The sequence below is a fragment of the Triticum aestivum genome, chromosome 4B, assembly GCF_018294505.1.
Source record: "Triticum aestivum cultivar Chinese Spring chromosome 4B, IWGSC CS RefSeq v2.1, whole genome shotgun sequence".
In the NCBI taxonomy this organism is placed as follows: Eukaryota; Viridiplantae; Streptophyta; class Magnoliopsida; order Poales; family Poaceae; genus Triticum; species Triticum aestivum.
In genome coordinates this window covers 23,251,864-23,312,811 of record NC_057804.1, presented here as the reverse complement: position 1 = coordinate 23,312,811, position 60,948 = coordinate 23,251,864, and the positions used below count along the sequence as shown (strand labels likewise).

The following is a 60,948-nucleotide window of genomic DNA, read 5'->3' as shown; positions in this document are numbered from 1 at the left end:
TTCTTGAAGAATTTGTGAAGATATACTCTGTTGATGATGTGGCAGGCAGTACCAATTGCATCAATCCAGAAACGCTGAGGCGTTTTGTATTCATCAAGCATAGTGCGAGCCATCTCAACAAGAGTTCTGTTCTTGCGCTCCACGATGCCATTCTGCTGAGGAGTATAGGGAGCAGATAATTCATGAGTAATACCAAGTTCATCAAGATAGGCATCAAGACCAGAATTCTTGAACTCAGTTCCATTGTCACTTCTGATATGCTTGATCTTCACACCAAAGTTGGTTGAAGCCCTCGAGGAAAATCGTTTGAAGACTTCCTGCACTTCATGTTTGTAAGTAACAATGTGTACCCATGTATATCGAGAATAATCATCAACAATGACAAAACCATATAGAGATGCATCATTAGTGACTGCAGAATAGTGGTTAGGTCCGAAGAGGTCCATGTGAAGCAATTCGAATGGACGGGTAGTGGTCATGATAGTCTTCGCTGGGTGCTTGGCCTTGGTCATTTTTCCGGCTTCACATGCTCCGCATAAGTGATCCTTGAGGAATTTGACATTCTCAATGCCAATGACATGCTTCTTCTTCGCAAGCGTGTTCAAATTCCTCATGCCTGCATGACCAAGTCGTCGATGCCATAGCCAGCCTTCTGAAGCTTTTGCAAGTAGACACATGGTTGGTTGTGGTCCTGTAGAGAAATCAACAATATACAGATCTCCTCTCCTAAAGCCTTCGAAGACTTTGGAATTGTCAGCTTCCATAATCACAACACAGCGATGTTTGCCAAAGACAACAACCATATCAAGATCACAAAGCATTGAGACTGACATGAGATTGTATCCTAAGGACTCAACAAGCATGACTTTGTCCATGTGCTTATTCTTAGAGATAGCAACCTTACCAAGACCCAATACCTGACTTTTGCCTTTGTCAGCAAAGATGATATGCTTCAGAGGTGACGGTGATAAGGGAGCATCCATCAATAGATTCTTGTCACCAGTCATGTGATTTGTACATCCACTATCGAGGACCCATTCAGTGGTTTTGGGTTGATCATCCTGCAGATGAATTAGTGTAACTTACAATCTCATATGCTTCATCAGTGAAGAATATGACATCAAGTTCATCAGATGAATTTCATCAAGCAGTAAACAGATATAGCAGTGTGAGGATGTGTGAAATGAAAGTTCATTTCATCATGATTCGCCTGCGTCCTTTCATGCATTTTGTCAGGTCCCCAGCAAATTCTTCAGACGTTAGAGCACGTCTGGAGACCTGACCCTGCAGAAGAGATTAGTTCTTTTTCTTCACCACCCACATCTGGAGGGGTGGCAAAGAGTTCATCATCCTGCGAGCACCATGTGAGAAAGGTGGCAAAGATGCCAAACCATTTCGCTTAGCATAGGAGGGGTTAGGGTAAGCATATGAATAAGCAGAGTAATTCTTCGAGGACTTATGAACATAATGGTTTGAAGAATAATGCACATATTCATAGCCCTTAGCTTTACCCTGCGAGACAGATTTGTTAGCACGATGATAATCATACGAGGACTTTGATCCAGTTGAGGAATTTGATCCGCGTGAAGAATTTGGTCCATATGAGGATTTGGATCCATATGAAGAGTTTGGTCCATATGAAGAATTTGATCTGGGGTTCCTGTTCTTCACAGGTGGTGTCATGAGGACAATCACCTGAAGACTTTCAACACAGCTTTTGGGAACCCAGATCTTCTTCATAGGGGAACCGTTCCTGCAGTTAGTGCCAACATATCTAGCAAATACTTCACCATTCTGATTTTTGAACAGTTTATAGTTGGAGTCAAATGACTCATCAGAAGAATGAGGAGATTCACATGTAAAGCCAGATAAGTTAGATGGATCAACTGGAGGTCCCTTTGCAGCAACCCATGAGGTTTTGGGATACTGCTCAGGCTTCCAATATGTTCCATCGGCATTGAGTTTCCTCTCAAAGGCAATACCCTCTTTCCTAGGGTTTCTGTTGAGGATCTGCTTTTTGAGCACATCATAAAGTGTCTGATGCCCTTTGAGGCTTTTGTACATGCCTGTCATGTACAATTCCTTCAGCCCTGCATTGTCAGTGATACTAGCAATGTCCTCAGATGAGGCATTAGTGATAGCAGAGGCAGATGAAGAATTTGTAACAGTTGAAGCATTTGAACATTCAGGTGAAGAATTAGCAGATTCACGTTCAATGCACTTTAAGCATAGAGGAACAAATTCTTCCTGAGAAGTGCTGATTTGTTGAGCTAGTAATGAATCGCGCTCCTTCTGAAGATCTTCATAACACACTCTTAGCTTTTCAAGATCTTCCTTTCTTTGAAGAGCTTCAAGAGAAAGCTTCTCATTGTCTTGCTTTTCTTGAAGAAATTCATAAGAAAGTTTCTCATGATCAGACAAGAGAGAGTTATGATGACCTTGAAGGTTATCATACTTAGACTGAAGTCTCTGAAGATTTTCAGTCAGGGCTTTAGTGCGATCCATTTCTTCACCCAACATATCATCACTTTTATCTAGCATGTTTTGAACCTTTTCAAGAGCCCGTTGTTGTTTCACAGCAATTTTAGCAAGTTTAGAGTAGCTGGGCTTTAGATCCTCATCAGATTCATTTTCACTAGAGTCAGAGGAGTTGTATTTGAGTACCTTAGCTCCTTTTGCCATGAAGCAATAGGTGGGAGCGTAGCCATCATTATCTTCAGTATGCTTGTCGGTGGAGTCAGTTTCTTCAGTGTTGAAGATGGACTTGCTGACGAAAGCAGTAGCAACGGCCAGACTCGCCACACCAGACTCAGATTCTTCAGACTCCTCCTCTTCATCATTTTCCTCAGGTTCAGCTTCAGAGTCCATTTCCTTGCCAATGAATGCCCGAGCTTTCTTGGAGCTGCCCTTCTTGTGAGATGAAGACTTTGATGGTTTTGAAGACAAAGATTTTGATGATTTCTTCTTCTTATTCTTCATATCATCAGAACTGTAGTCCTTGTATTTCTTCTTCTTCATTTCCTTTTCCCACTGAGGACAATCTTGAATATAGTGACCAGGCTTCTTGCATTTGTGGCAAAGTCTTCTCTTGTAGTCACTGGATGAAGAATCATTTCCTCTTGAGGATTTTCCAAAATGACCATGTCTTGTGAACTTCTGGAATTTCTTCACAAGCAGAGCTAGATCCTGGCTCAGTTCTTCAGGATCACCAAGGCTACTACCAGAATCCTCACATTTAGAGTCAGACACAACCTTAGCCTTCAGGGCACGTGGTTTGCCATAGTTTGAGCCATAGAGATCTCTCTTTTCAGCAAGCTGGAACTCGTGGGTGTTAAGCCTTTCGAGGATATCAGCAGGATCAAGCGACTTGTAGTCAGCACGTTCTTGTATCATCAGTCCCAGAGTATCAAATGAGGAATCAAGCGATCTTAGCAGTTTCTTCACCACTTCATGATCAGTGATGTCAGTGGCACCGAGGGCTTGAAGCTCATTTGAGATGTCAGTGAGGCGATCAAAGGTTTGTTGGACATTTTCGTTGTCGAGTCTTTTGAAGCGGTTGAAGAGATTCCGAAGAACATCAACTCGAGAGTCACGCTGAGTTGAGACTCCTTCATTTACTTTGGACAGCCTATCCCAGATAAGCTTAGCAGTTTCCAAAGCACTCACTCTTCCATACTGTCCTTTGCTCAGATGGCCACAGATGATATTCTTCGCTTGAGAATCGAGTTGTTTGAATCTCTTCACATCGGTAGCGGTCAGTGTTTCAGTGACAGAGGGGACACCATTTTTCACAACATACCAGAGATCATTATCAATTGCCTCAAGATGCATTCGCATCTTGTTCTTCCAGTAGGGGTAGTCCGTTCCATCAAAGGTAGGACACCCAGTCGAGACCTTGATCATACCTGCGGTCGACATAACTAGAACTCCAGGTGGTTAAACCAAAATCACACAGAACAAGGGAGTACCTTGCTCTGATACCAATTGAAAGTGCGTTATATCGACTAGAGGGGGGGTGAATAGGCGATTTTTATGAAATTCTTCACTGAGGAATTTGCCGGTGAGGAAATTCCTTAGCGAAGAACTATTTGCAGCGGAATATGTACTCAGAAGTAAACATAACAGGATGCACACATAGTCAGCATGATGAAATGAAGACTAGAACAGAGTACGAGAAGCGTAAACACAAGATAACAAGATGAAGACAAACAGACTGAAGAAATTGAACTGAGGAATTTGTGAAAGTCTTCAGTCAAAGTCTTCAAGCACAGATATGAACAATATGCAACACAGAATGAGGAAATGGATGAGTTGAGGAAATAGAACCAGTCAGTTGGTGAAGACAATGATTTGGTAAACCAGTTCCAACTGCTGTCTTAGTTGTACGTCTGGTTGGAGCGGCTGAGTATTTAAACTCGAGGACACACAGTCCCGGACACCCAGTCTCTGAGCCGCAACTCAGGACACCCAGTCCTCACCGTATTCTCCTTGAACTAAGACCACGCAGGCCTCGTCCAATCACTCGTGGTAAGTCTTCAGGTGACTTCCAAACCTTCACAGACTTGGTCACTCGGCGATCCACAATTCCTCTTGGATGCTCTAGACCTTGACGCCTAACCGTCTGGAAGAAGCACAATCTTCAAAGGTAACAAGCGTCGGATCCACGCAGGATCAATTTCTTCAGTGATGCTCAATCACTTGGGGTTTGTGGGTTTGATTTTGGGATTTTCCTCACTTGATGATTTTCGCTCAAAGTCCTCGGAGGACGGGTTGCTCTCAAATGACAAGTCTCAAGTTCTCTCGGAGCAGCCAACCAACTAGTGGTTGTAGGGGGCGGCTATTTATAGCCTAGGGAGCAGCCCGACATGATAATACATAAATGCCCTTCAATGATATGACCGTTAGGTGGATAAGATATTTTGGTCCGCCGGCGCGCAGCACAGCAACGGTCGGAAATTTGACTCTCAAATTCCTCAGGGCTATCATGTTCCTCACTGTGTAGGCAATTCGCACTGGCGAATTCCTAACTCCTCAGTCAGAGCAAAATCCTCAGTGAACAGAAGAACTGCGTCTCTGTCACTGATGAATTTGACTGAACTGTATGAGATTTCCAATGGCTTCACTCGAAGGGATTGGTAGGTGTAGGATTTTGAGTTGAGCATCACATGGAAATTTTTCCTTAGTATTTCCTCGACCCCTTTTAACAGTACGGTGTTTCCTATGACTCAAGAAAGAGAAAATGAAACTACGAAAACAAAAGTCTTCACGCTTCATATTCCTCGAATGAATATCAAGTCTTCAAAGGTCACACCAAATTCTTCACTTTCAAAGTCTTCAGAAAGTCTTCAGAATATCAAAGTCTTCAGTCGAAGAACTTCATTTTTAGGGGTCGACTTTCTCTGTAAATATCAAACTCCTCATAGACTTATAGACCTGTGTACACTCACAAACACATTAGTTACTTAACCTATAAGTCTTCAATACACCAAAATCACTAAGGGGCACTAGATGCACTTACACCACAGATGCCCTCGCCGGCGAGCGTGTGGTTGTGGGCGGCTGGGTCCGGGCCGGCCGCGTCCAGTGCGGCGGCACCATGGTCTTCGTGGCCGTCAACGACGACTCCTGCCACGCTAGCCTCTAGCTTGTCGTCGAGGCGCCCCGGAAGGGCAAGGACCGCCATCGATCTGGACGTCGAGGCCGGGGCGGTTGCGAGGATGAGGAGCGAGCTCACGTTCGCCAGGCACTTGTTCTTCCGGGTCACCACGCTGTTCATGTAAATGGAGTAATTTTGTGTAGATGGAGCAGATGCAAATCTATTCTGTGTAAATAGACTAATTTGGTATTGTGAAATTTGTTCATTTGTCGTCGATTGTTGGAACAAAGCTTAGATGGATACTGTGGTGCACTTGGGCTGCTGGTTCACTATATTTTAATAAACAAAATCCTTTGATGTCTCTGATTTTAATAAACGTGTAGATGGACATTTTTTGCCGTCTGTTATTAATCGGCAGACGGCAAAACATTAGTTTGGCAGACGGCAAAACATTAGTTTGGCGGACGGCAAAGCCTCCGTTACCTCCATTAGCACCTAACGTGGCTAACACCTACTATTTGCCGTCCACCTTCTTTGCCGTCCACCTTCTTTGCCGTCCGCCACTGATGGCAAAGGCCTCTTTGCCGTCCGCTGCAAAAAGTAGACGACAAATAAGGTGTTTGCCGACCCTGTCTTTGCCGGAGCTGTTTGCCGTCCGCGGCTGACGGCAAAGCTCTTTGCCGTCCGCCGTCCATGTCTTTGCTGTCCGCCATGGCAGATGGCAAAGAAGCTGATTCCTGTAGTGTATTTGCCATTTGCCTCTCGTTTTCCTCTCCCCCACTTCACAACCATTTGTCGTTTTTATTCGCCCTCTTTTTTGTTTGCCGTTTTTTCGGTCGGATCTTTGCCTACTTGTGTTCTTGTTTACAACTGGTCAAGATGACGCAGGAGAACACTAAGTTGTGTGATTTTTCCAGTACCAACAACAATGATTTTATTAGTACGCCAATTCCTGCCGCTACTAATGCGGATTCTTTGGATATCAATGCTCCTTTGTTGAATCTTGTGATGAAAGAACAATTTTCCGGTATCCTAATGAGGATGTCGCGTCCCATCTAAACACATTCGTAGAATTGTGTGATATGCAAAATAAAAAAGATGTGGACAATGATATTGTGAAATTGAAATTATTTCCATTCTCTTTGCATGATCGTGCTAAAAATTAGTTTTCTTCTTTGCCGCGAAATAGTATCGATTCTTGGGTATCACAAAGTATTTTCCTCCCGCAAAAATTATTTCTCTTAGAACTCAGATTACAAATTTTAAACAATTTGAGCATGCGCATGTTGCCCAATCTTGGGAAATATTGAAATCAATGATAAGAAATTGCCCAACTCATGGTTTAGATCTTTGGATGATCATACCAAATTTTTATGCAGGATTGAATTTTATTTCTAGAAATCTTTTAGATTTCACTGCGGGTGGTACTTTTATGGAGATTACTTTGGGTGAAGCTACTAAATTGCTTGATAATATTATGGCAAATTATTCACAATGGCATACCGAAAGAGCACCTACTAGTAAAAAGGTTAATTCTATTGAAGAAATTGATGTTTTGAGTGGTAAAGTTGATGCTCTCATGAAAATGGTTGCTAGTAAAAATGCTCATATTGATGTTAATGATGTGCCTTTGTCTACTTTGATTGAGCAAAATAGTGATGCCATAGATGTGAATTTTATTTCGCGAAACAATTTCGGTAACAATGCTTATAGAGGTAATTTTAATCCTAGGCATTTCCCTGGAAATTCCTCTAATAATTATGGTAATTCCTATGGTAATTCTTCTTACAATAATAATAAAATGCCCTCTGATATTGAGAATAATATTAAAGAATTTATCAATACTCAAAAGGTTTTCAATGCTTCGATAGAAGAAAAATTGAATAAGATTGACGATATGGCTAGAAGTATTGATTGAATTTCTCACGATGTATAAAATCTCAAGTTGATTTTTTTGTGCCTAAGGTTGAGGAATCAATTAAAGCTTTATATGTTTCTATGGATGAAAGTAAGAAAAGAACCGCTATGCTTAGAGCTAAAAGAGAATATTTAGAAAAGGCGTTTTCTACCGATTACTTTCATGAAAATAATGAAGATCTTAAGATGATTGGTGTTTCTTCTCTTGTTTCTTGGTTTAGTAAGGATAAAATTAATAATAACGGGACTGAAGAAGATTCAACTTTAGCTAGAAGGCGTCCGGATGATTCGGAGGGTGAAATTCTTGTTGAAACTTTTGTTGAAAAAAGTGGGTTGGAAGAGGTCAAAACTTTAACTAGTGATGTGCCCACTCTTTTGGATTACAAAGACTTTAATTTTGAGAGTTGCTCTTTGGTTGAATGTATTTATTTGCTGCAATCTATGGTGAATTCACCTTATGCTTATGAACAAAATAAGTCTTTTACTAAACACATCTCCGAAGCGGTAATAAAATCTTTAGAAGAAAAGTTGGAGTTAGAGGTTTTGATTCTTAGAAAATTATATGATGAGTGGGAAACAACTATCAAAGTCAAGATTAAAAATTATGAGTGCTTTGCTTTGTGTGATTTGGGTGATAGTGTTTCCACAATTTTGAAATCTCTTGTGATGTGCTTGATCTTACCGATATTGAAGAATGTTCTCTTAATTTGCACTTGGCAGATTCTACTGTTAAAAATCCTTTGGGAAGAATTAATGATGTTCTTATTTTTGTAAATAGGAATTATATGCCCATAGACCTTATTGTTCTTGATATTGATTGCAATCCGTCTTGTCCTATTATTTTTGGTAGACCGTTTTTACGCACTATTGGTGCCGTGATTGATATGAAGGAAGGGAATATTAATTTCAGTTCCCCTTGAGGAAGGGTATGGAACACTTCCCTAGAACTAAGATCAAATTGCCCTAAATCTATAATGAGGGCAACCAATGTATCATCCAACAAGGATGACAACACTTGAGATCTATGCGTTATTCCTAGCTAGGGGCGTAAAACGATAGCGCTTGTTGGGAGGCAACCCAATAGTTATCCTTTTTATTTTGGGTTTTATTGCTGTTCTTGAATAAATGCATCATTAAACTTCTGTTATGATGTAGTTTTTTTGTTTTTATTTGTGTTTGTGCCAAGTAAGACCTTTAGGAGATGTGGGAGAAACGTTGGTTCTGATCCAGTAAAAAATAGAAACTTTTGCGCCCAGTAAAAAAATCATCAAAAATTACTGGAAAGTGATTTTTAATTGATTCTTTTTTTACTGGATTGGTATACAAATATTTCACGTCGTCCCATTTTTTCAGAATTTTTGGAGGTCGGGAAGTTTCAAAGTAGTACAGATTACTAAAGACTGTTTTGTTTTTGACAGATTCTGTTTTCGTTGTGCTTGTTTTGATGCATCTATGGTTTTCTTTGAAGGGTTTTTGCCATGGAAAAGCTAAAATACAGTAGATATAATGCAATTACAAAATAAGAATGGGTTTCCTACAGTACTTAAAGTAGTGATTTTTTTATTTACACTAACGGATCTTACGAAGGTTTTTGTTGAGTTTTGTGTGATTGAAGTTTTCAAGTTTTGGGTGAGATCACGATGGATGAAGGAATAAGTAGCAAAAGGCTAAGTTTGGGGATGCCCATGACACCCCAAGATAATGTTCAAGACGTATCAAGCGACTAAGCTTGGGGACGCCCCGAGTGGCATCCCCTCTTTCTTCTAACGACCATCGGTATTTTACTTGGAGTTATATTTTCATTCGTCACATATTATAAGTTTTGCTTGGAGTGTCTTGTATGATAAGAGTCTTTGCTTGTTTTGTTTGCTATTTTGTCACAATTATCCTTGCTGGACACACCTATTTGAGAGAGCCAAAAATATGCTATGACTTGCTAGAATTGCTCATATGCTTCACTTAATTTTTTTTTGCGAGCTATGGAATTGCTCTAGTGCTTCACTTATATCTTTTTGAGCACGGTGGTGCTGTTTATTTTGAAGAAATTTGCTCTCATGCTTCACTTAGATTTATTTTAGAGTTCGTAGAATTTTTAAGAAATCCTCTCTTGTTTCACTTAAATAATTTTGAGAGTGAAAACTTTAAAGAAACTTGTGCTCTCGTTCTTCACTTATATTTGTTTGAGAGCTTATGAATCGTTATGCCAATATGCTTTAAAAGAAATTTGTCCCAAAGTGGTAAAACAAATATACCCTACTTCTAACCCTAACAACTATCCATCCATCCATATATCTATCCAAAGCATTACTAAAAAAACCTAGTTTAATCCATCTGTCTATCCATCTATCTATCCAACCATTAAAAAAAACTAATTTCATCCACCCATTATGCAATGCAGGAGGGAGGGAGGGAGGGATGGAGGTTGAGGGTCCGAGGGAGATGGTGGGAGGGAGGGAGGGAGAGGGAGGAGGGACATGGTCGGAGGGAGGGAGGGAGGGAGGGATGGAGGAGGAAGGACGGTCGGAGGGAGGGAAGGAGACATACCGGGGGGCGAAGGAGGCAGCAGCGGGCGACAAACGCGGCAGTAGCGACGGGCGGCAGCGCCGACAGCGATGGGGATGCAGATGGAGATGGAGAGTGGAGAGGGAGAGTGAGGGCCGCGCGTGGGTGAGATAAGATAGACTTAGCAGTAGCATGGGTCTAGAATATGCGCTACTACTAAAGAGAATAGCAGTAGCGCTGCCGTGCAGGCCGGCGCTACTGCTAAATGGGGTCCACCCGTTGGCCCGTGCACACGTAGCAATAGCGGCGCGGCAAATAAGCGCTATTGGTAACGGTTTAGTACTAGCGTGTTAGCCCAAACTACAGCGTAGCTAGCCGACGATCAAGCGAAGCAGAAGAAAAGAACTAATTTGCAGCCAGTGCAAGCTAGTAAGACACGAGTGAAGAGCGCGCACACACACACACACTCACTTTGAAAAATACTCACGTACTACTTCTAAGTGAGGCTGGTTGTAGTGGTAATACTACTAAACTTTTGATTGCTTCTTCTCCTGCTTACAACCGATGGGGAGCAGCTCCTTTTATAGGACCCGGATGGCACTTACGGTGCTACTACTATGAACATGCATAGCACATTCCTATCTACTACTAGGAAACTTCCTGCTGCTATTCAGCTCAGCCTTTTTACTAGCTAAAGCCTAACACTATTTCTCCACCTCAGCCTTTCTACTAGCTAAAGCCTAATACTCTTTCTCCGCCTCAGCCTTTTGGACCGGAGAAAGCCTAGCATACAACACCCTGTAGACATGGTTGATCAACATAGCGCGGGTTTACGACCAACGCTACCACTACTGGTAGCCGCTATTAGTTGCGATGGGAACGCTTAGCAGTAGCGCATGTTATCAAGGCCGCGCTACTGATACTTCGTAACCTGTAGCGCTTGTTTTCAGCACGCGCTACTACTAGTTAGCAGTAGCGCGCCGTAGTAACCAGCGCTATGGATAAGCATCTACCTATAAGATTTTCCCTAGTAGTGATAAGGCTTGAACTCCTTCCATTGTACTCTAAAGATAGATAATCTACCAGGCACATGCGCTAGGTGGCGGTACAAAGCCTCCCGTCATGTGAATCGTGGCCTCGATGTGGTCACCCTATTCCATCCCCAGTTGAAAATAGTTTCACACAATGAAAATTTAAGGCCTTGACACATGGTCATATATTTGGTGATTCGAGAAAAATATAATGACTTATAGTACCTTATAGTACCTCATCAGGAGTTTGATCTGCACGAACTACAGAATGAATTCAGTAACATGATTACAGGAGGCGCCTTTGTTCAGTGCCTGGGATTTAATCCAGTCTGGGATGAACAGGCGCATTCCAGGTACCACCCAGTTGCCTTCAGGACGAGCAAGGGATTTACCTTGTCTAACCAAGCTGTGGGTTTTATTATGTGCTTCTTTTACTTACTTGGCTCATGCAATTGAACATACAATTCTTCTACTCAAGGTGACAGACACCTATACAAAGATAACAATAAACCAACACAACATGGATACTTACACTTTTGTGAAACAATCTTCTTCTATCTCCAAAATCTTCCTCCCCTATTACCCTTTTCATTCTTCAACCACATTCCATACTTACACCACCATCAGAATTTACCGTCGTCTCTATCAAAAATTTTAGTAGTCTGTCGAACAATAAGATTTCAGTAGCCTGTCGAACAATTCCTCTAGAATCTCTACCAACAATTTTAGTAGAATCTCTACCAACAATTTCAGTACAAAAATCAGTTTTGACACATAAATCATGGAGGGGAATTGAAGGGGGAGGCATAACTTACCAAGAAGACGTCGTCGCCGCCGCCGTATTCCTCATCGAGCACGCAAGGGGGAGCTTGCTGTCGTGGGGCTCGTTGGCTACGTCTCCTGTCGTCTCCTGCCGGTGGTGGCCCGGATCCGGCGCGTTCCGCCTCGCAACCACCATATATCAGCCGGAGCAGAGCACAATGGTCACTAGGGAGGGGGGAAGCTAGGGGAGGCAAGCGAGCGGGAGCTGCGCGAGCAGGACGGAGCAGCGGAGGAGAAAGTTGCGGCGTCGAGGAACATGGGAGCTGTGGCGGTGGTGGAGCATGGCAGCTGCGGCGGTGGTCCGCGGCTTCTGTTGGAGGAGGTCGGAGCTCCGGCGAGGCCCGGGGAATCTATGGCGACGCACGCGGAAACTACGGGGGGATTCGAGCAGGGGGGCTCCGGCGGGGGAGACGAGCGGGGAGGAGTGCGTCGTTTGCAAAATTGTCACGGTGACATGCTTTTTCGGACGGAAGGAGTATTGATTTTGTATTGTATATGTTAATATTTTTCTCTGTAAATTCTATGAAAGTTTATAAAGTTTGACTTTATACAACGCCATAACATTTTGTACATAAAGCGACCAAGCAAAATGAAGGAGCAATAATAAATGTTTTAGTTTGTGGTATCATTTTGTACACAAAAGCAATCCCAAGCAAAATGAAACGTGGAAAAAGAGAGTGATCCCACACGCCTATTCCATCGCATCACCACACGTTTCACGAACTAGACAAGCTGCCCGCGCCGCATCACCACCTTCCATTTCCCCATCTAGGGTTGCGTGAGCCCCGCCACCACCGGCCATGTCCGACCCGGCCTCCGCCCAGGGGCCCGACGCCGAGATGCGCGACGCCGCCGCGGCAGCCGGCGACGAGGACGACGCGGAGGAGGAAGAGGAGGAGGACGATGAGTTGGAAGAGGAGGAGGAGGAGGAGGAGGAGGAGCTGCCACCTGCCGAGGAGCCGCCGTCGCCGGCGGCCCCAGAACCGGTCTCGGCCTTTCCGGGGAACCCGAACCAGCTGACGCTGCTGTTCCAGGGCGAGGTCTACGTCTTCGAGTCCGTCACCCCTGACAAGGTCTCCTCCCCCCTCGCTCTGTGTTCATTCATGTTACATGGAAGCGAAAATCTCACGCGACCGAGCTAGCAAATTGATGCGTTTGACACTCATGCGCGGGGATTGAATACTTAATTTGATGTTGAGAATTTTCGGTTTAATCATTCTAGCAAGGCGTGTTACTGTATAATTGATCAGGGTTAGTGCAGCTGTTCTGTGCATATCTCACCGCTTGCTTACGGTGACGAGTTCAGTTACATCGGCCGAAACAAATGGCTCAGATTGGTAGTATGATGCTATTTGTTTTGGTGGTTAGAACTTGAAAATATTTTCCTTGGTCACGTGGGATTTGAATAGCCACAGAATTATCAACTTCAATGATGCCTATAGGAAACTAGGCTAGTTTTTATGAATTGAACAGTACATAACCTCAGTAGCTCACAATAATGGGTTACTTCCGTACTGTACCACTGGCAGAAGCATTAGTCCTTGCCACTTTTGGCAGTTTGCTATCAACTCATAGGGTTTCTTGCCATAACTAGCTGTAAGCCAAGTAGATGATGGCTTGTAATGACACTTTTTAGTTGTTTTTTAAGAGGGATTTGTAATTATTAGTTGGTATGGCCATACTTGATACTCCCTCCGTTCCTAAATGTAAGCCTCTGTAGAGATTTCACTATGGACCACATACGGATGTATGTAGATGCATTTTAGAGTGTAGATTCACTCATTTTGTTTCGTATATAGTCCATAGTGGAATCTCTACAAAGACTTATATTTAGGAACGGAGGGAGTATTACCTATATCCAGGTATATAGAAAAATCTGTTGTTATATCCAGATTTTAATTTGGTGCTCCTTCGTGCTGTTCTGTTTTATCTAAGTTGAAGTCCTTTTTCCAGGTTCAAGCTGTCCTGTTACTGTTAGGAACTGGTGAAATTCCACCGGGTTTATCTGCCATGGTTTTACCCAGTCAACGTGAAAATAGGGTACGTGGAAATTACTCGGCTGCATATATGTTAATCAACAATGTTTGTCCCTTTATGATGTAATGTTAGCATTCTTGTGCAGGGTTATGAGGATTTACTTCAGAGGACAGACATTCCTGCAAAAAGGGTTGCTTCACTCATCAGGTTCCGCGAAAAACGCAAGGGGAGAAATTTTGATAAGCAAATACGCTATGCTGTACGCAAAGAAGTGGCACACAGGTTTGTACCTAGCCTGCCAGATTTGTCAGTTGTCTATTGTACCACCAAGTATTATCAGTAAAGCTGTGAATGAACCATGCACCATGGCATCGGTATTTAGTTTATTTTGGATCAGTCATAATCCTTATCATTATATCTATCGAGGAACTAATTCATTAGTTACTGCATTAGTCAGACCCATATCATTGTTGTGCCTACTGCTTAATCAGACCCATATCATTGTTGTGCCTACTGCTTAATCAGACCCATATCATTGTTGTGCCTACTGCTTAATCAGACCCATGCCATTCATGCTTCGAAACCAGGTGACCTTGCAAGAAGTGATTCTAAGATGACCAGTTCTGTAATAGGTCCTTATGTACTGTATGTATTCGGTCTTCTAAATTTTGACATAACCCTCCTTTCCTTGGAAAGCACAGACGGATTTTTTGATACCTTGACAAAGGGAATATATTAAAAAAATGCTGGATACCCGAGTTTAAAAAAGATCGCATACAAAATTAGTTTCCAGAGTAAAAATTTTCCTTCAGAAAAGGTAGGAAGCAGGGTTTTGTGTTATCTTTCTTTTGCTTGCTGAAGGAGTCTAGTAAGCTGTCATCTGTTCTCCGGGCCTTTATTTTTTTACAGTTATTTTGTGCTCCTTTGTGTGGATATATATTCACAAGTATCCACCTTACCATTCTTGAAAAAAACAAGACACTGTAAATGATGTACACAGATATGTTAAAGTTTACATCCATTTTGACAGTTAAGTATGAAAAATGCTGTAGTTTCGAAGCATTATATTTGTAATTGGAGGAGATATTGTGGCCCACAATGTTTCCTTAGGCTTTAGTTCATTTGAACATGTTGTCTTATCCATCTTAGTTTGTCCTAAATCTTCAACCAAGGGAACCACACAATTTGTTCTATCTTGTATTTGCTTGGTCAAAATTTGATCCAACAAATATTCACAAGGAAGAAAAGCTGAGACCTTGGTTGGCATGATGGTTGCCATATGCCACTGTCTGATAGCATACTGCATGTTTGTTGAGGAATATAGAGGTCTGTGATCATCAGGGTAGATGCTGCAAGCAAGGCATGGCTGGCTAGAGGCTAGGTTGGGGAATATAGTGGTTCCTATGAGGTACAAAAGGGGAAGATAGATCCTATACATCAGACGTCAAGCCATGGTTCCAACTTCAAGTAGCAATTAGTTGTAAGGAACATCGCATGTCTTAAGAATTTGATGCTCATATTTCTAACTAATCTCTCAGGATGCAGCGTCGGAAGGGGCAATTTGTTGGAAGAGCGAATTTGGAGGGGGAGTCCCCTTCTCCAGGCTGTGATCCTGTCTCCCAGGGCTCAGGCCAAGATTTCCTGTCTCGAGAATCAAAGTTGTCTTATCTTTGATCACTTGATCCACTTTTTCTGTCGTTATGTTATTGAACGGGAAAGGGATGACCCCTTTTCCCCGTATCATACTTGTTACAGGTGTCAGAATTGTGGCACTAGTGAAAAGATGACACCGGCAATGCGTCGTGGTCCAGCTGGTCCAAGGACTTTGTGCAATGCTTGTGGACTGATGTGGGCCAACAAGGTACAATCTCATCCTTAACATGCTAGACTGTTATTTTTTCTTCCTTTCTGATAGATACAGTATGATGCATGTTTTTTTTTCTTCTTTCTTAATGTCCTAAACAACCCCTTTATATGCCTTTCATGCTTTAGCAAACACAGTAATATTTCAATGGAGGTGGAGTTGCATTGTGTGGTTGCAAATTGAAATAACCATGTCTTAACAACGTCATCTTAACACCATGCTTGCTGTGATGGTGTCACAGGGCACATGTTAATGCGACTTTGTTCTGTCATCTTGTCCCAGTGTTGTGGACTTGCAGCAATGGTGCATGCTTGTTAGCAACTTGGTGGATAAGGATCCATTGAATATTTCAACCGAGTCATGAAGACATGGTTAATTCAACTATGCTGCCTGTTGAAGTTGTCACATATTTAGTTTTCAGTTTCTCCCTTGTTACTTCCTGTAGTCATGGAGGTATGTGATATGCCGATACACTTGCTTCAGTAGAAAAGCTCCGAGGTTTCTATGGCTGCGAGACGTCAGAACCATAAATAAGCTTGCAGAAAGGAAATAAACTGTTACATATGAAAAGAAATGGACCCTATCTTTTTCATCGTTTTAGCAGTGTTAGACAAGTTACTCATGTGCTGCTATTGTCTCTACTTAAGAGCGGAAAGAATCATAGAAATAGGTGGTGGTGATTCTCCGTGCAATGACCTGTCTTCAGTTTCAAGATTTAATTATCTTTTTCTGACTTCATCATACTTGCGCTTGTTGGTTCTGCCATTTTGGACTTGCAGCTATTTATTTCTGTATATTGGATTTTATGCAGGGCACCCTGAGAAGTTGCTCCAAGGCAAAAGTTGAAGCTCCTATGCTTGCAATTGAGCAGGTTCGTTTCTTCATCATCACTATTGATCATCCATTGGGTGATCGCTGCTTTTTATGCATACCTAACGAACCCTGAATCTTCCATGCCCCTCTTAGTGCAACGCTGCTGTCGCCCAGTGTCAGACCGGAACCGATGTCAAAGCACTGCCAGCTCCAAACAACTACGACGTCGCTCCAAGCAACGGCGAAGCGTGAGCACGCCCCGTTGCTTCCTTTTCAAGTGATTCAGGCAATCGATTAACTCTGACTCTCTCTCTCGTCTTTTGCAGCATGGATAACAGTGTGACTGCAAACGCAACTGCTGCTGCGATGGAAGGAGCGCCGAAAGCGCAGTCAGAATAATTTACATCAGCATTTGATCATCGAACCCAAAAGACCCCGAATTCATCTTGTGTAGCCAAAATTCACGAAACACAGGATCCGCTAATCAGGAATACTGATTGTCATCAAGTGTACATCAAAATACTGATTGCCAGCGCCAGATATGTACGTAATTAACATAAGAGCGTCTGATCGAATCGACACGATGTTGGCATTCGAGGTGTTACATTCGGCTGCCCTTTGCGAGCAGCGCATTTGCATAATCACATTGATCGATCGTTTTACGATCTTGGTCTTTCGTGGGACTCCCGGGTTGCTTTTTCTGATTCTGAAGGGAAGTTAGTTTGTTCGCTTGTTCGCCGAGCCTTTCTCTTTTTTTGCCTCCTTTGTGCCCCTCCCAAAATAGACTTATGCAGTTGTGTGTACTCTTGTCTGACTAACAACTGCCCTAGCACATCAGCCTATCATTTGTCTGCCCTTTGCGATAGCGATACGGTGAATCGTGTCGTCAGGTGTATTTGTTCCCTGTATTTGCATATGTATATATGCCATCTGGATACATGATGAGAAATCAGTGTGAAAACAAGTGCAGCTCCGTCAACTCCATAATTGTAGTGTTTGTGTCATTTTCAAAAGTCAAACCATTTAGAGATTGACAAGGCTTATTGAGAAAAATATCCCAACAATAAGTAATAACAAATAAATACATAAATACAATATGCAAGTATATCTTCTGATGTATATAATGGTATTTATTTTGTATATATCATAGATGTACATTTTTTTTTTGCAAACTTGATCAAAGTTGATGAATCGTGGTTTTAGAAAATAATCCACACACACTACATTATAAAATGGGAAAATCACAAGACGTGGCATTAAATTGTTGTGATTATTCAATTTCTTTTGGTCAAACTTAAGGCATGGCGGCTCGGTCTTCCAAAGGTGCTCATAGGGGTAAGACTAGCCACAATGGGTAGTAACATGCCCATGTTACTAATCTAAGTTACTACCTCTATAGTGGGGAGTAACATATGTGTGGTAACATGCAACACTTCATTTATTATGCTATAGACTCATCTTGCCTTGATATGTGTGATGTTACTCATACTAGTAGTAACTAGCTATGTTACCACATGCCTCTTTTTCTTCATTTATTGCTTGCCATTTTATCTAGATATGTGTGATGTTACTACCTATGTTACTCCCACTGTGGGTAGTCTAAGATTTGTGTGCACGCGTACATAGCGATGATGCCTGCGCCTGTGTGTGTTGTACTATGTAAAAAAAAACTGATATCAGACTTTTAGACATGGAAAATTGAATATTTTTTATGACAAATTATGTTGTCACGAGGATGACATTCTTTTAGCGAGCATGACAATTGCTGGCAAAAAAAATGAACACGGAAAGGATTCGTCACAATTGTTAAAGAAATTGCCATACTCATGATAATATAATTTTTCATAATAAGTGATTTGCCGTGCCTAAAAATCTGACGTTATTTAAAGGAAAATTATTATTCAATTTTTTTGAGAGAGACTATGCAATTTCCTTCTCAGACCGGGTCTCGGCCTAGCGACGACAGACAGCCCACTCGCGGGCGGACGCGTCCATCTGTCTCTCTCTCTCGGCTCATGCGCCACGGGATGCAGAAGCAGCCTCCCTCCACCTCCACCTCCTCGCCGCCGGCGATGTCGGTCCCGCCCTCCGGCCACCGCCAGGTACCCACCCCCTCCCCTCTCGCCCTCCTCCGCCCGTTCCCTCCCCGACCTAAGCAGTTTGCCCGCAGGTGTCGCTGAGGGGGTCCAGCGCCAGGGAGATCACCCGCGACGCGCTGCTGCAGAAGGTCTCCGAGGAGCGCCAGCTCCGCAGCCACCTCCGCCGCGCCGCCGCCGCCGCCCTCACCATCCAGGTACCCGCCGTCGCCGCACCCGCCCCCCCTCCTCAGCCGCCCACACCTGTTGCGTGCCACTATACCCGACCACCATCCACCAGCCCACCCCCGCGCCCAATTAATCTATCTGGAATCCCGAATTCTGATCGCTGCTCATGACCATGGGCTGTTTGCTCAATTTATTTTGCTATACTTTGGTGGATCTGGCTGCGCCTCGTCTGTCTGGCACAAACAATTGACCTGAAGAATTTGGGGACACCGATTTGATTGGCCTGGCCTGAATCACATAGGGAGATTTCTGGAATGCTGTTTTAATTGTGGTTCTGGGCTTCTGGCTAGCGGTTTGTGAATCCTGAGTACTAATAAAAAATTTAGATGCACATTGAACTAGTAACAAACAATCTTGACCTGGGCACAAGTAGGTTTTAGTGTTGCTGGTGCCGAATCTAGGAGTTGGGTTCAGGTTTCCGCACCAGCGTCCTAACAAAGAAACTTGAGATCAGTGGGGTTTTCTACTTTGAAGTAGGAATGAACTCCACACTCCAGAAGCTGTGCAGAAATCCTAAGACCGTAGTTTCAATCACGCCGCAACCTACCCCCATGTTGGATGAACTATTGAAGCGTAACGACTCGCTGATTTTTGGTTCTTGCATCGCCCTAAAGAGTTTGCTAGACTTGACTCACTGTGATTCTCAAAATGTTTGATCGTGAGATCCTGCTGAACTACTCAGAAACTAATGACAGGTTTCAAGGAAGAGCACTAGCAATTCACAAGGTCTTAATAAATCTCAAATGACGATTTAAAAAGAAGGATTCATGATTTCATTGTTCATCCTATTTGTTTATTCGCGGGTATCAGAGTAAATGACATAATTATTATACATAAGACAGAAGCTTCAATGGTTCTACTGTGAACGATGAGCATGTGCTTAGCTTGAGCATATCGATAATGCTCATACGGCTAGCAGAATGTGATGTTCGTGACTAACACGAGGCAAAGACCAGTGATAATGTCAAACATTGATATTGTTAGCCTTTTCATTTTTGTGGCCGACCTTTTTGGCTGACACTGACAGAGGATGAAGTTGTTGGTACAACTATTCTGGAGAGGGCTAAATAACAACAGATGGATGAGAGATCTACAGCTTTATAGTAGACACGGGGAAGAGGAAGTTCTTGAGAGCTACGTGGGGGCAATAGAATTGAACGACATGGCTATGTATCTGCTAACTTCCCTTTATGGGCAACTGAATCGGTACTTGTGGTGTTGACACCTTCTGATTTTTTGTTTAATGTCCCTCTATACAGACATCGCTGGAAGGTATTTGATGTTAAACACCTTCTGAATTTTCTAGTAAGTTGATGGATATGGAGGCCCTAACAAACTGGAATATTTAATAAATATAACGAAGCATGCCTTTGGTGATCTGTCAGTAGATTATTTTATCGTTTATCCTTATAATCATATCCTGAAGCACCTATAAATTTGTAAATTTCTTCATGTGTTTTTCTGCCAACCATGAAGAAAAAACATAATATAAAATTCCCAATGTAGTCAAAATATATGCGACATCCCTGTCAAAGTGTTCATGTAGAGCTACATAGGTGTTGTGCTTTGCTTCAATGATTTTGTGTTGTATACTCATATAATGGATTTCCCTGTTACTGTTTTACTTCTGCCAGCGAATATGGAGAAGATACCATCTTATCAGAAAGGTTACAGAACAACTTCATGAAGAGTGGGAAGTATTAGTAAACCAGCCTGACATCAACCTGACAAATCAATGGATATCGAGCAAGATGCTTAGGCCATTTCTTTTCTTCATTACTCAACCATCAAGCTGGTACAATTGGCAACAGACCAAGACTGTGAAGTCTATCTCAAGATGCTTCAAAATCATCTTGAATAGCATAAACTCAATGGGTATGCCTTTTTATTAATCAAACTTCTGCTTTCAGTGATTCTGGTATGTGTGGTAAGCTTGAGCATTTTAGGAACATATTCCTCTTTGAGTCTTTTCCTTTTCTAATTTTGAGGATAATATAAATATAATATATAGAATTTTCGATCCCTGTATGGGGATGTCCTAGTTTACAATAAATTAATTTTAAACTTAAGAGAAATAAACTACTCCCTATGTTTCTATATGCGAGGCATATTTTGACCTACCCAAATTCATGCTTTGACCAATAATTTAATTAATAACATGTGGGCTATGTTTCACAAAATTGATGCCATTGTATTCATATTCAAAATTAGTCATGATTGTTATTTGGTACTCCGCCAAGGCGACCCTTTGTCGCTGATGCTCTTTGTGATTTTCATTGACGTCCTGAACACTTTGATTCAGCGGGTAGTCAAAGACGGGTTCCTGCAGTGCCTCACCAACCATCATATTGCCTTGAGCGTTTCCCTCTTTGCCAATGACATTGTCATCTTCTGTCACCTAGACAATCAGGATCATGGCACGATACATGAGCTGCTTCGTTTATTTCTCGATGTGCTCCACTGCACCGACCCAATGCCAGCCTGCGGCAATGAGGCCATCGGTGACGGCCTGTCCTGCCCCATAACCAATTTCCCCATCCCATATCTAGGGCTGCCGCTGTCAGTTCGGCAAATTCCATCATCCACTCTCCAAGCGCTGGTTGATCGGATCGCAGGGAAGTTCACTACCTGGCGGGCAGGATGTCGAAAAGGGGTAAAGCTTGTGCTGGTCTGACACGTTCCCAGTACCATGCCAGTGCACATCCTCCTGGCCATGGTACTAAATCCGTCGATTTTCAAGAAGATTGACTTTTTCCAACTTGAATTCCTCTGGTATGATCAGTGGGAAACTGGTTGTCGAGTGGAGGCCAATGTTTCTCAACTGACAGCTGGTCTGCTGGCTGTTGGCGCTTGGCTGATTACTGATAGAAGCTCGCCAGCATGCATATTTGAAGATAAAACAAAATTATTACATGTTTAGTGCAGAATGTGATGATATCAGCATCATGTCAAAGTGCAATATGGTAAATTAGGCTGAGCATAAAAAAATTGAACTTGACTAGATTCAGGCTTGCTGCAAAAACACACACAAATTGGGCACACACCTTTAGAAGATGCACTTTCCTTTTCAACTGACATGTATCTTTTCTATGTAGATCGAAGCAAAAACTTCTGTTCCTTTGCTGTGGGTTTTCCAGAAGAGAGGTCTATTTGGCTTTATCAGGCAAAGAAGCTGATTTCGCTGTGCTCTTGCATTCTTGCCAGGTGTGATCATTGTTGTTGTAAGGATGTAAACATGGTTGAAATTAGTACTCTTACTATGCGGTTGGCCATCTCATTAACTGATTGCAAAACATGGAAAAACTTAACAAGTGAGAATACTAGAGCTGCTGATGCCTCTGTGGAGACTTTGATTGAATTTATTGGCACAAGACAGAGTGGTACATATAGGTGTGTGAGGAGATATATAAAATGTTTTGGTCCCCATGTTACCCCAGGGAAGATAGATTCTGCGATTGCACCAGATGAGCAGCTCCTGGTTACTGCTAGTGCAGTCACTCTTGCATTGCGCCCTTTCAACTCTACAAGAGCAGACATGGGTGTTGATCTAACTGGTGCTGCAAAGGAATACTTCACACTTATACTCACAATTCCGTATATTTGCAAACGTCTGCCGCCTCTTCTTTTACCTGCTCTAAAACACATATCTGTACTGCAACCGTCTCTCAGCATTTTACTGGGTCTTCAAATTTTGATATGGACATAGGCATTTGGTATGCTGTTGCATTAATTTTCTATAGAAGCTTTTGCTCTCCAAGGAGTCAGACATTGAACTAATAAATTCCTGTGTTTCTGACATGATAATGAGTTGCTCTATCCGTGTAGTATTCCTCAATTGTTGCAGCTTGAAACCTGTATGTTATAGTTGATCCGCTAATATTTTTGAAGTGGTAATTGTTTTATTCTTACTTTTTAGTTATATATACTTTGTTAGTGGTCTATGTACTGCTGTATAATTCTTTATGACACTAGCTATTAAATTTTAATTTATCATTCCAGCGGTTAATGTTAAGTTAACCAGTTGCAAATTCGTGAAAGATATTATTCCATTACCATGTTCTAACCATCTGCAAGTTCTTAGGCCTAGTATTTCTATATAGTGACAACTCATCACTGTGGCATCTTGATTAAAAAAGTTGATTCCATTGTAAGTGCAGAATTGTAGTGTCCTGACACGTTCATCCTTCTAGGGATACCAAAAAGTTTATAATTTAGTTGGTGTGATTTTTTTAAATATTGGAATTTAAATGTCGAACTGATCAAGCCATGGCAGGTGGTAGCAGACCTCGAAGGATAAAATATTTGAAGAAATAAGTAAACTGGAGCAGTCAGAGGTTTCTAGTGTTGATAACAGTACCATTCCCTACTGTGGTTGGGCTCTTGGAAATCTTATAACTCTAGCCACGGAGCATGATGATTTATCCAATTTGGGTTGCTTCATTCAAGGGCTAGATTGTTGCCTATATGTTGATGCTATTAACCGTATTTCCCAAAACTTACTGAAATGTTTTGAAGAAAGCAAGGGAATGCTTCATTGCATTGATGATAGGGCCGCCAATAATACATCAATTACCGAAGAAGCTGACACCAGTGATAGCTGCCGCACGAGAACATTGTTTATGGACCTTCTAAAGCCAATTTACCAGCAGTGGCACCTTAGAAAGCTATTGATATTGGCAAAGGAGGATGTTCCGCGCGAGAGGGAAACCAACCATGACCTAGATCAAAGGCAGGTCAAATGTCGGAGCCTAAAGTTAACGGATATTATATGCTTTTACTATTACATGCTCAGAATTTTCTCTTCCCTGAACCCATCTATTGGTCCATTGCCTATTCTCAACATGCTCTCATTCACCCCGGGATTTCTTGTTGATTTGTGGGGAACGTTAGAAATATCAATTTTTGGGCAAACTGGCCACAAATCACAGGAACCTGAGCATGAAAAACAATTGGCTGGAAGTAGTTCAGGTGAGCAAATATCCTCCACAAAGCAAAGACGGAATGCCAAGGATACACCAAAAAAGTGGGCAAATGTGTTCCATAAGATTACAGGAAAATCAAATGATGCAGATGACACCAATTTGAGTGACAGTTTGACTTCTGAGAATTCTAATGACGATGCATTAATTTTGTGGGATATCGAGACTATGAGGCAAGGATCTGAAGGTATCGGGAAGGATGTAAATCACATGTTGCATCTGTTCTGTGCAATATATGGACATCTATTACTTGTGCTAGATGATATTGAGTTTTATGAGAAACAGGTAATATTGCCTCATCCACACACCATCTTTCTGTCTATTTCTCTCCACCAATGTATTGATGATGTGCTTTCCCTTCTCTGTTTCCACAGATTCCTTTTACTCTAGAGCAACAACGGAAGATTGCATCAGCACTCAATACGTTTGTGTATAACTCTTTCCTTCAGAATAGTGGAAGTGGCAACAAGCCTCTTATTGACGTGACTGTGAGATGTCTTAATCTACTCTATGAAAGGGACAGCAGACACAGGTTCTGTCCCAGTTCTCTGTGGTTGTCACCCGCCAGAACTGGCAGAATTCCAATTGCAGCTGCTGCCAGAGCCCATGAGGCAGCCTTTGCTAGTTTAGTCGGAACTACTTCAGGAATTCCTACCCGCAGCTCTGTACTTACCACAGTACCACATGTATATCCGTTTGAGGAGAGGTATTTAACTGTCTAGGTTTATTCATTGGCCCTATTATTCTTGTATTGCAGTACATAACTGAATGCAATGCTGCACATGGCTGAACCTAAAAACAAAGTACTTCTTCTGTAAACCAATATAAGACCTTTTAGACAACTACTTCAGTGATCTAAAAGGTCTTATATTAGTCTACAGAGGGAGTATATCTTAGTGTATTTTATGGGATTGCTCGATGAGTGGCTACATCAAATTTATTTTTACACGCAGGGCATATTTTTTAATATTGTAGCAATTTTATCCGATACTAATTATTCTTAACATCATTTGATGTATTTTACTCAGAGTGCAGATGTTTAGAGAATTTATTGAGTTAGACAAAGCATCAAGAAGAGCTAACGGTGAAGTCTCTGGGCCAGGTCCAGGATCCATCGAGATAGTCATTCGTCGAGGTCATATCGTTGAAGATGGATATAGGCAGTTGAATTGTCTTAGATCTAAGCTGAAATCTTGCATTCATGTGTCGTTTGTCAGTGAATGTGGCCTCCCTGAAGCTGGTTTGGACTATGGTGGTCTATCAAAGGAGTTCTTAACTGATCTGTCCAAGGCTGCCTTCAGTCCAGAGTACGCCTTCTGGGAAATTACAAGCCCTTTAATCTTTTGTTTCTCCAATGCAGAAGCTTTGATATTATCTTTTTTCTTCTTCTTTGAACAGATATGGACTGTTTACACAAACATCAACATCTGATAGTAGCATAATTCCAAGCAGTTCCGCTAAGCTTTTGGACAATGGCATTGATATGATTGAATTTCTTGGTCGAGTTGTCGGCAAAGCACTCTATGAGGGGATCCTCTTGGACTACTGTTTTTCACAAGTATTTGTGCAAAAACTTCTAGGGCGCTATAGTTTTTTGGATGAATTATCAACACTTGATTCTGAACTTTACAGAAGTCTAATGCAACTCAAGGTATTCTAGTATTTAATATGGTTCCTTTAAAACGCTGATCAAGTTAAATGTTGTGAGCTTTATGGGTATTTCAAAAAGTAATTCTTAGCATGCTCTTCCAATCTTGAAATGTCTAACCATTTAGTATGTTCAAGATAGGTAGTTACTGGAACCTCTAGCAGTCAATACCAGAGATTTGGAAGCTATTTTAGGAATAGAAACCGCTCCATGGTCGATCCTGCTTCTCAACAAGTGTGGCAACAGCTCGAGAACCCCCAACATAATTTTGGATTCAAATTTGCTAACCGTTCAAACTGGACAAAGTTAAATTTTGATTTTTGAATCGGAGTGGTCTGGGATTCTCAGGGACACCAAATATAATGAACATTTTTCGTCTGTTTGCTGAACCCTGGTCAATACCATGCATTTATTACAATTCAATGATTCATCATATAACTTTGGCAAATATTTCCTCGTCTATTAAACCTCAGCAAAGTTTGTTGTGGTTTTTTGGATTAATAATTATGTATTAACTCGTACGACAACGGTAGATCTCCCTATAGATGTAGACTAAATATGGCATTCAGTGAGGTATCTTTCTGAGTAAAATCCGATGGACACATTTTGACAACAACTCTATACTGGGTTTTTCATCAAACAGCACTATGACGGGGACGTCGAAGAACTTTGTTTGGATTTTACTCTGACTGAAGAGTTAGGCGGGAAAAGAATCGTGCATGAACTGAGACCGGGTGGCAAAAATATCTCTGTTACAAATGAAAATAGATTGCACTATGTTCATGCGATGGCAGACTACAAGCTTAACCGCCAGGTTTGTTACTTCACTCATATTTGTAATGATTTAAAAGCTTTTATTCTGTATCAGTAAGCAATCTTCTGATAAAATCGTAAACCCTGCAGATACTTCCGTTTTCAAATGCATTTTACAGAGGACTTAGTGATCTCATCTCACCATCTTGGCTGAGCTTGTTTAATGCAAATGAATTTAACCAGGTAACCCTCTCATTCTTTGTTGATACTACTGAACCTGAATTGCCGTTTATGGTTGATCCTCGAAGCGGATTTAGAATTCCTTAAACTGGAATGGTAGAGATAAATTCTGAGATTATAAACTTGAATGCAAATATCAACATTTAAGATCAAAATTATTGAGTTTGCTATATTATGTTACAATTTTATAAATCAAAATTATTGATTTAAATAGCAGAAATCAAAATAGTACTTTAAGTTGAATCTGAGAATACTAATTTTGGGCCAAGGCCCAAACTATCAGTAATGTAGTGATAATGATAAGCCCCGAAAGTAGTAATATGGTTGACATGTAGGGAAAATTTGAATATATATATACACCCCTTGGCCCTTGCTAAGATAGTAGTATAGTACACTTATGCACTTCAAAAATTGAATATTTATAGTATAGAAACATGTTAGATGGTTAGAGTATGTGTAATTTCCAACCTTTGCACAAAAATATGATCAGATGTGAACTTTACAAGGAAAAACAGCTATAAGTCTACTTCCTTTTTTGTAGAGCTCTTAATTGCATGTGCACAAATTCTCGGTTCTTAAAATCTATTTGCAAGCTTCTATTTCTGCTATCTGCTATAGCAATTGCAGTTTAGTAGTTTGCATTTTTACGCCCCTGTTTACAGTGCTAATGTATGATTGCCACATACACAGTTACTTTCAGGTGGATCTCAGGATTTTGATGTTGATGATCTGCGGAACAACACCAAGTACACTGGTGGCTATACCGAGTCAAGTCGAACTGTTAAACTCTTTTGGGAGGTATGTGAAGTTGTCTCATTTTGGCCATTTAACTCGATGCATCACAGACCTTGGGTGTCCAAGCTTATATCTAGGTACAATCGTACAAACTCCATTGGACCAGTAGATGGCACAGACTTTAGTATTGAGAGGGTGGTTCCGACGTAAATAACTTGCCAGTATATGAGTTGATTAGTAATGAAGTTTCTGACCACGTGACACTAGTCCCCAATCGCTTATCGAACTGCCAAACATAAAATACAAGAAATAGTAGGCATGCGTTTACAGGAGATATATTTCTCTTATGTATATAGCTTGATAGCTACGAGAATACTCTTTTCTTTTGACCGGCCAGCTTTTCATACTGCTGAAAACTTTGGTTGGTACCCTATGCCATTGCTGTCATGCTACATGTCCAGGCTATTAGCTCGCGGAGCTCGTGGGCTCTTTTCTTTTGTGCTAAAAAGATGGTAACTGTGTTGAATATATGATGGGCATGCTTTGCTGCCCCCGTTGGCATGCACTACACACAACCATCTGGTATAGCCAAATACTCCCTCCGTTCCTAAATGTAAGTCTTTTTAGAGATTTCACTACAAACTATATACGGATGTATATAGACATGTTTTAGAGTGTAGATTCACTCAATTTGCTCCGTATGTAGTCCATAGTGGGTTCTCTAAAAAGACTTATATTTAGGAACGGAGGGAGTAGTATCTGTTTTGCTGAGCAACTGCAATGCAAATATAATATCTTACCGTGCTGAATTGAAACGGGCCGTAACAGCGTGTGAAGCACTGGAACATGCAGGTTATCAAAGGGTTTAAGCCGACAGAACGCTGCCTGCTACTGAAGTTTGTGACGAGCTGCTCGCGAGCCCCGTTGCTCGGATTCAAGTACTTGCAGCCTGGTTTCACAATTCACAAGGTTGGATCAAGCAGGCCGAGAAAAGCCTTTTGTTTCTCCCTCCCAGCAGCTTGGTTGGTATATTCAAAAGTTGCATGTGTCCTTGTTGTTGTTTACCTAGGTTCCATGCGATGTGACACTTTGGGCTTCAATCGGAGGGCAAGACGTGGACCGCCTCCCATCTGCTTCGACATGCTACAATACGCTCAAGGTACAACCCACCGTACGGTACCCCTGTCTCGTCTTTGCGCCCGGATGCTTTCGAAATATGCCAAAGTCGAGATTGATTATTCGGCATCCTAACCTGTCCGAACAGCTCCACATTGGGCGTTATTGACCACCACGGCATGTAATTCTCCTTTGTTTCTTTGGAAAATCGCTGCAGCTTCCGACGTACAAGCGGTCGAGCACGCTGAGGAGCAAGCTGCTGTACGCGATCAGCTCAAACACCGGGTTTGAACTGTCGTAGGCGGTGGAGGTACGTTTGCCGTGCGTGCTCTGCTGCTGTGAATAGATTGGAGAGAGGTGCAGCGAAATTGTATCAGAAACCTGAACATCTTGCCGTAAATGTATTGTTGTGCTTGATCACTGATTTGTTTTGGGTGGAGTGGATTGTCATGAGCCGATGTTCGACCCCTTTTTTGTCTACCTTTGTGGCTGATTTTTAACTACATATATATTGTATATAAAATAAGCAGAGCGCAACACGGTATGAAAATTGTCGGAGACTTCCGGTTGAAGGATTATTTGAAAAGAAAGATTGTTTACTCCGTCTGATCCGAATTAAATGGCGCAGCCTCTAGCAGTTCATGCCCCTTGTGTGTTATCTTTGAAAATCTTTTGTTTCTTGACGCCTTTGTTCAACATTTTTATTGATAATAATGCCACACGGATAATAACTAAATAAAATCAGCAAAAGCCTAGTTTTCAGTGCCGCTATATTACATTACGGACCACATTCACATCACACAAAGCACGGAAACACAGTAGTAGTACCTAGTAGTAGTTCAAAGCAAACAAAACAGCAGGAGAGACGATCCGGTAGTAGAGATCACAAGCAAGAAAAGCTCTGAAGTAAACAGACAGACATGCACAAGACGGCCGGTGCGGTGTCAGTCATGGCATGAGCGCCATTGGAGCGACGAGGAAGGAAGGACTGATGGAGCAGCTAGCTAGGAGATGAGCTGCAGCCCCTGGAGGAGCAGCGCGTCGGCGAGCACCTTGTTGGCGGCGTCGGTGGGGTGGAAGCCGTCCCAGAAGACGTAGCCGGTGGCGTTGGCGCACGTCCCCGGCGCCCCCTGGTGGCACAGCACCGACGTCTCGATCGTCCCCGTCCCGCAGCACGCGCGCCGAGACTCGAAGAACCCTGCAGTGCAGTGCATCCATCAAATCACTTCATCAGTAAGTTCATCAACCGTTGACACATCAACCAGGCGTACGTCGGACGGATCACGTACCGGCGCTCATGGGGTCGGCGACGAGGTTGAGCAGCGGGTTGTAGATGTCGAAGACGACGAGCTTGAGGTCCGAGTGCCGCTTCTTGGCCGCGTCCGACGCCGCCTGCAGCTTGGCGTTGAAGGTGAGGGAGTCGTTGTTGAGCCGCTCCACGCAGCCGCCCCCGCCGCCGCCGCCGAAGAGGGTGACGGACGCCGGCAGGCACCCCATGGGCGGCAGCGACGTCACCCCGATCCGCCGCGCTCCCAGCCCGTACAGCCTCTGCATGCATGCAACCGTTTTAGTTCATGGATGCCATTCATTCAGTCACTCGTCACACTCCATAGTAGTACCAGTACAGTACGTAGTACGTACGAAGTGACCAGCTCTTGCCTGTTTGTTTCTTTCTACCCCAGGTGTACGCGGTTCTATATCGAAATTGCTTCACGGATGACAGTCTACGCACGACTTGAGAACGATACCTTCTCTCCTACTTGCTCCGTTCCTAAATATAAGTCTTCCTAAATATAAGCCTTTCTAGATATAAATTTTTCTATATATTTCTACAAGTGACTACATGGAAAACAAAATGAGTGAATCTACGCTTTAAAATAATATGTTTACATACATCCGTATGTTGTAGTCCATTTAAAATGTCTAAAAAGATTTATATTTAGGAAGCGGAGGGAGTACATGGCCGTTGCATGCATGCACTGGCGAGTGTGCCTCATTACTGTTATGATCTAGCAGCCAGCGACCAACCGTGTCAGCGTCTTCATGCAGGCAGGAACAAGGCCGGTCCGCCATGCATGTGACGCGGTAAGCTGTTGAAAACTATAGCTAGTAATGGCGGGCATTGACCGTGGGTGCGAGAACGGTCGCCATTGCAGGGTCAGGGCATCTCCAGCTGTTGGCCCCCCAGGGGGCGTCTAAAAGCGCCACCTGGGGGTGAGCCGGCGAAAAAAAAGGCCCTGGGGCGAGTCGTCGCCCAGCCGTCGACCCCCAGGGCCGCTAACAGGCGAGTGCAAAAAAAAAAATAGGGAGGGCCCGTTCGGCGAAGATATGACGAAGAACAGTTAAATTACGTCCGAACATGGCGAATTTCGGCCAAATTCGCCCATTTTCATTGCATTATTAAAACCTAAGCTAATTTAAAAAAGAAATGCGCTGAAGTCGTCGGCGCCGTCGCTGCCATCGTCGTCGTCGGCCTTCTCCTCCTTGACGTGGACGCCCCGGCTGGACCCGACGTCGCCATGGTGGACTGGCGGCGGCGCGTCGTCGTCGTCGCTGTCGCACAGGACGACGACTCCGCCTTCGTCGCGGCCGCGTCGTCGCTCCGCGAAGCGGCGCAGTTCGGCGCGCTGGCGCTCCTTCGCCTTCTCCCGGCGCGCCTTCTCCATCGCAATGGAGTCCTGGCGCGCCCATTCCAGGACCGCGTCGTCGTCGACGAGTTCCGCCGTCGCCAGCGCCAGGCCTGGCTCCGTCTTCACTGGCACCAGCCCCGGTTCCGTCTTCACTGGCACCATTCCCGGCTCTGTCTTCGGCTTGACGAAGCGCGGAGGAACCGAGGACGAAGCGCGCCGGCCGCCCTCGTGGATGACGATGCCGACGCTGCGATTGCGCCGACCGAGCGGTGACTCCGACGCAGGCTCGGCCTTGACGGCGAGCAGGGCCGGGGTTCCGGAGGAGTGTGAGGAGGATCGGGAGGATCGGGAGGAGGAAGAGGAGGAGGCTGACCCGAACCGCCTTGGCGCCCATGCCCCGGCGCGCCGGTGCGTCGCCGGGGGGTATGCCAACGGTGGGTCGTTGCCGCCCTCGAGGTGCGTGAGCACGCCCCACCAGAGGTGGCGCCCCTCGCTGTTCTGCCGCCCGGCGACCACAGGCGCGCCGTTGGTGGACGCGAGGCGCTGCTGCTGTCGGCGCTCGAAGTACGCCGCCCAGGCGGCGTGGTTGTCGGCGGCGTACTGGGGGAGGGACCGTTCGGCGTCGGTGAGGGACGCGCGGACGACGTCAACCTCGTCGGCGAAGTACTCCGGCTTCGCCGCGGCGTCGGGCAAAGGGGGAATGGGCACCCCCCCGGCGCTGAGCCTCCATCCCGACGGCCCGGCGCGCATGTCCGGCGGCGCCGGGATGTTCGCCTGGAACAGAAGCCAGGACTCCTGGAGGCGAAGCGAACGGCGGCCGAAGCCGTTGGCCGCCGCCTCGTCCCCTGGGAAGCGTTCGGCCATGGCGTCGGCGACGGTGCGCGGGAGAGGCAGGGAGAGGGAGGGCTGGACGGCGGCGAGGGGGGCGGGGGCGGGGCTGGTGTGCACAGGAAGCGGAGTGGAGGCCACCGGCTTTTATAGCCGGGGCCGCGCCGTGTGTACGCGTGCGAGGGAGGGGAGGCGTCGGCGCCGCCCCGTGACGCGCCGCCCGTGAAGGAATCAATGGCAAGGCTGACCGGCGGCAGCCTTGCCATTGATTCCCGCGGAACCCGAGGCCGTTGGGGGAAGACGAGGCGCCGGGGTCGCTGACGCGGCTGGCCCGCGGCTTCTTCTCGCCAAAACAACTCGCCCCGGCGCCCCCGGGCGCCCCCCAGCACGCCGGGTTCGGGCTGGGTCCGCCGGCGCTGTTTTCGGCCCAAGCCGGCGATTTTCAGCGTCCTGGGGGCGCGACTGGGCCGTTTTTTCGGCGCCGGCGCGAGAAAATCGCCTGGGGAGGCCTTCTTGGGGGCGCGGCTGGAGATGCCCTCATGTGCGTGGTAGTAAAGGAGGCATGCAGATGCAGGGAAATGTTGCAGGTTTTGCCTTGGCATGGATGTGAATCCATGGACATATGTATCCATCCATGGTGCAGATGCATTTACCTTACCAGGATTGGTGAGGGAGAAGAGATCATGCAACAGGGACCGATGCCGCGCGCTGTGTTTTCGCACATGGGTGCACCAGGGTATGATCAGGAGGATAAGGGCAACGGGAAAATTACCGCCTGTGCGTGCGTGGTGGTTGAGGCCGCCTAAATTTGTGATGGGTGAAATATGTCTGTACCGTGCCCATGAGGTAGGGCTAGTGTTGCACCCTGCTCGTCAGAAACCACCAACCCATGTTGGTTGAGCAGCGGAGTTACTGAGGCCATTCAATCCCTCCCTGCGGTCCTATCCATAGCACTGTGGCCTTCAATCCATTTACACACTCTACTATACTGCTACTGCAGGTTATTCAATTGCCTGTCTGCTCCAGATTCAAGTTTCACCATAACTCCATCTCACTCTACACTCTAGTGCAAGCAACTATCACCACCTTTTAACTAGATTGGCTAATTTGAACTATGCATGCAGTAACCTCAGCATGCACCAGCACGTACTATATATATATGGTGCACTAGTACTTTGTTAAGAGGAAAGTCTATATTGCTTTGCAAAATGATCTGAAATCCAAAATTAATTTACCCCCTAATTAATTACACCCCCGTTTCCTAAATATTTGTCTTTCTAGATATTTCAAATGGACTACAACATTCGGAGTACGAGCTCAGTCCTCAGCATGCACTAGCACTACAATATTTTAGAGTGTAGATTCATCCATTTTGCTTTGTATGTAGTCATTTGTTGAAATCTCTAAAAGGACAAATATATTTGGGAACGGAGGGAGTAGCTAGGAAGTAACTTCATTTTATCTAGAACTAGAACAGTCGGACAACTTGGTGCCAGCAACTGAGAGATATGGTTAAATTGACCATGCATTTTCGATTCATCTAGTACCATTAATTCTACCAAGAGCAAGACTCATCATGAACATCACTTTTTTTTTTTTTGCGGCGGGGGGAATGAACGTCACTTGCTGCTTAGTGGCTGGTGATTAGTTAGCAGCTAGTTACCTCGACGAAGGCGGTGAAGGGTTGCATGAGCGCGTCGGCGAACTGGTCCGGGGTGTAGGCGGCGGCCAGCATGGCGTTCACGTAGTAGTTCTGCACGTAGTCGCTCGTCCCGGCGCTCACCACGTAGATGGACCCGGACGTGAGCGCCGCCGCGCGCTTCTCGCCGGCCACCGCCGCCACCTTGGACTGGTACTCCTTGAAGTAGTCCAGCTGCCGCCCCAGCGAGATGGCGCCCTGCATCGTCCGTGAATTCATTTATTTTACACACACACACACACACACACTAGCTCAGAAATTTTATGAGATGAGTTGGTGGCGTACGTAGAGCGCGGCGGTGGCGTCGAGGTAGCCGGCGGCGCCGGAGGCGAAGTTGGCGCCGTGGAGGAGGGTCCTGTTGTCGCTCTGCGCCTCGTCGCTGAGGTACGCCGGCGGGTACGAGCTCAGCCCCAGGCTCTCCACTGCATGCCAAACAGTTGAGTTCACCACGAGTCCACGACACGTATGCCATTAATTTCGTCATTATCTCATGCAAATTAATACTGCTAGTCCATTGAACCATCGAAGAAGGTGACGGCCGGAGGTGAATGCGTACCGGTGTAGTCGGTGGCGAGCTTGCCGTTGCAGAAGCGGCCGGTGGGCGCGTGGGTGGCCGGGAAGTCGCGGCCGTAGGGCGGGAAGTCGGCGCGCACCAGCGTGGCCAGCCGGTTGTTGTTGCCGGCGTCCACCACCGAGTCCCCGAAGATCATCACGCCCGGCACCAGCGCCTGCCCCGCGCACCGCGACGACAACGACGCCGACAGCAGCACCAGCAGCAGCGGCGCCCACGCCACAGCGGTAGCCATGTGGAAGATCTGCCGCTGCATTCACGTACGCGCTTCAACTGGCACTCGTACGCACGCGCGTGGTTTTGGAGGGAAACTGCGCACTGGGTAGTAGATGTAGACCGACCGTGGGGGAGCTGTGCTGCTTTCGGTTGACAGACGCGGGCGGCCGGCCGGTGGTGTGGGTGCGAGCGTGAGTGTGGGTGAGGGTGGTTCTAAAGACTAAAGGAAGAGGCCGGAGGAGGGTGAGAGAGGGACGCGTACCGTACCGGTCAGTGTGGATCTCATCTGCGGTATTCAAGACCCATCGAGTTACTGCTGCCTTGGGAGGGTAGAAGAAGGGGGTGGTGGGTTCCGGTGGGTGGGGATCGGGGGAAAACATTCATGACACAAATTAACATCCTAGCCGCCGGCCACCTTGCAAATTTTGGGTCAGTTTGGTTGGAGACTAGTGTGGCCAAGCCAAAGTGTGGCTAGCCACACAAGTATGGCAAGCCACACAAATGTGGCTAAAAAATTGAATGTCAAATTTTGGCAAAAGTTGGCAAAAAAATTGTCTCTTTGACAAGTGGGTCATAAGAGCAATAAAGTGTGGCAAGCCAAAATGTGGCAAAAACCAAACACATGCTTGGCAAACTGTGGCTGCCAAATTTTGGCTTGGCAAACTGTGGCTGGGAACCAAACAGCCCCTTTGTTTTGGTTGTGTCCCTCTGGCGGAGCCTCAAGTTAAGGCTGGTCATAGTGGGAAGTAACTTATACTAGTGTCATGCATATGACACTAGTCTAAGAGGGTGCTTGGATCCAAGAGACTTATTTTAGTCTGACTAAAAATAGTCTCTTTAAAAGGCTAAAGTTCCAAGCACCCCTGACTAAGGCTGGTCATAGTGAGGAGTAACTTAGAGTAGTAATATGCATACGTTACTACTCTATGTTACTACCCTTATAGTGGGAAGTGTCATATGTGTAGTAACATACACATGTTCATTTATTGTCTTGTAGACTCATTTTGCATGGGAAAGCGCTATGTGATGGTAACATATTAGGTTACCCTATTTGCCTCTCTCCTCATTAACTACTTGTCACATCAACATTTTTGCTTATGTGGCATCTATGTTACTGCCTATGTTACTCCCACTATGACCAGCCTAAAAAGGGCTAAAACTAGTCTTGAGACTAATTTTTTTTAGTCAGGGTACCCCTACTAAAATGTGGTATAGTTCTCTCTCTCCTCATTTAACTCCTCTCCTTTAACACAGATGAATTCTGGATTGGAGGGTTTGAAGGATAATAAATGCTCATTAACTTGATTTTAGTCTCTTTAGTATTTGGATCCAAGCATGGGTGAGGCTAGCAAGTTTTAGTCCCACTACTTTTAGTCATGGAACTAAAACGTATCCAAGCACCCGCTAAGTTACTACCTCCATATATAGTGCAAAGTAACATACTAGTAGTGTCATAGATGGCTTCATTTATTAGCTCATAGACTCATTTTGCCTCGGGAAGCGCTATGTTACAGTAACATACTCCCTCCGTCTAGGTGAGTAAGTCATCTTAGGTTGTGCACCGTGACCAAGGATGTCGTAGAATTATCACGTCAGATGTCCTAGTGTGAGGACTTAGTCGTCAGGCCAACGCATCTATGTGGTAGCTTGAGAGGGGTTGGGCGGAATCGAGAGACGCAACACGCAAGACAAAGGATTTAGACAGCTTCGAGCCCCGGGAAACATCATCCGATAATAGCCCTACATGTTGTTTGTGGCTAGGTCTTATTATCCTCATGAGGGAGTCGCCGTAAACCGGCTCTCCTCTAGTTGTGTCTAGCCCTAAGATTGTTTCTTCTTGCTCTCCCCCCTTTGGGGAGCCCTGCCCCTCCTTATATATGTTGAAGGGGCGGTTTACATGACTAGTCCTAGTTGGATTAGGATTACTCTATTACAAGTGGAGTCCTAGTCTTGCTTCCTTTGTAGGAGAATATTCCTTGTGCTTTCCTCATAAACCGGCCCATCATAATCATGAACCGGTCTTCCATAAACCGCCTTCTGGGCCACCGGGTCTTGTCGTTCCTCTGACCCGCTCGCCGGGTCACCCATGAGTCGCCAGGCTCGGGCGGGTCACTTAGCGAGTCGTCCAGTCAGGGCAGGTCCTTAGTGAGTCGCCAAGTCCGGCTAGGTTATACTTCCGGCCGGGTTACGCCGCGGGGTATATCCCCGACATTAGCACCCAGTTTAATTTGGATTTATTCATGTTAAACTAATCTGCAACATAAACACAAGAACAAATTTGGCGGCTTGTGCTCCGGGTTAAATATTCTTATAAACTAGCACTTGATCATCCTTAAATCCTTGTCATTTCTTCCTTCTAGAAAATCCGGGTCAGTAGACCAACTTCATAATCAATTTGCTTGTAGAAGAAATATTGTAAATAAAGAATCCATTTGACTCGGCCTTCAATGCTCTGACTTGACAAAAATATTGGTCTTCAAATATTCAACTGATATTCAGCCGACTTAAAATGTAGACCTTGCCGATATATAATTTCCAAAATCGTCGGGTTATAAAAACTGATAATTCCGGGTCATGATTGTTGCTAACGCCGGCTCATGATCATTGATGACGCCGGGTTATGATTGTTGCATTACCGGGTCATAATGATTGGTGACGCTGGGTCAATAATTGTAGGTGATGCCGGATCATAATTGTTGCAGACGCCGGGTCAATTTGGTTTGCTCAAAACTGAAAATTGGAAGATATTTCTCCCTTATATCCATATTACCTGTAGCCCCCAAGTCTTTAGCAGAACAAAGTGATGATTTGAGACTTGTTTCCATATAATTACTACCACTTTGAAGAAATCCATGTTGTTCATCTCAGTCACTTGTAAAAACTTAATACTCCATATATGTAGCCCCCAAGTGTCGAGTTGTCATACTTGCAGCAACCTGGGACTTGTAATTGCCTGATGCTCAAAAAACTTCAACTAGTGTAGCCCCCAAGGGCCGGGTCATTATGTAATAATGAGCAGGGACTTTGTAAATATAATCATGTAAACTTTGAACAGGAACGTGTAGCCCCCAAGGGCCGGCTCAGTAAGATAATATTGAGCTGGGACTTGATATATACTTCAATTAAAATAACATCATATGATGTAACCCCATCATGGGGCTTGAATCCACGTCCACAAGGTTAAAAGCCTTGTGCTTTACCAACTGAGCAGTGGACCCTTCAATATAATGGATAAAAAGTTTTGTACCTTGAATAGTTGACAGGAGCAATTGGTAGCCCCCAAGGGCCGGCTCATTACGATGTGATGAGTCGGGTCTTCAATAAGGTGAGCAAACAATGACTTTGCATTAGCCCCCAAGTGTCATGGTGCATGCTTGCAGCGACATGAGACTTGTGTATTTGATGTAATCTCAACTGAAATAATGTAGCCCCCAAGTGCCGGGTCGTAAGCCTGCAGCGACTCGGGACTATTCCTTCAATTGTAGAATAAATCATATCCATTGATAATATGATAGCCATTGCGCTAAAGCGACTTTGAAAACCTTAATCATAATACTGGTTATTGTAAGTGCATCTAGTGCCCCTTAGTGATTTTGGTGTATTGAAGACTTATAGGTTAAGGGACTGATGCGTTTGTGAGTGTACACAGGTCTATAAGTCTATGAGGAGTTTGATATTTATAGAGAAAGTCGACCCCTAAAAATGAAGTTCTTCGACTGAAGACTTTGATATTCTGAAGACTTTGAAAGTGAAGAAATTGGTGTGACCTTGAAGACTTGGTTTTCATTCGAGGAACAAGAAGCGTGAAGACTTTTGTTTTCGTAGTTTCATTTTCTCTTTATTGAGTCATAGGAAACACCGTACTGTTAAAGGGGGTCGAGGAAATACTAAGGAAAAATTTCCATGTGATGCTCAACTCAAAATCCTACACCTACCAATCCCTTCGAGTGAAGCCATTGGAAATCTCATACAGTTCAGTCATTTTCTTCAGTGATAGAGACACAGTTCTTCTGGTCTCTGATGACTTTGCTCTGACTGAGGAGTTAGCAATTCGCCAGTGCGAATTGCCTACACAGTGAGGAACATGATAGCCCTGAGGAATTTGAGAGTCAAATTTCCGACCGTTGCTGTGCTACGCGCCGGTTGTCCCAAAATATCTTATCTACCTAACGGTCATATCATTGAAGGGCATTTATGTCTTATCATGTCGGGCTGCTCCCTAGGCTATAAATAGCCGCCCCCTACAACCACTAGTTGGTTGGCTGCTCCAAGAGAACTTGACACTTGTCATTTGAGAGCAACCCATCCTCCGAGGACTTTGAGAGAAAATCATCAAGTGAGGAAAATCCCAAAACCAAACCCCCACAAACCCAAAGTGATTGAGCATCACTGAAGAAATTGATCCTGCGTGGATCCGACGCTTGTTACCTTTGAAGACTGTGCTTCTTCCAGACGGTTAGGCGTCAAGGTCTAGAGCATCCAAGAGGAATTGTGGATCGCCGAGTGACCAAGTCTGTGAAGGTTTGGAAGTCACCTGAAGACTTACCACGAGTGATTGGACGAGACCTGCGTGGTCTTAGTTCAAGGAGAATACGGTGAGGACCGAGTGTCCTGAGTTGCGGCTCAGTGACTGGGTGTCCGGGACTACGTGTCCTCGAGTTTAAATACTCAGCCGCTCTAACCAGACGTACAACTGAGACATCAGTTGGAACTGGTTTACCAAATCACTGTCTTCACCAACTAACTGGTTCTATCTCCTCAACCCTTTCATTTCCTCATTACTGTGTTGAATGTTTGTTCATATCTGTGCTTGAAGACTTTGACTGAAGACTTTCTCAAATTCCTCAGTTCAATTTCTTCAGTCTGTTTGTCTTCATCTTGTGTTATCTTGTGATTACGCTTTCTGTACTCTGTGCTTGTCTTCATTTCATCATGATGACCATGCTTGTATTCTGTTATGCTTACTTCTGAGTACTTATTCCGCTGCAAGTAGTTCTTCGCTAAGGAATTTCCTCACCAGCAAATTCCTCAGTGAAGAATTCATAAAAATCGCCTATTCACTCCCCCTCTAGTCGATATAACGCACTTTCAATTGGTATCAGAGCGAGGTACTCCCTTGTTCTGTGTGATTTTGGTTTAACCGCCTGGAGTTTTAGTTATGTCGACCGCAGGTATGATCAAGGTCTCCGCTGGGTGTCCTACCTTTGATAGGACGGACTACCCCTACTGGAAGAACAAGATGCGAATGCATCTTGAGGCAATTGATAACGATCTCTGGTATGTTGTGGAAAATGGTGTTCCCTCTGTCTCACCCTCACTGAACGCTACCGATGTGAAGTAAATGAAGGAGTTTCAACTCAGCGTGACTTTCGAGTTGATGTTCTTCGGAATCTCTTCAACCGCTTCAAAAGACTCGACAATGAAAATGTCCAACAAACCTTTGATCGCCTCACTGACATCTCAAATGAGCTTCAAGCCGTCGATGCCACTGACATCACTGATCATGAAGTGGTGAAGAAACTGTTGAGATCGCTTGATTCCTCATTTGATACTCTGGGACTGATGATACAAGAACGTGCTGACTACAAGTCTCTTGATCCTGCCGAGTGTCGAGGGAGAGTTCCGTCAGCACGACGGCGTGGTGACGATCTTGATGTTCTACCGGCGCAGGGCTTCGCCTAAGCTTCGCGACTATATGACCGAGGTGGAATATGGTGGAAGGGGGCACCGCACACGGCTAAGGAACGATTCGTAGATCAACTTGTGTCTATGGGGTGCCCCCGCCCCCGTATATAAAGGAGCCAGGGGGGAGGAGGCCGCCGGCCTAAGGGGGCGCGTCAAGGGGGAGTCCTACTCCCACCGGGAGTAGGACTCCCCTTTTCCAAGTTGGAGTAGGAGAGAAGGAGGAAAGAGGGGAGGAGGGGAAGGAAAGGGGGGGCGCCGCCCCCTTCCCTTGTCCTATTCGGACTACGAGGGGGAGGGGCGCGCGGCCCCCTCCTTTCTCCTTCCCCTTCTCCCTCTTGGCCCATGTAGGCCCATTAACCTCCCGGGGGGTTCCGGTAACCTCCCGGTACTCCGGTAAAATGCCAATTTCACCCGGAACCATTCCGATGTCCAAATATAGGCTTCCAATATATCAATCTTTATGTCTCGACCATTCCGAGACTCCTCGTCATGTCCGTGATCACATCCGGGACTCCGAACAAACTTCGGTACATCAAAACTTATAAACTCATAATAAAACTGTCATCGAAACATTAAGCGTGCGGACCCTACGGGTTCGAGAACTATGTAGACATGACCTAAAACCATTCTCGGTCAATAACCAATAGCGGGACCTGGATGCCCATATTGGTTCCTACATATTCTACGAAGATCTTTATCGGTCAAACCGCATAACAACATACTTTGTTCCCTTTGTCATCGGTATGTTACTTGCCCGAGATTTGATCGTCGGTATCCAATACCTAGTTCAATCTCGTTACCGGCAAGTCTCTTTACTCGTTCCGTAATACGTCATCTCATAACTAACTCATTAGTTACATGCTTGCAAGGCTTAGGTGATGAGTATTACCGAGAGGGCCCAGAGATACCTCTCCGACAATCGGAGTGACAAATCCTAATCTCGAATTATGCCAACCCAACATGTACCTTCGGAAACACCTGTAGAGCACCTTTATAATCACCCAGTTACGTTGTGATGTTTGGTAGCACACAAAGTGTTCTTCCGGTAAACGGGAGTTGCACAATCTCATAGTTGCAGGAACTTTGTATAAGTCATGAAGAAAGCAATAGCAGTATACTAAACGATCAAGTGCTAGGCTAACAGAATGGGTCATGTCAATCACATCATTCTCTTAATGATGTGATCCCACTAATCAAATGACAACACATGTCTATGGTCAGGAAACATAACCATCTTTGATTAATGAGCTAGTCAAGTAGAGGCATACTAGTGACTATAGTTTTGTCTATGTATTCACACATGTATCATGGTTCCGGTTAATACAATTCTAGCATGAATAATAAGCATTTATCATGATATGAGGAAATAAATAATAACTTTATTATTGCCTCTAGGGCATATTTCCTTCAGTCTCCCACTTGCACTAGAGTCAATAATCTAGATTACATAGTAATGATTCTAACACCCATGGAGTCTTGGTGCTGATCATGTTTTGCTCGTGAGAGAGGCTTAGTCAACGGGTCTGCAACATTCAGACCCGTATGTATCTTGCAAATCTCTATGTCTCCCACTTGGACTTGGTCCCGAATGGAATTGAAGTGTCTCTTGATGTGCTTGGTCCTCTTGTGAAATCTGGATTCCTTTGCCAAAGCAATTGCACCAGTATTGTCATAGAAGATCTTCATTGGTCCCGATGCACTAGGTATGACACCTAGATCGGAAATGAACTCCTTCATCCAGACTCCTTCATTTGCTGCTTCAGAAGCAGCTATGTACTCCGCTTCACATGTAGATCCTGCCACGACGCTTTGTTTAGAACTGCACCAACTTACAGCTCCACCGTTTAATATAAACACGTATCCGGTTTGCGATTTAGAATCGTCTGGATCAGTGTCAAAGCTTGCATCGACGTAACGATTTACGACTAGCTCTTTGTCACCTCCATATACGAGAGACATATCCTTAGTCCTTTTGAGGTATTTCAGGATGTTCTTGACCGCTGTCCAGTGATCCACTCCTGGATTACTTTGGTACCTTCCTGCCAAGCTTATTGCTAAGCATACGTCAGGTCTGGTACACAGCATTGCATACATGATAGAGCCTATGGCTGAAGCATAGGGAACATTTTTCATTTTCTCTCTATCTTCTGCTGTAGTCGGGCATTGAGTTTGACTCAACTTCACACCTTGTAGCACAGGCAAGAATCCTTTCTTTGCCTGATCTATTTTGAACTTTTTCAAAATCTTGTCAAGGTATGTGCTTTGTGAAAGTCCTATTAAGCGTCTTGATCTATCTCTATAGATCTTGATGCCCAATATGTAAGCAGCTTCACCGAGGTCTTTCATTGAAAAACTTTTATTCAAGTATCCCTTTATGCTATCCAGAAATTCTATATCATTTCCAGTTAATAATATGTCATCAACATATAAAACTAGAAATGCTACAGAGCTCCCACTCACTTTCTTGTAAATACAGGCTTCTCCAAAAGTCTGTATAAAACCATATGCTTTGATCACACTGTCAAAGCGTTTATTCCAACTCCGAGATGCTTGCACCAGTCCATAAATGGAACGCTGGAGCTTGCACACTTTGTCAGCACCTTTTGGATCAACAAAACCTTCCGGCTGCATCATATACAACTCTTCTTCTAGAAATCCATTCAAGAATGCAGTCTTGACATCCATTTGCCAAATTTCATAATCATGAAATGCAGCAATAGCCAACATGATTCAGACAGACTTAAGCATCGCTACGGGTGAGAAAGTCTCATCGTAGTCAACCCCTTGAACTTGTCGAAAACCTTTCACAACAAGTCGAGCTTTATAGACAGTAACATTACCATCAGCTTCAGTCTTCTTTTTAAAGATCCATTTATTCTCAATGGCTTGCCGATCATCGGGCAAGTCAACCAAAGTCCATACTTTGTTTTCATACATGGATCCCATCTCAGATTTCATGGCCTCTAGCCATTTTGCGGAATCTGGGCTCATCATCGCTTCCTCATAGTTCGTAGGTTCATCATGGTCAAGTAACATGACTTCCAGAATAGGATTACCGTACCACTCTGGTGCGGATCTTACTCTGGTAGACCTACGAGGTTCAGCAGAAACTTGATCTGAAGTTTCATGATCAATATCATTAGCTTCCTCACTAGTTGGTGTAGTTGTCACGGGAACCGGTTCTCGTGATGAACTACCTTCCAATAAGGGAGTAGATACAGTTATCTCATCAAGTTCTACTTTCCTCCCACTCACTTCTTTCGAGAGAAATTCTTTCTCTAGAAAGGATCCATTCTTAGCAACAAATGTTTTGCCTTCGGATCTGTGATAGAAGGTGTACCCAACAGTTTCCTTTGGGTATCCTATGAAGACACATTTCTCCGATTTGGGTTCGAGCTTATCTGGTTGAAGTTTCTTCACATAAGCATCACAGCCCCAAACTTTAAGAAACGACAACTTTGGTTTCTTGCCAAACCATAGTTCATAAGGCGTCGTCTCAACGGATTTTGATGGTGCCCTATTTAACGTGAATGCGGCCGTCTCTAAAGCATAACCCCAAAACGATAGCGGTAAATCGGTAAGAGACATCATAGATCGCACCATATCAAGTAAAGTACGATTACGACGTTCGGACACACCATTTCGTTGTGGTGTTCCAGGTGGCGTGAGTTGCGAAACTATTCCGCATTGTTTCAAATATAAAACAACTCGTAACTCAAATATTCTCCTCCACGATCAGATCGTAGAAACTTTATTTTCTTGTTACGATGATTTTCTACTTCACTCTGAAATTCTTTGAACTTTTCAAATGTTTCAGACTTGTGCTTCATTAAGTAGATATACCCATATCTGCTCAAATCATCTGTGAAGGCGAGAAAATAACGATATCCGCCATGAGCCTCAACATTCATCGGGCCACATACATCTGTATGTATGATTTCCAACAAATCTGTTGCTCTCTCCATAGTACCGGAGAACGGCGTTTTAGTCATCTTGCCCATGAGGCACGGTTCGCAAGTACCAAGTGATTCATAATCAAGTGATTCCAGAAGTCCATCAGTATGGAGTTTCTTCATGCGTTTTACACGGATATGACCTAAACGGCAGTGCCACAAATAAGTTGCACTATCATTATCAACTCTGCATCTTTTGGCTTCAACATTATGAATATGTGTATCACTACTATCGAGATTCAATAAAAATAGACCACTCTTCAAGGGCGCATGACCATAAAAGATATTACTCATATAAATAGAACAACCATTATTCTCTGATTTAAATGAATAACCGTCTCGCATCAAACAAGATCTAGATATAATGTTCATGCTCAACGCAGGCACCAAATAACAATTATTCAGGTCCAAAACTAATCCCGATGGTAGATGTAGAGGTAGCCTGCCGACCGCGATCACATCGACTTTGGAACCGTTTCTCACGCGCATCGTCACCTCGTCCTTGGCCAGTGCTCGCTTATTCCGTAGTCCCTGTTTCGAGTTGCAAATATTAGCAACAGAACCAGTATCAAATACCCAGGTGCTACTACGAGCTCTAGTTAGGTACACATCAATAACATGTATATCACATATACCTTTGTTCACTTTGCCATCCTTCTTATCCGCCAAATACTTGGGGCAGTTCCGCTTCCAGTGACCAGTCTGCTTGCAGTAGAAGCACTCAGTTTCAGGCTTAGGTCCAGACTTGGGTTTCTTCTCTTGAGCAGCAACTTGCTTGCCGTTCTTTTTGAAGTTCCCCTTCTTCTTCCCTTTGCCCTTCTTCTTGAAACTAGTGGTCTTGTTGACCATCAACACTTGATGCTCCTTCTTGATTTCTACCTCCGCGGCTTTCAGCATCGCGAAGAGCTCGGGAATAGTCTTGTTCATCCCTTGCATATTATAGTTCATCACGAAGCTCTTGTAGCTTGGTGGCAGTGATTGAAGAATTCTGTCAATGACACTATCATCAGGAAGATTAACTCCCAGTTGAATCAAGTGATTGTTATACCCAGACATTCTGAGTATATGTTCACTGACAGAACTATTCTCCTCCATCTTGCAGCTATAGAACTTATTGGAGACTTCATATCTCTCAATCCGGGCATTTACTTGAAATATTAACTTCAACTCCTGGAACATCTCATATGCTCCATGACGTTCAAAACGTCATTGAAGACCCGGTTCTAAGCCGTAAAGCATGGCACACTGAACTATAGAGTAGTCCTCAGCTTTGCTCTGCTAGACGTTCTTAACGTCGTCAGTTGCATCAGCAGCAGGCCTGGCACCCAGCGGTGCTTCCAGGACGTAACTCTTCTGTGCAGCAATGAGGATAATCCTCAGGTTACGGACCCAGTCCGTGTAATTGCTACCATCATCTTTCAACTTTGCTTTCTCAAGGAACGCATTAAAATTCAACGGAACAACAGCACGAGCCATCTATCTACAAACAAACATAGACAAGCAAGATACTATCAGGTACTAAGTTCATGATAAATTTAAGTTCAATTAATCATATTACTTAAGAACTCCCACTTAGACAGACATCTCTCTAGTCATCTAAGTGATTACGTGATCCAAATCAACTAAACCATAACCGATCATCACGTGAGATGGAGTAGTTTTCAGTGGTGAACATCATTATGTTGATCATATCTACTATATGATTCACGCTCGACCTTTCGGTCTCCGTGTTCCGAGGCATATCTGCATATGCTAGGCTCGTCAAGTTTAACCTGAGTATTCTGCGTGTGCAAAACTGGCTTGCACCCGTTGTAGATGGACGTAGAGCTTATCACACCCGATCATCACGTGGTGTCTCGGCACGACAAACTTTGGCAACGGTGCATACTCAGGGAGAACACTACTTGATAATTTTAGTGAGAGATCATCTTAAAATGCTACCATCAATCAAAGCAAGATAAGATGCATAAAGGATAAACATCACATGCAATCAATATAAGTGATATGATATGGCCATCATCATCTTGTGCTTGTGATCTCCATCTCCGATGCACCATCGTGATCACCATCGTCACCGGTGCGACACCTTGATCTCCATCGTAGCATCGTTGTCGTTTACGCCATCTATTGCTTCTACGACTATCGCTACCGCTTAGTGATAAAGTAAAGCAATTACAGGGCGTTTGCATTTCATACAATAAAGCGACAACCATATGGCTCCTGCCAGTTGCCGATAACTTCGGTTACAAAACATGATCATCTCATACAATAAAATATAGAATCACGTCTTGACCATATCACATCACAACATGCCCTGCAAAAACAAGTTAGATGTCCTCTACTTTGTTGTTGCAAATTTTACATGGCTGCTACGGGCTTAGCAAGAACCGTTCTTACCTACGCATCAAAACCACAACGATAGTTTGTCAAATAGACTCCGTTTTAACCTTCACAAGGACCGGGCGTAGCCACACTCGGTTCAACTAAAGTGAGAGAGACAGACACCCGCCAGCCACCTTTAAGCACGAGTGCTCGTAACGGTGAAACCAGTCTCGCGTAAGCGTACGCGTAATGTCGGTCCGGGCCGCTTCATCTCACAATACCGCTGAACCAAAGTATGACATGCTGGTAGGCAGTATGACTTATATCGTCCACAACTCACTTGTGTTCTACTCGTGCATATAACATCAACGCATAAAACCTAGGCTCGGATGCCACTGTTGGGGAACGTAGTAATTTCAAAAAATTTCCTACGCACACGCAAGATCATGGTGATGGCATAGCAACGAGAGGGGAGAGTGTATGTCCACGTACCCTCGTAGACCGTAAGCGAAAGCGTTAGCACAACGCGGTTGATGTAGTCGTACGTCTTCACGATCCGACCGATCCAAGCACCGAACGTACGGAGCCTCCGAGTTCAGCACACGTTCAGCTCGATGACGTCCCTCGAACTCCGATCCAGCCGAGTGTCGAGGGAGAGTTCCGTCAGCACGACGGCGTGGTGACGATCTTGATGTTCTACCGGCGCAGGGCTTCGCCTAAGCTTCGCGACGATATGACCGAGGTGGAATATGGTGGAAGGGGGCACCGCACACGGCTAAGGAACGATCCGTAGATCAACTTGTGTCTATGGGGTGCCCCCGCCCCCGTATACAAAGGAGCCAGGGGGGAGGAGGCCGCCGGCCTAAGGGGGCGCGCCAAGGGGGAGTCCTACTCCCACCGGGAGTAGGACTCCCCTTTTCCAAGTTGGAGTAGGAGAGAAGGAGGAAAGAGGGGAGGAGGGGAAGGAAAGGGGGGGGGGGGGGCGCCGCCCCCTTCCCTTGTCCTATTCGGACTAGGAGGGGGAGGGGCGCGCGGCCCCCTCCTTGCTCCTTCCTCTTCTCCCTCTTGGCCCATGTAGGCCCATTAACCTCCCGGGGGGTTCCGGTAACCTCCCGGTACTCCGGTAAAATGCCGATTTCACCCGGAACCATTCCGATGTCCAAATATAGGCTTCCAATATATCAATCTTTATGTCTCGACCATTCCGAGACTCCTCGTCATGTCCGTGATCACATCCGGGACTCCGAACAAACTTCGGTACATCAAAACTTATAAACTCATAATAAAACTGTCATCGAAACGTTAAGCGTGCGGACCCTACGGGTTCGAGAACTATGTAGACATGACATAAAACCATTCTCGGTCAATAACCAATAGCGGGACCTGGATGCCCATATTGGTTCCTACATATTCTACGAAGATCTTTATCGGTCAAACCGCATAACAACATACTTGTTCCCTTTGTCATCGGTATGTTACTTGCCCGAGATTTGATCGTCGGTATCCAATACCTAGTTCAATCTCATTACCGGCAAGTCTCTTTACTCTTTTCGTAATACGTCATCTCATAACTAACTCATTAGTTACATGCTTGCAAGGCTTAGGTGATGAGTATTACCGAGAGGGCCCAGAGATACCTCTCCGACAATCGGAGTGACAAATCCTAATCTCGAATTATGCCAACCCAACATGTACCTTCGGAAACACCTGTAGAGCACCTTTATAATCACCCAGTTACGTTGTGACGTTTGGTAGCACACAAAGTGTTCTTCCGGTAAACGGGAGTTGCACAATCTCATAGTTGCAGGAACTTTGTATAAGTCATGAAGAAAGCAATAGCAGTATACTAAACGATCAAGTGCTAGGCTAAAAGAATGGGTCATGTCAATCACATCATTCTCTTAATGATGTGATCCCACTAATCAAATGACAACACATGTCTATGGTCAGGAAACATACCATCTTTGATTAATGAGCTAGTCAAGTAGAGGCATACTAGTGACTATAGTTTTGTCTATGTATTCACACATGTATCATGTTTCCGGTTAATACAATTCTAGCATGAATAATAAACATTTATCATGATATGAGGAAATAAATAATAACTTTATTATTGCCTCTAGGGCATATTTCCTTCAGCAACCTCATCACTTTACCCCTTCCTTTCCCATTAAGCTTTGCTAGTCTTGATACCCATGGTAATGGGATTGCTGAGTCCTCGTGGCTCATAGATTACTACAACAACAGTTGCAGGTACAGGTTATGCGATGATCATGACGCGAGAGCGATGTTTGCTTTCTTTGGAGTTCTTCTTCTGCTTCTTCTTCGATCAGGGGATAGGTTCTAGGTCGGCAGCCTGGGTTAGCAGGGTGGATGTCGTTTGAGTTTCTGTTTGTGTTTCATCCGTAGTCGGATGGTGCTCTTGTGTATAATGATGTTATATTTGTGTGGCATTCTATGCCTTTTGTATGTATCCCCATCTATTATGTAATGTTGATGTAATGATATTCACCTTGCAAAAACGTATCAATATGCGGTTCTATCCTTGGTGGGACCTTCGTGTCTCTTTAGGATAGTATCACATATTGGGCGTGACAACGGCAGTACGGATAAATGTTAGTGCAAAATGACGATGCTATGCACTCTATATCCGCGATATAACTCCACTTCGGCTGTGAATAATTGTCCTGATATGTTAGGCCAGAAATTATCCGTCGCGGAATTGATGATCACCTCGGTGACGCTAAAACCAATCACGACCGAGTGGGCCGTGAGATCAGATAGATGAACCGGCCGCGGCGTTGTAAGCCGGTACGAACGGGAGAGTCGGCAGCAACGTCGTAAGCCGGTGTGGACGGGCGAGTCAACCGCAGGCGCGGTAAGGCATGCGGGCGGGCGAGTAATCCCGAGCGCGGCAACCCGCTCGGACGGGTGAGTTAATGTAGACCGGGCCACAGGGGCGGCAACTTGCGCACGTTCGTTCATCGGGTAGTGTGGCCTGGACGAAAACGTCGCTGCAGAATGTTACCAGCGCGTGCTCCATACCCGCAGTATAATGCCTCATTTATAATGAACAATTGTCCTGCGAAACAATACTACATGCCCAAGTAATTGTTCTCAGACAAATTAATAGGTACTGATAAAATAAACTGAATAAATAGCACCTGATATATTTGGACAACCGATGTGAAACGTCCGCGAGAATTTGATCTTGCTGACCGTCTCTAAATGCACACCAGTGTAACCTGACGCATGTGGACTGTATTGCTGTCACCACTTCTGATCAGTGTAGGAGACTGGTAATCGGAGTCGCTTTGTTCGGACGCAGCGATTTACTGACAAAAATCTTGCCTGTACATTAATCCGTCCTGATGCACATTAGTCCTTCCTCTGGTTGATCCTTCAATTACTAAAATTGCTATCTGTCAGTCCAGCTTAGATCCTTCATCACGTGATCCCCTTTTTTTTATTATTCCTCCTTAGTCTCACGTGGAAGTGGATGCCGCGTCTCCTTCCGGTACTCGTGCGTGTACTGCTTCAAGGATTGGTAGTACTTCTGCAGAATGACCTGACTGATTGACAAATCGCTTTCTCTAGTGTGACACAAATATTCAGGAGACTTGGCGTGAGGCCACTCGACGCCCGGGGCGGAACCAAACCGCAGCGGCGGCTTGCAGGCAAACGTCACTCGATGGCCGGGCGGCTCGCAGCAGCGGAGACCACTCGACGCGGGGCGGCTCGCCGCAAGATGCGCCCGCAGCGGCGAGGCGGCAAACTGGAAGCAGAGGCCGGCTTGGAGTCGAAGACACAGATATTTTAAGGCCATGGAGGCGAGGGCGACTCGGAGCGGAAGCTGTGGAGACCGGCGGAACGCGGTTCTTAGGCGGGCTCGGTCGCGACGGCGGAGGTCCTCGTGAGGCACAGCAGGGCCGGCGGGCGGGTCAGAGAGGCGCCGTCCATGGGCGGCTCAGGAGGCCGTGGCGCTTCACAGCAGTGGTCGAAGTGGGCCTGCGGCGGCGGCCTGGAGCCGGGCGGCGGAGGTAGGCCGTGGTGTCGAGGAGGGCGTGTCGGGGAGGGCGACGACTCGGAAGCCGCCGGGGCGTACGCAAGGTAGCAGAGGCGGGCGCCCGAAACGAGGTCGCGGGCGCAGGAGGAATCTGGATCGTGGCCGGCTCCGTTTCCGGGTCGTGGCCTTTTTCTTTTAAACCTCGCTAATCCCTGGTCTTTTTCCCTTTGACCACGTGACAGTCTTCTTGATATAGTATATTTCCTGCATGAATTTTCCAAAGCAGATCCCACCTGGTGGCTTCCCCATGTAACAATTTTTCCGTAAATTTTTTGGAGTTGTAGATCAACTTGGCCATCACGTAGCAGAATACTAATTGAAGTTGGACCATTGCTACCGTGGGCCCTTCCCATTGTTTTGCAAGTTTTCACGTGGCAGCTGGTCTGATCCCTTGTATTTAGGCTAGTCATAATGAGGAGTAACTTAGACTAGTAACATACATATGTTACTAGTCTATATATTACTACATCCATAGTAGGAAGTGTCATGGGTGTAGTAACATACATATCTTCATTTATTGCTTTGTAGACTCATTTTGTATTGAAAACCGCTATGTGATGGTAACATATTATGTTACTCTATTTATCTCTCTCCTCTTTAATTACATGACACGTCATCTTTTTTCTTATGTGACATCTATGTTACTACTTATGTTACTCCCACTATGACTAGCCTTACGCGTGCCCAACTTGGTCGATTGGAGGAAAACAAGGACTACGATGACTCGGACCACAGCGCAAGTTTGCTTTACGTCGGCCTTGGCGAATACGCCGCGTAATCCGGGAAGGAAAAATTGCATCAGAAAGTTTTAATCTCCATCTCCGTGATTTTTCTGGACGACGGCGGAGGAGCGACTCCCTCTCGATCATAATAGTGTATATACTCTTCTGACTGTTCATCTTTGACGTAGATCCTTTCTTCATCCAAAAAATTGCAAACTCCTTGATCCCTGGGGAGATCCCTCCAAGAACTTATCACCACCGTGCGTAGGCCCCATGGTGGGCTCCAACTGTCGTAGAATTATCACGTCAGATGTCCTAGTGTGAGGACTTAGTCGTGAGGCCAACACATCTATGTGGTAGCTTGAGAGGGGTTGGACGGAATCGAGAGACGCAACACGCAAGACAAAGGATTTAGACAGCTTCGGGCCCTGGGAAACATCATCCGGTAATAGCCCTACATGCTGTTTGTGGCTAGGTCTTATCCACATGAGGGAGTCGCCGTAAACTAGCTCTCCTCTAGTTGTGTCTAGCCCTAAGATTGTTTCTTCTTGCTCTTCCCCCTTTGGGGAGTCCTGCCCCTCGTTATATATGTTGAAGGGGCGGTTTACATGACTAGTCCTAGTTGGATTATGATTACTTTATTACAAGTGGAGTCCTAGTTTTGCTTCCTTTGTAGGAGAATATTCCTTATGCTTTCCTCATAAACCGGTCCACCATAATCATGAACCGGTCTTCCATAAACCGCCTTCTGGGCCACCGGGTCTTGTCGTTCCTCTGACCCGCTCGCGGGGTCACCCATGAGTTGCCAGGCTCGGGCGGGTCACCTAGCGAGTCGTCCAGAGGGCAGGTCCTTAGTGAGTCGCCAAGTCCGGTCGGGTTATACTTCCGGCCGGGTTACGCCGCGGGGTATATCCCCGACAAAGGAGGAGGGGAAAACGAGAGACCTTAATGTTTATTTGCTAATTAATAGCATTGCATGCAATGAACTAACCATTGCATGTCGTGTTTAGTAGTCTCAAGTCATTAAAAGCATGCACACTCCTCATATCTTATTGGTTGATATGTCAAGAAACAAGAAACAAGGTAGAAATTAATGCACCGCGCCTAAGTGTTTTGGGATTATTTGGTTTTTGTAAGATGACTTACACACCTAGACGGAGGGAGTATTATGTTACCACAAGCACCTCTTTTCTCATTAAATACTTGCCACATAAGTAAAATTGTCTTGAAATGTGTTAAGTTACTATCTAAGTTATCCCCACTATGACTAGCCTAAGGTCCGTGTTCATCGATGGTCTCACAACTTGCATTGCTATAGTAGCATACCCCTTTGGTGGAGCTTGCGGTCATGCCAATGGCACTTGTTGATTGTGTTTCCTTCTGTATCACACCGTGGGGATCCAGAACTTGTGCGGGTGTCTCTGGCAGCCTACAAGGTCTTTGTGATACCCTTCGATGAAGCTTGAGATATACTTGCGACCCTTGTGGTGACGATCGTTGTGTACGTTGGCTAGCCCGTGGCTTTTCATGCGCACTCATCCCGCTCTTTTCCTTTTTCCATTTGCTACATGTACAGTTTTTGGCCTGGTTCTTATGATAAAATGAATGGGCTGATCAGATTCTCGATCCATTTTTCTTCTTTTAAGCTGGATCAATCTTCTTTTTTAAATGAAGTCATATTGAGGTGGTACATAGTAGTACAACTGTGCAACTGTGGCCTGGCGGAGAAAGCTGACCAGTGGCCGCATCGATCTCTTGAGGCGTGGTGGCACTGTATGTAGTAAAGTGAGGAGGGGGTATGTTTTTTTTGCGGGATAATACTTGTATTACTCAAAGCTAAAGATTACAATCATGACTGGCAATGCCTAAAAGTTCGTCCGGACCTGACCCAAGAGCCACACAACAGTTTGGCATTGTGATCGTCCATAGCTTGCCAGGAAATGACTAGCATTGTTTTTGCTACGCACAATATGAGTAATACAAGAATTACGCTCGATCAAACTATCTTTGATCTCTTTAATAAGAAAAGCATATTTAGACCTATTTGTATATCCACTTTGAATCATCTTCACCGCTTCTAAACTGTCTGATTCAACATCAACAGGTAGACTACTCCATTGCAAGGCAAGTAGCAAACCCTCCCGAATTCCTAGAATTTCAGATTCGAGCACGTCATCACAAGCAAAGAGATGTCTACATGAACTGAAGATGATGCTGCCACTATGGTCTCTAAGAATCATACCTGTTCCCAGCACACCATTAAGTACTGAACCATCCGTGTTCAACTTCACCCGCCCATCCATTGGAGGAGTCCATGGGCTATGTTGTTGGCTCTTTGTACCGTGTGTCATTCCCATGGGAGGAAAACACGCCTGAACAGGGTACTTTCCTTTAGTGTGGTCAGCTTGCGGATGTGCAACAATGGAATTCAACGAAGAAACATAGCTTGGTAGAAAATGACAGGAGACATCAACCGGCGGGATAGGTTTGTAATGGACTATCTCGTTCCGGACATACCATATCCGCCAAAGGAGCATCATAAATTGAAGCCGTCTTGGTTCAGTGAAGTCAGCAATTGCTTGGACAAACCATTCTTTCCCTGTTGGTAGTATTTTTGTAACATCTGGAAGGTCCCATTCTGAAGCCATTGCTCTCCATAAGCGCTTAGCATTGATGCAGGAGCAGAAAGTATGGAATGAGTCCTCTTCACAGCAACAAATCGGACAGTTAGCGTTTATCTCCAAATTCCGTTTCTGTTTGTTTTTCCAAGTAGCAAGGGAGTCTGTTGCTAACCTCCAAGCAAAGTTAAGAACTTTTGGTGGAGCCGGAGTAGACCAGATGCAATTCCAGCCTGCACGAGCTCTGTCTAAGTGATAACTCGAAGTTGCAACAGAATTATTAAACAGATCATCTGACGCAAGCTTATATGCACTACGTACTGTGAACAGTCCTGATTTTTCCAGTGCCCAAGCCAGAAAATCTTCACCGAGTCGGGGAGATGGATGAATTTTTAAAATTTCACAAATGTCCACGGGCAAAAAGAACTGATGTATTTTTGTACAGTCCTATAAACCGTTGTGATCCAGCAGCTCGGACACCCACTTAAACCTGCACCTTCCCTTACGAGAGATCAGGCCACCCGTTGGTTCCCGTACCACCCATCTATCCCTCCAAATACGCACAATCTGGCCATTAGCAATCCTCCATACTAGCCCCTTCTTTAAAAGTTCCAAACCATAACTGATGGCTTGCCATGTTGATGAAGGGTTGCCGGTGAAAACTGTATCCTCAAATCTGCCACTTGGGCAGTATTTGGCCTTCAAGAGTCTAGAACAGAGGCTGTTCGGGAATGCAATCTGCCGCCATGCTTGCCTGACAAGTAGTGCTTGATTAAACAGACGGAAATCTCTAAAGCCAAGCCCCCCTAAGGATTTTAGACTTGTCATTTTGTCCCAAGCATACCAGTGCGTCTTGCGCTTACCCTTCTCAGCTCCCCAATAGTAATTCCATACCATATAGTTCAAATTGTCACAGAGTTCCCACAAAAGTTTAAACACACTCATTAAGTATGTAGGAATAGATTGTGCGATTGACTTAATAAGCACTTCTTTCCCAGCCTGAGTGGGGTGCCCGTCGAAAGCAAACAACCTCTTGGTGAGTTTAACTTGAAGATTTCGAAATTTGCCTTTTGTCATTCTTCCATCTGGGGTTGGTAGACCCAAATACTTTTCCTCAAAGCCAATGTAACATGCATATTGTATTTAACCGAATCAACAGTGCCTTGTGGACATGCATTACCAAACAGCAAGGAACACTTCTCTTTATTTAACAATTGTCCAGTTGCTTTACCATAAACCTCAAGTATAGTACCCACATGAGTAGCTTGCTGAACAGTATCTTTAAAGAATAGAAGAGTATCGTCAGCAAACAACAAGTGGGATATGCCAGGAGCCCTTCTAGTGATTTTAATTGGGGAGATATTCTCTTCTACAATGCCTTTATCAATTAGAGCAGAGAGACCATCAGCCACAAAAATAAACAAATAAGGGGACAATGGGTCACCTTGCCGAAGACCACGCGATGGTGCAAAAGATTCCAAGATGGCTCCATTGAATTTCACGGAGTATCTCACCAAGGTTACACAAGTCATAACCCAACTAACCCACCGATGAGCAAAGCCAAGCTTTTCCATCATTTGCCTAAGGTAATTCCAGTCCACTCTATCGTATGCTTTTGAGAGGTCTAGTTTATATGCACAGAAGCTTCTTGTTGGGTCCTTTTCTTGCTTGATGTGATGAATGCATTCGAATGCCACTAGTGCATTGTCAGTAATCATGCGTCCAGGGATGAAAGCACTTTGTGACGGAGAGATAATATCATCTAAAACAGGTCGAAGTCTGTTAACAAGACATTTTGACACCACCTTGTAAATAACATTACAAAGGTTAATAGGGTGAAACTCCGTTACCTTAGCTGGGTTTGGAATTTTTGGGATCATCACGATTACCGTGTCATTCACTTCAGGAGGCATGATACCAGAACGGAAAAATTCTTTCACAGAAGCAATGACACCATCACTTAGAGGGCCCAGTTTCTTTGAAAGAACCTGGCAGGGAAGCCATCTGGCCCAGGGGCTTTGAAAGGTCCTATTTGAAATAAAGCGTTAGCGATCTCTTTGTCACTGAACTCAGCACACAAACTCTCATTTATTTTGGCAGATATTTTTGGAGTGATTAAGCTTGTCACTGAAGCAGCATCAAGGGAAGCATTGGCCTAAAAAATGTTCTGGAAGTAGGCTGTAGCCGCACCCCCATCTCTTTCTGGGTAGTAAACACATTCCCATGAGTATCTTGCAACTTTTTAATTCTGTTCTTTCTAGCTCACCAAACTGCTTTTGCGTGAAAAAACTTTGTGTTTCGATCGCCATCCTTCAGCCATGTTACCACTAGTAGAAAAGGTCAAATGTTCAGATCATTAGTACCAGTTTGTATTTGAGCCGGCACTAATGTGACCATTAGTGCCAGTTCCAACGGCTAGGCGGACCACTTTCATTAGTACCAGTTCGTGCCGAACTTTTAGCACCGGTTCGTGCCACGAGCCGGTACTAATGAAAGTGGTGGCAGGATGTTGTCAGTCTGGGGCCCCTCCAGCACCTTTAGTACCGGTTCGTGCGTTGAACCGATACTAAAGGTCGTCCTATATAAACCCTTCATCCACCCGCGCTCTGTTCTCCCCCCTTTCCCCTCTCCTCTCTATTCTTCCCTTCTTCCTCTCAATCTCATCACACATTTTGCCCAAATTTTGTCAAGATTTGAAGGCCCCCATCCATTCAAATGATCACAAAGGTTAGCAACTCTGTCCTTTCATCTCTCATTGCTAGATTAGCTCTTGCAATGGTTTATATAGTGATTAATTTGTGGGTTTTAGTAATTTGGGAGGAATTATATTAGGTAGTATTTGATTTATATGCAATTTGAGGTCAAAATAACACTTAGTTTGCATATGTAGGTGTGGTTTACTTAGTGCCTTCTAAATCTCTGTCGTAACCACCGTCGATCTCCCGCACCGTCCCGTCGCTGGCACCACCTTGTGGTGAGCCTCTTGTTCTTATCTTTTTTATATAAAAAATTCATGTTTGTGTGATTTGGATATATAGTTACTTGTATAATTATCTTACCCGCATGTTGTTTGTTATACATAGTGCCATAGTTTTGTTATCTGTCCCCGTCGGCCCTCGTCCGTGATGTGGTATATTCTCTTTTAAAACTATTTGTTGCATTTCGTGTTTATGACAAATTATGCCCATCAAGTTGACATAGATATTTTTATCTAGGAGGTATGTGAACCGGAAATTCCAACCGACCCTATTGTCGAGAGGTTAAATTTAGTTGAAAGAGAAAACGAGTATTTGAAAGAAAAATTGAAAAGAATTGAGGGGGAGAAGATGAAATTGGAGTTGCATGTTGCCGATGTCGTCGATGATCACGAGATCAAGAGTGGAGAAAATGCGCTTGAAGATTAGAAAGATTAGAAAATATGCCATTGATAGCGAGGCTTGGTATCATTATGTTGTTGGATCAATTGTTACCTTAGTTGCTATCTTGATCGCATTTGTTGTTGCATTTAAATGCTTTAGCTAGAGAGTTATTTGTTTGTTGCATTTAAGTGTTGTATGAACTTTATGTATGAACTATATGTATGAACTTTATATGTATGAACTTTATGTGTATGAACTTTATGTATGAACTTGTATTAGTTTGGTCTTTTCGATGTTGTGTAATGAAGATGAGCCGACAATGGATGTACGACGACCGATGCTCTCCCGAGTTCATTAATGGAGTGCATACTTTTTTACTTGCGGCTGAGGCAAACAAGCGGGCGGATGGTTTTATGCCTTGTCCATGTGCTGGCTGTAAGAATGATCACAATTACTCTAACTCAAGAACCATTCACATCCACCTGTTTGAGTCTGGTTTCATGCCCCACTATAATGTTTGGACCAAGCACGGAGAAAGAGGGGTTATGATGGAAGACAATGATGAAGAAGAGGATGACGACAGCTATCCTGGCCATGGGTTCCCTGAATACGATGATAGAACACTGGGGGAAGAAGCTGGGCCGGCAATGCAGGAAGAAGCTGAAGAAGAGGCATCAGATGACCCCGCTGATGATCTAGGTCGGGCCATTGCTGATGCAAAGAGAAACTGCGCAAGTGAAAAGGAGAAGAAGAAGTTGCAGCGCATGTTAGAGGATCACAAGAAATTGTTGTACCCGAAATGCGAAGCTGACAAGAAAAAGTTGGGGACCACACTGGAATTGCTGCAATTGAAGGTAGCGAATGATGTATCTGACAAGGGATTTGGAAAGTTGCGGGTAATGATAAAGAATATGCTTCCAAACGACAACAAATTGCCTGAGAGTACGTACGAAGCAAAGGAGGCTGTCTGCCCTCTAGGGTTAGAGGTGCAGAAGATACATGCATGCCCTAATGACTGCATCCTCTACCGCGGTGAGTATGAGGATTTGAACGCGTGCCCGGTATGCGGTGCATTGCGCTATAAGATCAGTCGCGATGACCCTGGTGAGGTCGAGGGCGAGCGCCCCAGGAAAAAGATTCCTCCCAAGGTGATGTGGTATGCTCCTATAATACCACGGTTGAAACGTTTCTTCGAAAACAAAGAGCATGCCAAGGCAATGCGATGGCACAGAGAAGACCGTAAGAGAGACGGAAAGTTGAGAGTACCCGCTGACGGGTCGCAGTGGAGAAAAATCGAGAGAATGTACAGGGAGGAGTTTGCAGGTGATGCAAGGAATGTATGGTTTGGTCTAAGCGCAGATGGCATTAATCCTTTTAGGGAGCAGAGCAGCAACCATAACACATGGCCTGTGACTCTATGTATGTATAACCTTCCTCCTTGGTTGTGCATGAAGTGGAAGTTCATTATGATGCCAGTGCTCATGCAAGGCCCTAAGCAACCCGGCAATGACATTGATGTGTACCTAAGGCCATTAGTTGAAGAACTCTTACAACTGTGGAATGGAATAGGTGCACGTGCATGGGATGAGCACGAACAAGAAGAATTTAACCTAAAGGCGCGCGACCATCAATGATTGGCCTGCTCTCAGTATCCTTTTAGGATAGATAAACAAGGGATACCGCGCATGCACACACTGTTTGGATGATACCGACAGTATATATTTGGATAATTGTAGGAAGAATGTGTACGTGGGAAATTGCCGATTTCTTCTGAGCAGGCATCCCGTAAGAAACAAAGGCAAGCATTTCAAAGGTGAGGCGGATCACTGGACGAAGCCACGCCACCGTACTGGTGCCGATGTACATGATATGGTCAAGGATTTGAAGGTAGTCTTTGAAAAGGGTCCTGACGGACAACCTGTTCCGGATGACGCTGACGGACGCTCACCCATGTGGAAGAAAAATCTATATTTTGGGACCTGCCGTATTGGAAAGACCTAGAGTCCGCTCCGCAATCGACGTGATGCACATGACGAAGAATCTTTGCGTGACCCTGCTTGGCTTCTTGGGTGTGTATGAGAAGACAAAAGATACACCGGAGGCATGGGAGGACCAGCAACGTATGCACGGAAAAGACGACATACATCAGGGTCACGCCAGCTATGCTCTTACCAAAAAAGAGAAGGAAATCTTCTTTGAATGCCTGCTCAGTATTAAGGTACCGTCTGGCTTCTCGTACAATATAAAGGGAATAATAAATATGGCAGAGAAAAAGTTTCAGAAGCTAAAGTCTCATGACTGCCACGTGATTATGACGCAACTGCTTCCGGTTGTATTGAGGGGGCTTCTACCGGAAAACGTTCGATTAGCCATTGTGAAGCTATGTGCATTCCTCAATGCAATCTCTGAGAAGGTAATCGATCCAGAAATCATACCAAGGTTAGAGAATGATTTGGTGCAATATCTTGTCAGTTTCGAGTTGGTGTTCCTGTCGTGGTTCTAAGTCTGACAGTAGAGTGGGGGGTAGGTATGGAGAGGCAAGGTCCTAGCTAGGGAGAGGTTGTAAACACAAGAGATGTACGAGTTCAGGCCCTTCTCGGAGGAAGTAAGAACCCTACGTCTCGGAGCCCGGAGGCGGTCGAGTGAATTATGTGTATATGAGTTACAGGGGTGCGAACCCTTCTGTCTGTGGAGGGGGGTGGCTTATATAGAGTGCGCCAGGACCCCTGTCAGCCCACGTAATGAAGGGTTTAAAGTACATTAAGTCCGGGGCATTACTGGTAACGCCCCACATAAAGTGTCTTAACTATCATAAAGTCTACTTAATTACAGACCGTTGCAGTACAGAGTGCTTCTTGACCTTCTGGTGGTCGAGTGGGTCTTCATGGTCGAGTCCTTCAAGTCAGTCGAGTGGGCTCCTCGTAGGTCGACTGGAAGGTGATCTCTTCTAAGGGTGTCCTTGGGTAGGGTACTTAGATCAGGTCTATGACCCTACCCTAGGTACATGACTCCATCATTAGCCCCCGAATGGATTGAGGCTTGAGTGAGGAAGGAGTTGATGCTGTTTCCGACTGGCTTTTGCATACTGCTCATGCGTTGTTTTGGACCAAGAATCTCTTTGTTGATAACGAGCAACTTTTCTTCAGTCGACTCGATCCATTCTTTTCTTTCGTCGAGTGATCTTTTGGACTTTAACAATTTCCGAGCGACGGATCGCAGGAAATCCCGCGTCTGACAGACTGATCTGCCGTTCGCGGATTCTGCGGGATATGAAATTTGGGGAAGCGCGCGAAGCGGGGCGGACCGCGGCGCTAGGATGGGATAGGGCATAGATGCCTCGAATCTCGCGCCGCCTTTTTCGCCACGTATCGCGTCCGCGCGACTGTTTCGGGATGTGATTAGATCGACCGGGCCCACCTGTCATCCACTCGGAAGGGATCTTATAAATGCGCCCGGCGAGGGTTTTTGAACAGTGCCTCTGCATTCCCTCTCTGCTCTCCTCGTCTCCGCCCAACGCGACCGCTCTTGCCTCTGCACAACCTCTCCTCACGCGTTTCGCCGGCAGCCATGGTGAAGGAGAAGACGGCGGCGCTGGAATGCGCGAAGAAGGTGTCGGCGACAGAGAAGGGGAAGGGGAGAACCACCAGTCGCGGCGGGTCTTCGTCTAGATCCCGTCTGCCGAACGGCTGGGTCCAGGGAGATTGGATCCGATCGACCATCACGGAGAAGGATCTCCTCGACATGGCCAACGACGGTCTGATCCCCCACGGAGCCGCAAGGCTTCCGGGGAAAGAGTGGCAGCCCCAGCCGGAAGAGGGTGAGTGCGTGCTTCTGGCTACTCACGTCGACCGCGGATTTTCTTTGCCACCGAGTGTTTTCTTTCGTGGTTTCTTGAACTTCTTTGGAGCGCAACTCCACCACTTCACCCCGAATTCCATCTCCTAGCTTGCCGCGTTTGTGTC

At 44.8% G+C, this 60,948-nt stretch overlaps 3 protein-coding genes across 5 annotated transcripts; 2 read left to right on the top strand and 1 right to left on the bottom strand.

Moving 5' to 3' along the window:
* Positions 1-12,581: 12,581 nt before the first annotated feature.
* LOC123090683 (GATA transcription factor 18) lies at positions 12,582-17,184 on the top strand. Of its 2 annotated transcripts, none has more exons than XM_044512010.1 (8): positions 12,582-12,941; positions 13,822-13,908; positions 13,991-14,127; positions 15,384-15,506; positions 15,601-15,706; positions 16,521-16,580; positions 16,676-16,770; positions 16,849-17,184. In XM_044512010.1, the coding sequence occupies exons 1-8, from the start codon at positions 12,669-12,671 to the stop codon at positions 16,919-16,921; spliced, it is 954 nt and encodes a 317-aa protein (XP_044367945.1). In that variant the 5' UTR covers positions 12,582-12,668; the 3' UTR covers positions 16,922-17,184. The 2 variants fall into 2 exon arrangements, with proteins under 2 accessions (XP_044367945.1, XP_044367946.1); XM_044512011.1 differs by having other exon boundaries at positions 12,587-12,941; positions 15,384-15,503.
* A 1,271-nt stretch (positions 17,185-18,455) lies between these two features.
* On the top strand, positions 18,456-28,916 carry LOC123090681 (E3 ubiquitin-protein ligase UPL7). Of its 2 annotated transcripts, XM_044512008.1 has the most exons (15): positions 18,456-18,624; positions 18,693-18,815; positions 20,481-20,721; positions 21,942-22,525; positions 23,130-24,110; positions 24,200-24,531; positions 24,928-24,960; positions 25,043-25,132; positions 25,224-25,476; positions 26,117-26,287; positions 26,377-26,469; positions 27,157-27,264; positions 28,054-28,170; positions 28,271-28,360; positions 28,535-28,916. In XM_044512008.1, the coding sequence occupies exons 1-15, from the start codon at positions 18,538-18,540 to the stop codon at positions 28,616-28,618; spliced, it is 3,387 nt and encodes a 1,128-aa protein (XP_044367943.1). In that variant the 5' UTR covers positions 18,456-18,537; the 3' UTR covers positions 28,619-28,916. The 2 variants fall into 2 exon arrangements, with proteins under 2 accessions (XP_044367943.1, XP_044367942.1); XM_044512007.1 differs by having other exon boundaries at positions 24,854-25,132.
* A 105-nt stretch (positions 28,917-29,021) lies between these two features.
* On the bottom strand, positions 29,022-34,569 carry LOC123090682 (GDSL esterase/lipase At5g03810). Its single transcript, XM_044512009.1, has 5 exons — positions 34,031-34,569; positions 33,760-33,896; positions 33,439-33,672; positions 29,607-29,865; positions 29,022-29,515 (listed from the first exon to the last, which is right to left on the bottom strand). The coding sequence occupies exons 1-5, from the start codon at positions 34,299-34,301 to the stop codon at positions 29,322-29,324; spliced, it is 1,095 nt and encodes a 364-aa protein (XP_044367944.1). The 5' UTR covers positions 34,302-34,569; the 3' UTR covers positions 29,022-29,321.
* Positions 34,570-60,948: the final 26,379 nt, after the last annotated feature.

What these genes read in the sequence shown, in the direction of transcription:
- LOC123090682 (XM_044512009.1), bottom strand. Translation starts at nt 34,301, where the DNA reads ATGCAGCGGCAGATCTTCCACATGGCTACCGCTGTGGCGTGGGCGCCG. An exon ending in ACGCCACCGCCGCGCTCTAC is followed by an intron (nt 33,673 to 33,759) that starts GTACGCCACCAA and finishes CGGACGATGCAG; the next exon opens with GGCGCCATCTCGCTGGGGCG. An exon ending in CGCCGACCCCATGAGCGCCG is followed by an intron (nt 29,516 to 29,606) that starts GTACGTGATCCG and finishes ACTGCACTGCAG; the next exon opens with GGTTCTTCGAGTCTCGGCGC.
- LOC123090681 (XM_044512007.1), top strand. Translation starts at nt 18,538, where the DNA reads ATGCGCCACGGGATGCAGAAGCAGCCTCCCTCCACCTCCACCTCCTCG. An exon ending in TTGAGTTTTATGAGAAACAG is followed by an intron (nt 24,111 to 24,199) that starts GTAATATTGCCT and finishes CTGTTTCCACAG; the next exon opens with ATTCCTTTTACTCTAGAGCA. An exon ending in CTGGTTTCACAATTCACAAG is followed by an intron (nt 28,171 to 28,270) that starts GTTGGATCAAGC and finishes TTGTTTACCTAG; the next exon opens with GTTCCATGCGATGTGACACT.
- LOC123090683 (XM_044512010.1), top strand. Translation starts at nt 12,669, where the DNA reads ATGTCCGACCCGGCCTCCGCCCAGGGGCCCGACGCCGAGATGCGCGAC. An exon ending in AGTCCGTCACCCCTGACAAG is followed by an intron (nt 12,942 to 13,821) that starts GTCTCCTCCCCC and finishes TCCTTTTTCCAG; the next exon opens with GTTCAAGCTGTCCTGTTACT. An exon ending in GCTCCAAGCAACGGCGAAGC is followed by an intron (nt 16,771 to 16,848) that starts GTGAGCACGCCC and finishes CGTCTTTTGCAG; the next exon opens with CATGGATAACAGTGTGACTG.